The 65357-nt window shown below is 57.3% G+C and overlaps 2 protein-coding genes and 1 pseudogene across 3 annotated transcripts in view; 2 read left to right on the top strand and 1 right to left on the bottom strand.

Annotated features, from left to right (window-relative positions):
• Positions 1-8100: 8100 nt before the first annotated feature.
• MEF2D (myocyte enhancer factor 2D) lies at positions 8101-35315 on the top strand. 2 transcript variants are annotated; one of them, XM_056123570.1, is made up of 12 exons: positions 8102-8439; positions 20559-20739; positions 21244-21447; positions 22350-22487; positions 23285-23495; positions 23593-23649; positions 24976-25166; positions 25499-25519; positions 26450-26579; positions 31073-31304; positions 31559-31865; positions 32041-35315. In XM_056123570.1, the coding sequence occupies exons 2-12, from the start codon at positions 20686-20688 to the stop codon at positions 32050-32052; spliced, it is 1557 nt and encodes a 518-aa protein (XP_055979545.1). In that variant the 5' UTR covers positions 8102-8439; positions 20559-20685; the 3' UTR covers positions 32053-35315. The 2 variants fall into 2 exon arrangements, with proteins under 2 accessions (XP_055979546.1, XP_055979545.1); XM_056123571.1 differs by lacking the exon at positions 25499-25519 and having other exon boundaries at positions 8101-8439.
• An 8168-nt stretch (positions 35316-43483) lies between these two features.
• LOC130031995 (U6 snRNA-associated Sm-like protein LSm5) lies at positions 43484-44124 on the top strand (annotated as a pseudogene).
• Positions 44125-57985: 13861 nt separating this feature from the next.
• The window catches only part of TSACC (TSSK6 activating cochaperone), a 7380-nt gene continuing 8 nt past the window's right edge, over positions 57986-65357 (bottom strand). Inside the window, exons 1-4 of the mRNA XM_056123572.1 lie at positions 65277-65357; positions 64204-64257; positions 59616-59738; positions 57986-58210 (exon numbers count right to left, since the gene is read on the bottom strand). The exon at positions 65277-65357 is cut by the window's right edge and continues 8 nt beyond it. Coding sequence (XP_055979547.1) covers positions 57993-58210; positions 59616-59738; positions 64204-64234 — 372 coding nt within the window. The 5' untranslated portion in view covers positions 64235-64257; positions 65277-65357 and the 3' untranslated portion in view covers positions 57986-57992. The remainder of the gene's footprint in view (positions 58211-59615; positions 59739-64203; positions 64258-65276) is intronic.

The following is a 65357-nucleotide window of genomic DNA, read 5'->3' as shown; positions in this document are numbered from 1 at the left end:
GTGCTCCTGGATGCTACCCCACCCAGCCAGGGGGTGGGGCCACCATCAAGACTGATGCAAGATGCTGGGGGGGGGGGTATCCTGGCACCTCCAGGGTCCCTGGGGCTGACAGGGCTGCTCTGAGACAGAGAAGGGCCTCAGGGCTTCTTCCAGGTCCTCACAGCAGTCACTAGCCATGCTGCTCCTGGCCGGAAGTCCCTCCAGTCTGCCGGGCCCCCAGCCCTTCTGCTCTAGAGATAGTGACAGACACTGAAAATCAGACCCATTAGCAGCTGCAAGACAGCCTGAATCTGGACCAGGTGGTTCCTGTTCATCTGCCAGGGGAGCTGTGTCAGGTGCCAGAGAAGATGTCTTCTCCTCCTCTGATCCCCCCACTCGGAAAGTGGAGGGAAGGAAGGTTGGGGGGCAGGAGGCAGCCGTGGGAAGATGAACTGTGTCATCTGCAGACCGATGAGGTTCCAGAGAAGAAAACGCTAAAGACAACTCAGGTCTGGACTGAAGAACGTCAAAGAGGCAAGAAGCTCCCCCTGCTTCCAGCTCCCGTCCCCACAGAAGCCCAGCCTGGATTTCCCGGGGCAGGGTTTTAGCAGCTTAGCTGGGGATGAAAGAGATGACAGGAGGTGGGGAGGCAGGCCCCCATTGTAGACCATTGTTATTTGTTAACCTGATACTTTGGGTTCAACTATAATAGCGATTTGGGGCTTCCCCCCAATTCTTCCTGGAAACTCTATCACAGAGTTTAAAACCTAGGACACCTGGGACACAGGCTGGAGCAATAGTACAGTGGGTAAGGCACTTGCCTCGCATGTCACTTTTACCTGAGTTTGATCCCCGGCACCTCATATGGTCCCCTGAGGAGTGGTTTCTGAGCGCAGATCCAGAACTGAACTCTGGGCTTTGCCTGGTGTGACCCAAAAACGTAAATAAATATATAAATAAAACCTGGGGCATTAAGGGGGCATGGAAGCTGAAGAGATAATATAGCGGGTAGGGTGCTTGCCTTGCACATGACTCACCCAACTTCAATCCCAGGAGCTCCATAAGGTCCCCTGAGCCCCACCAGAAGTAATCCCTGAGTGTAAAACCATGAGTAAGCCCTGAGCACTGCCAGGTGTGGCCCTCTCCACAAAAAGAGTACGGGGCATGGGAAGGGGCATGGTGGGGCATTTGTAACGTTTTCTATCTTTGAATATCAAGTTTAAGAGCAGGTGTGGAGGTCATATGTTAAGAAATTCTAAAATCATGATGCCGGAGCAATAGTACAGCAGGTAGGACATTTGTCTTGCATGTGGCCTACTTGGGTTTGATCCCTGGCATCCCATATGGTCTCCCCAGCACAGCCAGGAGTAATTTCTGAGCACGGAGCCAGGAGTAACCCCTCAGCATCATTGAGTGTGCCCCTCTCCAAAAGAGAAAAATTCTAAAACCATCCATTCATGTTTATTTATTCAACAAACATAAAAAAAAGTTTATTTTCATTTTTGAGTCACACCCAGTGGTCCTCAAGGACTACTCCTGGCTCAGTGTACAGGAGTCATTCCTGAAGGTGCTCCAAGGACTGTGCAGGGCCAGGCATTAAAGCTGGGTCTCCAGGACCCAGAGAGATAGTACAGAGGGTAGCGCATTTACCTTAAATGCAGTTGACTGGGTTCAATTCCTGGTACCACATGTGGTCTCTGAACCTCACTAGGAGTGATCCCTGAGCATCACTAAGTGTGGCACCAAAACAAAAAAAAAATTTAAATAAATTAATAAAGCTGAGTCTCCTACATGCAAAGCATGAACTTCAGCCTGTTGAACTCTCTTTGACCCTCAACAGAACTTGTTTTGGTGGTGGTGGTGGTGGTGGAAAGATACTGCAGCGGGTAGTAGTGTCTGCCTTGCACAGGGATGACATGGATTTGACTCTTGATGCCCTAAAAGGGCCCCTGAGCCCCACCAGAAGTGATTCCTGATGGAAGAGCCTGGAGTAAGCCCGGAACACCACTGGGTATGGTCCCCTCTCCAAAAAATGAAGGGAGCGTATTTAGACCACATCTAGCTGTGCTCAGGGGCTACTTCTGGCTCTGTGTTCAGGGGGACCCTAAATGCTGCTCAGAATCAAATTTGGATCAGCTGCTAGCAAGGCAAACACCACAACCCACGTACTATCAGGCCCTCAACAACTACTTTCAAAGTACCAACTATAAGTCTCACATTATACTGGCAATGGGAATGAATAAGGGTAACGAGTCACTTGCTTTCAATTCAGCAGCTCACAATTCACCTAGGGTTGGGTGGGGGGTGGCATTGGAGGTGGACATCATTTATTTATATTAATATGTGTGCCACACCCATTACATGTTAGGTGTTGCTCCCTGTGTTCGGGGACCATATGGAACCAGAGATCAGATCCTGGGGTTCTTGTGCACAAAGGATCCATAGAAATGAAATCTTCAACCTATTTCCCAGCGTCATTAAACTCATTACCACTCTCCCAAGTGGCAACTCGGCACCAGGCACGACAGCAGAACATCACTGAAATTGTTTCCTCCTATCCTCAATGCAAACACGTGTCTGGTCTAATCAGCATTGCCACCCCTGGGACAGCTACTGAAATACAGAGACTTGTTCAGATCATCAGCTGGGTTTGGCTGTAACACCCATCACCCCCACTGACCACCAAGGTTGGTTCAGCTGTCTGGGCAGCGTCCCCTTTCTCCCTCACTGCTCCCTGAGCTTCAGTCCCTGCCCCAGGCAGTGGAAAAGGATGGAGCTGGCCTTTCTGAAGTGGGGATTGACCATTCTTCTGCACATGGTATAGGAGTGACTGGACTCCCCAGCAAGAACCTCCCAAAGTACTCTCAAATGCAGCCATCTAGGACGCTGGATAAATGGAATTAGAACCCAGGTTCACATGACTCAAATTCGGTGCTCTGTGATCGCCAATGCACGGAAGGAAGTAATAGTTTTGTTAAATGCTTCTGTTGAGGAGAGTGAAATTATCTTTAGCTATGTGGGGATATACCAAGGGTGCTGGACTTTCAAGCCAATGAGCATCCTACAGGGAGGGTTCTGCACTGGACTCTGTTCATTCTACAAATATTCAGGTGTCCACAATGTGCTTTGTATTTGACGCTGAGGATACCAACGCGAAATAAGTTTTTGCATTTGTGGGCAAGCTGGGCAGGGCCAGAGGAGCGGTGAAAGGAGTCTTCAATGCCACATCTCCTTTAACTTCCGAGTCTGCTCCTCCGCATAAAGAGCCACTGCCGGGTAATCTACAGGAAGGGACTGACACTCTGACTCCTTCCCAGGTCTAGCTATACTCCCCCCCCCTTTCCATAGATTTCCCCACATTCCTCTTCCAAAGCCTCAGCCCGGCAGGCCGCAAGTGCCTGCCCCTTTAAGACCACCTTCTTCCCCCCACGTGCCGTCTGGTTGGGCTGGCGACGCTGACGCACGCGTGACGTCAATGGCAGCTGGCGGAGTCTGGGCACGAGGAGCGAAGTTGGGATGGGGGTGGGGGGGCGAGAAGGAGAAGGCGGTTCATTTGCATTTAAAGGAGCCGTACCCGGGTTAGTGATCAGGACTTTTAAAGAGATGTGTATCCGACAAACTTTTTTTTTCCGTCTTAGTGTGTAGGGCAAAAAAAAAAAAAAAAAAAAGGTGTGGTACTGCCGAAGGCTGTGGCGAGTGTGCCATGCAATTATGTCCTTCCGCGGGAAAGGGGAAATAGTCCCTCGGTGCCCGGGCTGGAAACACGTGACCCGAGGAGGCGGATGGTGGGGGGGTGTGGAGAAGGAGAGGAGGAGCTGGGGAGACTGTCGCTTCAGCTGCCCCCACCCCCACATCCTGCCCACCCTTCTGCAGCTGCCACCACATCCTGCCCAGCCACCGGGGGCAGAGAACTCATGGGGTGGGGGAGTGGGTGGGCACTGACCCAGGATCCGGGCTTGATACCCCTTTCCTACTCCTTCAGCGCCAGGGTGGGGCTTTGCCCTTTGCTCCGGGCCTGGCACCCTGGCACTGAGCCTGATGCAGGGCTCTGCTTAGCAGAGCCTTGGACTCCTCTCTGCCTGCCGCCTGCCACCCTAGACCCCTCTGGCCCAGAGTGGAATTTATCCCAGATCAGCTCTCTATCTCCGTGCTAGCAGCTATCCATGGGCCATTCTAGGCCATGTTCAATAAAGTTCTTATAATAATCTTAACACACACGGTTCTGTTGACACATACACAGATGCTTGTACTGGAGAGTGGAAGACCCAGCATGGAATTAAACTGCTGTCAAACTCAGGGTTTCCTGAAGAAAGCCAAATGGAAAAATCAAAATATTAGTACAATAGAGTGTGTTATCGATGAGGTAGAAGCACAGAACACTGTGCGGGACACCCAGAGATGCAGAGGAAGGCCCAAGGAGAGGGGATGGACGGAAAGACCACATCTATGCTGTCTGGAGCTGGGAACCGCAGATCAGGGAGATAGAATGATTGGCCCCATGGAAGGAACAGTGCCTATTGAAGTGGGGGCTGAAGATGGCCCCAGTAACTGTGCAGGGTGAGAGGGGTCAACCCATGTAAGTCAGCTACCGCCTCAACAGCAGTAATACTTGGGAGTGTGGAATGAAAGGCAGGGAGAGAAGCAGTCTTAGGCATGAGGAAGACCAATTCTAAGTTGATGTAGCGATGCTTGGGGAGATGAGTTGAGCCCACATGGCAGAACACATGCTTTGTTGATACAGACTCCTGGGTTTGCTCCTTGGTACCACATGACACCTCCTGGAGCATTAGAGGGAATAATCCCAGTGACCTCCATAACAATAATGAAAACAAGCAAAATAAAGGGAGCAAGGAGTGTCCTCTCCTTTTGTCTCACCATGAACATGATATGAGATATTTGCACTTTTAAGGATTTGAGTGAGCATCAGACTCCTAGAGCTTCTGCGCCACACGCACAGGTGCTCAAGACTCATACCTCACTCCAAGATTCAGGAATGATTCATGGAGGGGCTCTATGGACCCGGTGAGATGCCAGGGACCAAACCTGGGTTGGACACTTGCAAGACAACCAACCACCTTTACCTGCTGTCCTGTCTCTGATCCTCTTAGAGGATTTTATAGCAACTTTGGACTGGTAGAGCATTTATCTCTAGGAAAGAGGCACTGAAAGCCAGTGGGAGATGGGGAAAATGAGACCCACCCTCTGAGCCTGCTTCAACCTTTCCACCTAGAGGATTCTGGGATGGACAGTTCAGGGCTGGAAGAAAAGGATGCAGTGAGTCACTTTCAGGAAGCCTTTAGTATAATTCATCTCCCAGCCGCATACTCCCTTAGTCCTTTCCTCATCCTCTAAGGAAATTAAGACTTCTTGTTTGTTATTTTTCCTTTCCCATGAAGTTCCTCTTTAAAGAGAGAGGTAGAGATAAGGATAGAGAGGTAAATTCGTCGTCGTATACTCATTTGTAGTGCTAGTTTCTCTTACTCTCTGCTCCTCTGCTCCCTGGGGAATCATTTTAGCATTTCAGGGTCCAGGATACTCAAGTACCCCACGAAACTCGTTCCTCCCCGCCTTTCCTCCTTGGGCTCCTGGCCCTTTAACACCCTCCCAGGTGATTCACCTTCCTTCCTCATTCCTTTGTTAAGGACCCAACATTCCAAGGCAGAACCAGTCAGCCAATCACAGCCCTGCAGAGCGGGCTTGCGCCTTGAGATTGGTTGAAGCAGTGGTTGGCGGGAGGCTCACCACTCAGATCTATAGGAGTCTGGGGAGGGGGGGGTGGTGTTCCTGGGAATCGGCTCTGGGAAAAAATGTGTTCTGGGGCTGCTTATGTTTTTGAAAAGATTCTTCAAGTTGATAGAGCTGGACTCGGAGGAGCATCTGGCGTGGAAAGTTTGTACTTGGGAGTCAAGCTGTGATCCCAGCTCTCTGGGTCTCCTGGGAGCTTGGGTGCCCCCCTCCTCACCTGGTTCCCCCCCCCCCCCGCCCCCAGGATCGGGCATGTAACTGACTGAGTTCCCAGGCCTCTTCCAAGAAGCCTTTTCCAGCAGCCCTGAATCTCTCCAGTCTCAACATTCTGCTTTCCCGACGTCGGAAACAGCCGGAAAATAAACACCCCGATGACTAAACGGTTTCTCCAGCTAGAGCCTGGGGAAGCACTAAAAATAGAGGCCACAAGTTAGGGGAGGTTCCCCACTTGAGGGAGGTGAAAGGGGGGGGCACGTTCCCATCCCAGTACTGCCTCAGCCCTCGGTCTGGCACTGGCCTCAGTTCTCAGAGTTCTTGAGGACAGCCAGATGGGCGGCTCCCGTCTACCCCAGGGCTCTTTGGACCAGCGAGCCCTTCCTGGCAGGAAAGTCATCTTCTGGAGCTGGGATCACGAACCCCAGGTCCAAAATGAATCAGAGCCGCTCCATTTGAGGACAAAATGGGATCCTGTTTAAGTCAGGTTTCTTGGATGAGTGGCTATTCGAAAGGGATGGAAACTGAGGCTGAGGGGACAAGCTTGCTGGCATCTGTCCTAAGACATCGCAGATAAACATCCTAGCAGCAGAGCTTGCTTCCTTCAAGGTCTAAAGGGTTGTTGCAGTGGGACCCTTGAGTCTGCCAGAGACAGTCTTCTCCTAAGCCATCTTCTAACATGAACTCATTTAATTTCCATTCCAAATTTATGAGCTAGTTACTAGTATCACCATCTCCAGTTCAACCGCGAGAATCACCAGGTTCCAGGGTAATATGCTGGTCAGTGTTCACTGTTAACAGATGGAATAATGATCTGAACCAAGGCACCTTGACCACTCCAAAGGTGATGATGCTTGTAGGGACCAAAGAGACAATACAGCAGAGATGGCCAACTGGGGTTCAATCCCTGTCACTGCCAAGCATCATCCCTGAGCACAGAGCCAGGATTAAGCCCTGAACACAGCCAGGTGTGGCCCCAAAACCAAAAAATAAAACAAAAATAAACCCCAATGGTGATGCACCTAATGACAAAGATGCACTGCCTCTCTCTTCTCTGCTGTATATGTATGTAAATTTCTTGAGCACTTAACTCAGAATCGGCTCTTAGGGTAAATCAGACCTAGCCAGATACAAATCAGGGCGTGTGAAGAAGTGAGTGCCCTTCTGTTCTGTGAGATTCCTTGAGTTCTAAGCCAGATTTCATCCTTTCCTCAAGCTCCAGGTCAAAAAAACAGCAGACCTGTAGGTAATAAGGATGTCAGAGCAAGGCTACAGGGTCAGCTGTCCGGTAAGCATGGGCACCCACATTCCTGTAGTTACAGATTCACCACACCTCGGGGGCAACCAGGAGTTTAGTGTGTGTTTTTTAATTGTACTTAAAAAAAAAAAAAGAGCTACTACTGCTTCTTTAATGAGATGCTTTTGGGCGTTTCCTGTGCTGGGGGAAATTAGGGTCCCGCCCCTTTAAATTGCCCCCCAAGGCTCTAAGTGCTCTGGGGCCCCTGCAGGCACTGGGGATTAGGTCACCTAAGAACTATGAACTGTCGCTTTAAAACACAGGGCGTCTGCCGAGCCGGGCCCCGAGAGGGAGAGGGGCTGTCACAGGTAGAGGGAGCAGAGGAGCTCTCCAGGTAACCCCCCCAGAAAAGAAAGAGTCCCTATAAGTGGGGTACGGCAGCCACGAAGTGGGGGAGATGTCATCTCTCCAGCGCTTAGCGTCTACCCTTAATTTCTCCACTTGGCTCCCCCCCGCCACTCTCCCCGGGCTCGGGGCTGGGGGGCGGCGCGCGCGTGTGCGCGCAGCCCGAAGCCGCCCCGGAAAGGTGCTCCGGAGCGCGTGGTGTGGCAGCAGCGCCGGGGCATCGCGGGGCCCGGCCGAGCCCTTTAAAGGCCTCCGGGATTCGCCGCCTCCCTCGGCCCGCGCCCGGCCCCGGCCAGCCTCGCTCCTTCCCCGCCCGCACGCGGAGGGATCCGCCGCTCCCAGCGCCGCAGCCGCGCTCCGAGGGCGCCGGGGTGGGGGCCGGCTGGCCCTGCCCGGCCGGCCCGGGGAGGCGAGGGGCGGGGCCGCGTCCGGGCCCGCCCCCGCCCGGCCCCGCCCCCGCCCCCACGGGCTCCTCCCATTGGCCCCCCGCCTGTCCGTCAGCCCCGTTTCCCCCACCCCTCAAGCTAGGCTGAGCTGTGCCTACGTCGGCCTCGACTCCCGGGGGCTGGAGGAGTTACCTTTGGAGCCCGAAAGGAGGAAGGAAGCAAAATATCAACAACTGCCGAGGCGGCTCGGGCGCTCGGCCGCGCTTCCCCGCCTGCCCGCCGCCCGCCTGCCAGCCCCGCGCCCACGACGGGGGCCCAGGCCCCCCGGCGCCGCCCAGGGCCCGCGCGGACGCCGGCCTCATTTATTATTCCCCGCGCCGAGAGCTGCGGCTTCCTGGTGTGGAAGATCTTTCGGACTAGGGTCGCGGGCTGCCCACTCCCGGCCGTGACACCCCCCTTCTCCCAGCGGGGCCGGTGAGTAGAGAAAAATAACGCGCCTGCCGCTTTAAGAGCCCCCCTCCCCCACCCCGTCCTGGGCCCGGGGTGGAGGGTGGTCTCGTGGACCGGCCCCCCGAGAACCCCCGAGGATGGGGTGGCCTCCGCGGCCCGGAGGAAGTCGCGGAGCGGGCTGTGCTTTCGCGGGGCTTTGGTGGGCGCTTTGCTGGGGGACTGTTTGTTTGTGTTGGGGAGTCGGCTGGGGGGGACGAGTCGAACGGGCTGTGATTGCGGCCCGGGCCGGGGTCGGGGTGGGCATGGGCGGCAGGGGGCCGAGCACGTCTGTCGGGGTGACCGCGGCCTCCGAGGGGTCTCCGGTGACAGCCGGGAGCGACTGACATTTTAACAGCCGGCCCTCCCTCCCTCTCGCGGCTCGCACCGCCTGTTCCCTCCTCCTTGGCCCGACGTGGTGCAGAAGGGGGCCTGGGAGGGCGGCGGAGGGTGGGGGCGGGGGGAAGCCGCAGCTGTTTGGGAAGCGGGGGAGGGAGGGGGACTGTTGTTCAGATGACACCCGGGCGGTGGGTTGGGGTGTGTGAGTGTGTCCGGGCCCCCCCACCCCGGGGTGCCCGCGGAGTTGGGACGCGGCGTGACCGACGCGGTGGGCTGCCGGAACCTCCTGGCCGGCCTCGGAGACCCCAGACTTGGGCTGTCAGGAGCCCCAGCTGGAGAATCCCGGGCCAGAAGTTTGCAGCTGTTCCACATCTGGGGGAGCGTGCGCCCACTTCTGCGCTGCACCTCTGGGAGGCTGCCCCGGGCCTGGAGTGGAGGGGTCAGGGAGTTGGGGGGCTGGGGAGGAGGGGAGGATTGAGGAGATGGAGCTGCATCTGGTTTCTCCTCTCCTTGTCAGCCCCTTCCGATCAGAGCTGGGGTAGTAGAGATCGGGGAGCGCACCCCCAGGGCCGCCAGCCCCTTCCCCCCACCCCCCACTGGAGGGCTCCAGGGTATGGGCGTTCCTGAGGCCCCTGGGCTAGGGGAGGTTACCCCAGCGTGCCCTTTTCATGGAGGGCCCTCAGTCCCACCCCAAGCGCTGCACTGTTTCTGGGGGGAGGAGGCTACAGTGGGTGGATCCAGAGCCCCCCTTCATGGTGTCCAGCCCCTCTCCTGGGGGTTTCTTTCTGCTGCTGCCGGGTGGGGTGGGATGCCCCTCCCCTCCCCCATCCCCTCAGTGGGTCTTCTAGGCACTTCAGGGCCCTCGTGGGCTATGGGAAGTTTGCCGGCTGGTGCGCGGTGACCTTGACTTCTTGGAGATAGGAGAGGAGCCCAGGCCAGCCCCAGACTGGGCTTTGGAGCTGGGGATCTGGTCCACCTCCTGCTCCCCCCACCCCACGCCCCCCACAGGGGGCCCTAGGCACCCAGGGGCGCTTTGGAAGGCACATGTCAGTGTCCGCAGATGTCCACCCGCCTGTGGCCGCCGGTTTCCTCCACCCCAGGACTGAGCCCGGCTGTCCCAGCTCCCGCCCCGCAGGCCTGGGAATGAATTTCCTTCCTGTGGTTTCCCAGCACAGGAGATGGGGGGTGGGGTGGGATCAGGGTGAGGGTAGCTGTGGACCCATTCACAGGCAGCCTGTGTGTGTGTGTGTGTGTGTGTGGTGGGGGTATCACTGGGACTTGCATGTGGCTCTCCCCCATGTGCCCCTACATAGGCAGTTGAACCTTTGGGTCGCACTTGGTCACACTCTCTTTGTTGTCACCGCCCTGCCCCAGGACACACCCCATATTTGTCTGTGTGTCCCTGCATGTGTGCGCACGTGCATTTGTAAGGGGAGGGGTCTCAGGCTTCTCTGGAGGAAAATGGGAGCTTTCCCTCCCACTCCTGGAAAGGCCAGAGGGGTTGTGCTTCTTACCTGAAGTCACACAGCAGATCTGTGTCTGAGCTTTGTCAAATCGCCACTCTGTCAGGCACCGCTTCACCGTCGCGACAGAGCCTCGGGAAGAAGAAGAGAGCCAGTCCAGGGGGAGCCGGGGCCCCAGCCAGGGAGCACCCTGGCACGTGTTGCGGGGGGGGGGGGGGATGGGCAGCAGAGGTGGGACTCAGTCCCTGCTTGGCTGTCTGGAACGGTGCTGAGGATGGAGCAGCTTGGCCGCCTCTGCCTCTGCCGTCTGACCTGAGGGCCCCAGGCCGGCTCATCTCTCAGCTGGGAGGGAGGCTGGAGGATCCGCGCTCCCTGGCTGCTGTTATATAATCTCTCTCCAGCAGGTTTGACAGAAAATCTTTCCTAGAGCTTTCCTGGGAGTTGGGAGTTGGCGGCAAGGGGGAGGAGCGGTGCAGGGCAGCCTCCCCGAGTTGGGGGCTGAAGGCCCCTGGCCTGAGGGGTCCTGCTCTTCCTTGCCCCCCACATGAGCTTGCCTGGAAGTGCCCCTGTGTGCTGGGGGGCCCTGACCTCCGGCCCCGTCTCCTGCTGTGGCTCAGGGGCTGGGATCTCAGTGCTCTCGAGACCCCGGGAGGTTGGGGGGGACATGTGCCGAGCACTTCGGATCGTGGGGGGCTGGAGGACACGGGGAGTCAGGGAAAGCTGGGACTGCTGGTTGGTGGTTGCCTCTCTGGGGGAGGTGTTCTTCCGGGGGAGTGGTAGAGGCTGGGCACTTGAGGAGGCCCTGACCACGGCCTGGCGGCTCCGAGGTGGCCCAGATCAGACTCAGACAGACTCTGGTCTGTGGCGCTGTGGTGGCGGGTGAGCTCCACCCCGGGAACCATGGCGGGACCTCTCCCCGCTCCTCGAGGCCAGCTGGTGTGAGGTGGTCCCCGCCTTGACCGGGAAGGAGGACGGTGGCAGGCAGCAGCGCCTCCGCGTCCCTGTAATCGCAGGTGGCTTTTATGAGCCGGTCATGGGGCTGCGTCCGGCCGGCCGGCCAGCCCTTCTGTCCCAGTTTGGGGACTTACTCATGGGGGCGGGCGGTGCTTAGTGTGGGCGCGGGGCTTGGAGGCTCTGCTCTGGGAGGAACTTGCCTGTGTTGGCTGCCAGCCGGCTGGGGGGCACTGCCTCGGGCCCCTTCTCCCATGGCCCTCGGTCCTTGGGGCGGAAAGGCCTTGAACTTTGGCCTAGTGAGGCTGGTGCTGTCTGGCTCCTGGAATATTTCTCTTCTCTCCTCTCCCCCTGCCAGGGACTCAAAGTGTTGCACAGGGTGCTTGTCCTGGGGCTGTGGCAAAGCTGGGCAAGGGCCCCTACCGCCAAGCAGGGTGTGCCAGGGATGCTGGTGGCCAGATGCCAGGATGTGTGGTGTGGGCACGGGGGCATAGAGACACCCCCGGAGCAGCTGTAGTCCCACGTGGGAGAAGGGGAGCCAGTTGCAAAGATGATTAAAGGATTGAAGGCTGGGGGTGCTGGATGCTAGCAGTGGTCAGTCAGTGGGGCCCCAGCTGAGAGTGGGCAGTACCGCCCGAGGACTGAGATGGGACTGGCCTGGGGGGGGGGGAGAGACCAAGCCCAGAGCCTGCTTATGAGTTGAACTCCATAGGTCCCTCCTGCCTGTCTCCCCGAACGGGGTCATGCCAGCTGTCCACATGCAGGAGTGTCCCCTGAATACCAGGACTCTGCGGCTGGCCTGCTGCTGGTGGCCGTTATCCCCGGAAAAGCAAGGCCCCGCTGAGGCCGCTGGCATTCAGGCCAGCTCCCTGGCGGGTGACGCTGGTATGGGGCTCTTTCTCTGGGCTCTCTCTGGGAGCCGACCATGTGCCTGGCATGTCCTGCCGGGCTGGCTGGTGTGGAGATGGGGCTGCTTGTGCCCCTAAGCGCCTTGTGTGGGGGTCTGAGGTTCAGCTTCTCTTGCGGCCTAGTGGAGGGGCACTGTGGGCCATGGTTGGCCGCACCCAGGTGGGAGCCTATTTGCTCATTTAAGCTCTCCCTCCTGGAGGACCCACGCTTTGGGCCTGGCTGCTGACCCGGGCTGGACTCCCTGATGGCCCCTTAGAGTGGGACTGACCAGGCAGGCATGGAGAAGAGGAGTCTTTTTGCTCCCTCGGGAGATTTCATTGTCAGCTGCACCCCCTGCTCACCCTGATTCTCGGTGTTGGAAACCATAGACTTGAGTTTTGAGATCCCTGGGGACCAATGGAAGCAACTTGCCGTGTGAGCACTGTGGAGCTGTGTGGGCCCGACCAGTGCCAGGTCATGTGTTTTCCCAGTGGGTAGGTGTGGCTTTTGTCTGGGCTTACGGGGTCCTTCCACACAGATTGGGCCTGGGAAGAGAAGGGCACCCCATGGGTTTGCTCAGTTCAAGAACTGAGCACTCTGGGAGGAGGCCCCAGGAGGGGTCTGTGTGCAGGGACAGTGGCACACCCCCAGGGCCCCTGTGAGTACCACCTGAAGGAGGAGACAGAGGCCCAGGCCTCGCAGGCCAGAACGAGGGGTTGCTGGAAGGAGTGTGGAAGCTGGTGCCCGCATACAGGCCCCTCCGCCACCCCTTTCCCGGCCTTGGAGTCTGTCTCCTGATGGGGGCGCTGCCCACACAGGGGTGTTCCACCCAGCCGGTGGGACCCTGGGTGGGCTGGGGGCCCTGCCCACCCCACGGTGACTCCTGGTCATGGAACCTGCCCCCCACCCCTCAACTCGTGCGTCTTATTTCCCGGGGCTCCCCGTTCCAGTAGCCAGCGCGCACCTGGGGCTGAGGCTGGAGAACAAGGAATAAGCAGGGCGGGGCTGGGGGGGCATCATCTCTCCGGGGAGCCCTCCCCGCCCCCGGGAAACAGAGAGGGACAGCAGTGAGCTGTGCAGCCCCCCTCCTTGTCCACTGTGTCCTCGTCCTCTGCTGAGTCCCCCGGGCTGGGGCCCAGGCTGCCTGGGTGGAGACAGGTGTCCTGGCCCAGCTGCCACCTCTTGTCACCCCCACCTGTCAGCTGGGGGGCAGGGGACAGGAGGAGCCCGCGCCCCTCACCTGCTCTCTGGGGGGCCGCGAGGGGGGTGAGAGCAGGCGACACGTGGGCTCCCCTCTGAGTCGGGGGGGGGGGGGGGGGCGAGGTCAGAGACATCGACCCCGCCCAGCGGGTGGGGTGCTGCTGCTGGACCTCAGAAGGGCCTTACCTCTGGGCTTTCGGGAGTGGGGAGGCCAGCCTGGGTGAGGAGCAGGAGTGACCTGGGGGTCAGTACGGGCTCTTCCCTTCACCAGGCACCCACTGCCCACCCAGGCCCCCTCTGCCCAGGCATGTCCGCCTCACCTGGCGCCTGGCCTGTGGGCAGCTAATCCTGGGATAGCTGCCGGCCGGCGGCCTCTGCCGGACTTAAAGAGCTGCCCTTCATGTGGGGGTGCCCCCGAGCGTCCCCTTTAAACCCTTGCCGCCCTGAGGTCATAGGGGATCTGGGAGGATTTGCTCCCCTGATTGGATTGGCCTCTTAGGGGCATTGTGTCTGACCTGCCACCTTCCGTCCCTTGGGAGCTGTGCTGGGGGCCAAGCGTGTCCCCCCCACCCGCCCTGCCCCTGCCTCTGGTCTATGGGTTATGAGGCTTGTGCTGTCTCTGCTCTGGGGGACATGCTGTACCCATGGTGGCCTCTCCTGCACCCCCAGGCCCCCCAAAGCCAGGGCCACCTGCACAACACCTGGTGATGCTGGGGGATGGGGCTCGGGGCTCCGGCCTGCGGAGCCTCTTCCCTGCCTGCCTGCGTCCCCGCTTCCGGGGCAGCCTCTCCTCTGCTCTGAGCATCAGCCCACCCGACCCTGGCGCCAACGGCTCCCTGGCTGGGCCGCCCCCAAGCCCCAGCTGCCACTTTCACTTCTGTCTCCTGAGACCCCAGAGGGAAGTTGGGTGGGGCAGTGGAAGGTAATGCCGTAACCGTCCCAACTGCCCCCACCTCTTATCCGCCGAGGGTTTGGATGCCAGGGCCCCTACTCTGGCACCCCGAGGCTGACTGTCGAGACTGAAATGGGCTTGGGCCACAGTGGAGGGAAGGGCTTGGCCAGGCCCAGCGTGCAGGGCTGGATGCACTCCTGGGCCTGGCCGGTTTCGAGTGGGCGTCTGTGGCTCTGTGAGCAGGTGACTTCCTCCGAGCGGGACTCCTCTCGCAGGCAGGGGGTCGGTCTCTTTCAGCCCTGGGGTTGTGGTGTTGTGCTGGGGCCTGTCCTCCTCCCGAGAGGAGCAGCCTCTCAGCTTGGCTGCTAACAGATCTCGGCCCAAGTACTGAGCCCCAGGACTGGTGAGTCCTCCCCGAGACTCGTACCCGTGGGGCCTGTGGTGCCAGCCTTCCCCCTCCATCCCTTCCTTGCCCTTCGCCCTTCCCATGCCCTCTGTCCCCTCCGTGCCCTCCATCCCTTTCGTCTCTTCCATCCCCTCTGTCCCCTCCATCCCCTTTGTCCCTTCCATTCCCTCTGTCCCTTCTGACCCCTTTGTCCCGCCTCTTTCCATCAACTTCTGTTCTGCTCTTGGAGCTTAGAATTGGGGGGCTCAGTGGTAGAGCCCTGTTCTGTGTGAAGCCCTGGGTTTCATTCCTGGTGCTGGAAAAAAAAAGACAATGGAACAAGGGACAGAGTCGGGCACAGCCCACCCACCATCCTGCCGTTGCCCCACCTTGGTGCTGAGGATGGCACGGGCCTGGGTTTTCTCCCAAGGAGCCCCTAGGCTGTGTGGGAGCCCCTGCATCTCCTTCCTCCAGCTGCAGGGGTGTCTGCTCTCAGCTCTCCTACCCTTCCCCCGTCATTCCTTTCTCCTCACTTCTCTCCCTCACCTTCCCTCTCCCAGCTCTCTCTTTCTCCTTCCTCTCTATCCTCGGGGCTACCCAGTTGGGCCCCCCGCCCCCGTCATGCAGAGCTTTCTTACTCAGCATCGCCCTGCACCCCTGGGTGAGAGCGCTGGCCCCCACTGGACCGAGACCGACAGTCCTGGGTGGGTTGGGGGCAGGGGGAGTTGGAGGAGGAGCTAGTGCTAGAGGGCTGAAGTGCCAGCAGATCCACTCGGGCCCCTAAGTGGCCAGGCCCTGGAGTGGGAAGCTGAGCCTGCTGGAATAAGGTCAGAGACGATGCAAATCCCCATGCAAATGACGGCGGTGAGTCATGACCGGTGGGGCTGCTGGGATGGAGGTGAAGCAAGGCTGGGGTTTGGGTTCCAGAACTGGCACCATTTGGAATCATGCCAGTGACCTTGGGCTGGTCACTGCCCAGTAGATCGAAGCCAGAGGCCCAAGCACTGGGGCCTGATTGGTGTGGCAGGTGAGCAGGGGGCCGGGGCGAGCGAGCATCTGCCTGGTGGGCCCCCAGCTCCTGTGGGCCCGCTGCCATCCCAGGGAGGTTCAGAGAGCACCTCCCTCTTCACCAGTCCCATGCCCCCTTCAGCCTCTGCATTACCCCCTCTCTCACCTCTCCACACTCTCTGGGACTTCTGCAGAGCCTGGGGGCTGGGCCCAGGCTGTCTCCCTGTGCCCACTGTGCTGGCCTGGCGGGGGGCTGTCCTTGCTTCCCTGCCCTGTGGGCCGCTCTCCTCCCTCTGCCCTTTAGTCGGGGGTCAGTCTTCTGGTGCCCCCCATTCTTCCTTCCTGAGGAGCTCCAGGACTCTGGGCATTGGTGGGCTCAGGGATGCTTCCCGGGGTGCAGATATCCTGGCAGCCTCTGCAGCAAAGACAGGAACTGGCTGGGGCAGGGCCCAGGCATAGGAGCTGGGGGAGATGTGCCCAGGAGAACAGTGAGGGAGCTCAGCAGGGGTCCTCTGGCTCCCCAAGCTCAGGACAGGGTGGCCCTTCCCGGCCCCTAAGTGGAGGTGGAGGTTGAGGCACGGGGATGGACGCAGCCAGCCCCTGCCCCAGGTCTGCCTCTCCTGGGCTCTGTCCCTCCCTCCCCCAGCCGCCAGTCCCCCCAGGTCCCCTGTCAGTGGGTTAAAATTAGCTCAGTGCCCAGCTAAAAATAGCCCCTGCCCAGCCCTGAGGCTGCTGGGCTGGGGGAGGGGTGTCCCTGAGGGAGGGAGGTGGCGGGAACTGGGGTTTGGGCAGGGAGCCTGCCAGGCAGAACTTTGAGGAGTGCCGGCCCTGTGTTTGAGAGCGGCCTGGGGGTGTGGGGGGCCTCTGTGCCCCCCGGGCAGGCGGGCAGGTCGGTGGCTTTGCCCTCCGCCCTCTGTGCAGGGTCTGCAGGGGCTCAGCTCTGAGCAGCTGAAGGGGAGGGGTGCAGCCGCAGACCCCCACCAGCCTGTTCTTGCCCCGCACCCCCAGGGCTCCTCTCCCCAGCAGTGGGCCGGGTGGGAGGCAGGGGCAAGGCCACGTGCTGGCCACCCCGCTGTCCCCTCTGGCCCTCTTCCTGTCTGTGCCTGCCTCCGCCCCTGCCGCTTTTCCTGCACGTCTGTGTGTCTGTCCCCCTTGGCCGCCCCCCCCCCCAGCCTGCCTCACCCACGCCTCCTCCCTCGTTAGTGAGCAGGCTGCTTGAGGCCGCCTGACTGTGGGGGTGACAGGTGGATGGGATTGTCACCCCCTCCCCCCGCGCCTGCTGCTTATTCCATGCCCTGCAGCCCAGCCGCGGGGAAGGGGCGGGCGGAGCGCTGACAGCTGTCTCCAGGCCTCCCGCCCGCCTGCCCGCCACGGAGGGGGCTGCCGGAGAGTGCCCCTCCCCCTCCCCGCCCCAGCCTCTCTGGGCATCTGCCCCCCCCCCCCACCTGGCACCTCCTCCGGGAGCAGGTGCCCCTGGTGCCCCCCCCCCCCCCGACTCGGGGGGGGGGGGGGGAGGGGGGAGGGCAGGGCTGGCCTCACACCGGAACTGAGGGCGCCAGCCTGAAGCCGCAGCAGGTCTGAGTGTCTGAGAGTCGCTGGGGAGTCCAGGGCTGGTCAGGGCCTGGGGCGGCTGCTCCTTTGGGGGCAGCTCTGAACCGAGACCCCCTGGAGGGCATATTTTACATCTGATTTGCACCTGATTTGCTTAAGGGGACAACCCAGAGGTTCCTGTTGGCTCTGTGGTCCAGCTGTGGGGGGTAGGGGGGTTGGGAGTGGCCGACCTTCAGTCCTGTGTCCCCCACAACCCCTGTCCCCTCAGTGCCTCCTCCTCGGGGAGTCCCCCTGCCTCTGTCCTTTCCAGGCCTCTTCATAGACTGGGGCCATGTGGCCCCCAGAGCTGGCCCAGAGGCCACTGCCCTTCCTACCCCCGCTGCGTCCCTACCACCACCACCCCCCGGGCGGCCTTCCTGCTTGCTCTAACAACTGCTCCAAGTGGTGAATCAGAGGCAAAGTCAGCCGGAGCCTTGGAGCCTTGGAGGGGACGCTGGTGCTGCCAGCCCACAGTCGGGACTGGGCTGGCCCAGGGTCATCCTGCAGAATGCTGCTCTGTCCCACCCCTTGCCTACAGGGCAGCCAGGATCATCTGGGAGGACTTCTTGGAGGAGGAGGAGCTGACTGGAAAGGAGGAGGGGTGGGAGCGCCTGAGAAGAACAGGCTCACATCTGCAGAGCAGGTGGCTGGGCAGAGGGCTCTTTGAGGCAGGCCAGGTGTGAACCCCTTCTTCAAAGTCATGTTCTCACCCCGGAGCTTCTAGAGGCGGTGGCCCTGGGGCTTGCAGGCAGTAGGGTCTGAGCCCAAGCTGTGCCCTGGAGGACTGGGCCAGCAGGGGCAGCACCGTGGGCAGGGGTGTGGGCATTTGGACTTGGGAAAGGTGCTCCAGACCCTCTTGACAGGGCTCTGGCTTCAGGCCCTGACTGCCCTGCTGTGGTGGAGGACGCTCCTGTCTCCTCAGCCCTGATCTCTCTTGCATCCCAGCTCCCCCAGCATGAGGCGGGGGTGGGGGGGCGGTGTAGGAGATCAGCCAGGGAGCTGGTTGCCAAGCGACAGTTGCCCGAGCAACCCCATCCTTCCCATCTCCATGTGCTCGGGGCTGCTCCTTAGAAGACTTCAGAGTCTCCCCCTCTGCACCAGCCCAGCCAGGGGTGAGGGATTGGGAAGTGGCGGGAGAGGTCGACGGTGGGGGGGGGGGGGGTCAGCTGGGGGTGGGCGGAGGGAGAGCAGCTGGTCTGCAGTGGGAATGGTGGGAGTTCAACCCTGAGAAGGACTCATTCGGCCTGAAATCACCACCAGCCCCTCAGACCCGTGGCCCCGGCCCTGGGGAAGCTGCCGTCACCCATAGGGGCCAGGCATTAGCCAGAGACCCAGAGTGTCACTGGTATCTGTTGTGATGAGTGCGAGAGAGAAACAGAACAGGGTACCCTGAGAGTGAAAACTGGGGGAACCAAAGGGATGAGGTGAGCTTGCAAGAATGCCTCCTGGGAGGGGAGCAGAGCAGAAAGGGTGCTTCCCCACAGGGAACAGGGCTGGACAGACATCACGTGTCAGCAAGAATCTGGCAGGTCTGGGGATGAGAGAGAGTGGGAAGGCAGATGCCAGGCCAGAGGGGTGCAGTAGTGGCTGCATGTGCCAGCCCACCAGCCCTGAGACTCCTTCTCTACAGTGCCCGCTGCCCTGCCATCCCACTGTGTAGCTTTGGCTAGTGCTGGGGGGCAGGGGCCAGGGTCCCTGGGCTGAAGCCTTTGCAGTGCCTGATCTGCTGACCTGGATCAGAGGCAAGGAGTGGGGTATCCGTCAGTCCTTTCAAGACTGGAGCAGGTGCTAGTTTTATCGCAGGGGTGTTGGGGGGATGGCCAAGAAGCCAGGATGCACCTTGAGGATGAGGATGAGGCAGAGGGCTCTGAGGAGAGGTGGCAGGCAGCCACATTGATTTCTGGTTGTTTTGTGGGGTCACTTTTGGCAGTTCTGGGGACCATGCGGTACTGGGGATTGAACCTGAGCCTCCTACATACAGAGCCTGTGCTCAGCCAGTTGGCCCAGCCCCTGGGCCTATGTTATTTTCTGAAGAGGCCCACACAAAGCAGAGGTCCTTTTCTCTGGAGCTGGGGGCGGGGAGGGGCGGCACCCCAGAATCCCCACAGCCCACGAATCAGTCCCGGCGCCCAGGAAGCCAAGATTCAGCTTTGACATCTGCCATGGCACTTCGGGGGCCTCAGTGGGGGCAGACAGTCACTGGTGGGGGTGGGTTTTGAGCAGGGGTTCACCGGGTTCACCTGCACTCATACTTCTGATAACCCTGGCTCTCTGGCGTGAAGCCCCTGCCTGTGCTCTGCCATGGAGCTCCTGGTGGGGGGGGGAGGCGTTCTGCAGACAAGAGTCCAGGCATCCTGGCTTGCACCTTTTTGCTCTCCCAGTAGGCTTCCAAGGTCAGGGCTGTTGGGGTTGAGGGTCACCTAGTACTTCCCTTACACCTCCAGCCTCTCCACCCGCTCCCCTGGGTCTAGACTGGACTGCCCGAGCCTGTTTGGGCACTGCCCACACTGTGCCTTTCTCAGCTCCTGCCCTACTCCTTCCCCGCTGCCTCTGGGCCTTGGCGGGTATACGGCCATGGGGTGGGAGTGTGCGGGAATCCTGGGCCGCCTCAGCAGGCCCTTGTGGGGTCTCGGGAGCCTGGGGTGATGGGTGTGAGGTCCAGACTGGAGGAGCTGAGAGACGGGATCCAGCCTTCAGAGCTGGCCTGTTTGCTCACGTGTGGTCTGTACGAGATGCCGGATGGTTCGTGAGGCTGAAAGGTTGTGTGCTGTGTGTGTGTGTGCGTGCGCGCGCGTGCGTGCACGCACTTGCTTTATTTGTGGACCACGCCCAACAGTGCTCAGGGGACCCCATGGTGTTGGAGATGAAACCTGGGCCTCCTGCGTGCAGCTGGGAGAACTCTCCTGGGCCCCTTGTCGGGCCCTTTCTATAGACAAAGGCCTGCCTCTAGTCTAGAGGGCGGGCTTATCTATTTATTTCTAGGCAGCCGGGACCTTTCTTCCAGCCATTTTTCATCGGGGACCCGCTGAGTAGACGACCTGTAAAGACGTCGGGGCGCATGTGCCAGGGTTCCCTGAGCTGGGTGTGAGGGCCTCAGTTGTAGCCAAAGGTGCAGAACCCACCCCAGCCCTGCCCCCGGACCACGGTGGTCCTACCTGCAGCCCTGGAAGAGGAGAGGGGTGGAACAGCCCCTGAGACTTTGAAGCCAGGGCCGCCCCGGGTCAGGCCTGGAGCTTGGGCCTGGCTGTGAGGGGTGTAGCGGGAGCCTTGCCCTGAGCGACTTCTAGTCAGCTGAGGACGGGGCTGAGGTGCTGCCTGCCTCTGGCTTCAGGGGTGCCAGGGGCCTGGCCTAGGGCGGGCATCACAGCCCTCTCTTCCATCTGGTTCCCAGGCTGTGCAGCGTCCTGCAGACCATGAACTGAGCACTGGTACCAGACTGTTGATGAGCACAGTTTAAGGCGTGCAGAAACCGCCACCCAGCAACCTCCCCGCCCCCAGCACTGAGGATCCCCAAGAAGATGGGGAGGAAAAAGATCCAGATCCAGCGAATCACCGATGAGCGGAACCGGCAGGTGAAGTTCTGGATCCTCAGGGGCGTGGGCGGGAGCTGCTCTGTACCTGCACTCCTTCCAGCCACTGCAGGAGGGCTTCCTCGGGGGCTGTCACTAAAGGGGAGAGGCTTAGAAAAAGAAGAGCTCCCGTTTCCCCGTAGCTTCTCAGAAGCCTGTGTCCCACACTCTGAGGCTCATCTGCCCCCACCCAGGGACAGAGGCCTCCAGGGCACTCCCCTTTCTGCCCCAGGCACCTGTTCCTTCTTCGTGCCCGGCGGGCAGAGCTGGACGGTGCGTACCTGTGGCGCAGCCCCTGCACTTTCTGTGCCTCTGACATCCCTCCCTGCAGGGAGTTGGCTTGGGGCGGGGGTTGACAGAGATGCCGACCTAGTTGTGTTTCTCAGACTGGGGGCTCGTGAGCACTGCCACGTGCCCCCAGCAAGCAAGGGTGCCCGAGGCAGGGGCTGGGTCCAGCTGCCCGCCCCAGTCTGACCGAGCCCGGCCTGGATGCCTGCCCACCTGCAGGTGACGTTCACCAAGAGAAAGTTCGGGCTGATGAAGAAGGCGTACGAGCTGAGCGTGCTGTGTGACTGCGAGATCGCCCTCATCATCTTCAACCACTCCAACAAGCTGTTCCAGTATGCCAGCACCGACATGGACAAGGTGCTGCTCAAGTACACGGAGTACAACGAGCCGCACGAGAGCCGCACCAACGCCGACATCATCGAGGTGCGCGGGCGCCTGAGCAGCTGCCCTGCAGCCCACAGCTCTCACATGACTCCGGAGGGCAGTGAGGGGGCTCCCGGGCCTGGCAGGCACTGCTCCTCTTACCCCCGACCCGCTCTCTGTCTCTCTTTCCATTTGGGGCTCTTCCTTTCTTCCTCTTTGGTCCCTGTCCTCCTGCCTCCCCATCTCTGTTCTCTGCGTCCCCCGAGGCTCCATTGTCCTTGCCGAGGACCAGCGCCATGAGCCTCCCAAGCACAGGGCCCGCAGCTCTGGCCTTCACTGGCCACGTGGCGTGGGCAGGTGGTCGAGCCCGGCCCAACTGGCACCAAGTGGCACCTGCTCTGAAGGGTGTGGGGTGACTGGAGTGGGCCCTGCACTTGTCTCCTCAGGGAGTCCCAGCCTGCTTCCTGGGGTGGGACTTGAACTCGATATGATGGGAATGCATGTACATTTCAAAGATGGGTCAAGATGGGGAGGAGGTGGGAGGAGGTGGTGGTTCTGAGCATGGAGAGGGTCACTTCGGGGTTCACTCCAGCCTTGGTCAGAACCTCTCTGGCCTCCGGGCGGAGACAGGCCCCTCAGCTGGAGCCGAACACCTGCAAAGAGCGGCTTTGCCTCTCCGCTCAGTGCTCCGTTTCGGTCTCTTCTGTTTCTCTGACTCCATCCACCTCCCCCCCCACACAAGCAGGCACAGCCCCTTCCCCCTGCACCTACCCTACCGGGAAGCCGGGATGCTGTCCCTGTTTGCTCACTGGGTTTGGTCCCCCTCCATGCCCCCTGAATTCTGATGCCTTCCTGCACTGACCCCTCTTCCCACAGTTCTCCTCCCCCCAGAACCCTTAGGGCGGCGGGGGGTGGTGGATGGTGGAGGCCCCCCTGACGCAGCCGTGGTGGTGCGGTTACAGACCCTGAGGAAGAAGGGCTTCAATGGCTGCGACAGCCCCGAGCCCGACGGGGAGGACTCGCTGGAGCAGAGCCCCCTGCTGGAGGACAAGTACCGGCGCGCCAGTGAGGAGCTGGACGGGCTCTTCCGGCGCTATGGGGTGAGCCCCGCTCATGCTCTCTCTGTCGGCCCCTCCGGCCCCTTCCCCCCAGGCGCTGCACAAGAAGCACAGGGAGTGTGAGAGCCCCGAGGTGGACGAGGTGTTTGCTCTGACCCCCCAGACGGAAGAGAAATATAAAAAGATAGACGAGGAGTTTGATAGGATGATGCAGAGTTATAGACTGGCCGTGAGTAGTCGCATGCAGGAGCAGCTCCCTGCCGTGTGCATGGTGTGGCTTCGCCTGCCCAGACGGGGTTTCACGCTGCCCCGCTCTGGGGCTGCCGGCGACTGCTGCGGAACCTCTGCTCTCGGCCGTGGCGAACCCGGGAGCCTTGCCGAGTTGAGTTGGCAGCGGCCGGGCACATGCGTGTGTCGCAAACGGCGTGCGCCTTAGGTGACAAAGGGACGTAGAGAAGGGCCCCTGAGTCCAGGCGGTGTGGGAGGAGGCCCCCGGGCCTGCTGTGACCCAGCCAGGGAGGGTCACGAGGTGGGTGAGGCCCCGTGTGTGCAGGGACTGCGGGGGCCGCTGTGTGTGTGAGACGGGCCGGACTCTGGGCCTCTAACCCGCCCCCTGTGTGTCCTGCCTGGCTGAGGACTAACCACTCCCAAGAGGGGAGTCCAGGGGCCTCCGCTTCCGGCTGCCGGGAGCAGAGCCTGTTCTTTGGGCAGGGGCCAGAGCCGGACCTCAGAGCAGCCTCAGTAGCACCGAGGGCCGCACAGCCTAGAGGATGGAAGAGCCCTTGCTGACTGCCCGGGTCCAGGGCCTGCGCCTGATCCTGCCTCTCTCTCCTCTCCAGTCCACCGTCCCGGCCCCCAACTTCGCCATGCCTGTCACGGTGCCCGTGTCCAACCAGAGCTCCCTGCAGTTCAGCAACCCCAGCGGCTCCCTGGTCACGCCCTCCCTGGTGACGTCGTCCCTCACAGACCCCCGGCTCCTCTCCCCACAGCAGCCCACCCTGCAGAGGAACAGCGTGTCTCCCGGCCTGCCACAGCGGCCGGCCAGTGCAGGTGAGCTGGCTGCCGGGACCCGGGACCGGAGGCCTCCCTTCCCAGCCGCGGCGCCAGCCCGTCCTGGTCACTCAACGCGTTGCTGTGTCTTTTCCAGGGGCTATGCTGGGGGGAGACCTCAACAGTGCGAACGGAGCCTGCCCCAGCCCTGTTGGTGAGTGGGCACCCCATCCCAAGGGAGGGGGGCGCAGGGGACACGGGCCATGAGACTGGGCCAGCTCCTCTGCTGGTCCGGAGCCCCGTGTTAGCCCCGAGGGGGGGATTCGACTGAGAGGGTCATGCTCACATTCACACTCAAGGGAGCCCTGGCACTGGGGACATCCGGGCTCAGGCACGCACACGTACATCAGCCATAGGGCTGAGGCTGTCCTCCAGGGCCACTGCCAGCCCCTCCTGCCCTGCTCTGCTGTCCGGCTGGTGACTGTGACTTCGAATGTCACCATTGACGTCACCCCGACATTCCTGCCATTCCCGGCATGATCTGGGAATGGGGATGGGGGCGGCCACACGCTTCCAGGGCAAGTGTGCCCTCATGGGACAGAGCAAGGTGACACTTGTGTCTGTGGGCGGCCCCATGTCTCTGGGCTTCCGCCTGCCAGCTTAGTCTCGGGTGCCTTGTGATACCTCCTTGGCAGTCACTGGATGCCGGGCACGGGAGGTGGGTGAGTCCCTTCCCGCGTCCATGGATACGGCCGGAGGAGGCCCATGGGCTCTGAGGATCCAGCACGGGCATACACACAAGAGCCTGGATGAGCCTCTCTCCAGCCTCGTGGCCTTGGACCAGTCATTCCCTCTCTGCCAGCCAGGCCTCCAGGGCCCCTTCTGACCGCAGGGCTCGTGACACGTGGCCTGCCCTGCTCAGGGGTCAGTCTGCGGGTTAGATGAGATAATGCGTGTGTGACAGCCCTGTGTAGACTGCAGCGTGTGGAACAAGTGAAGAAGATAGTCATTATGTGTCTTATTACCCGCCTAATTATGGTGGTGGCTGCCTCTCAGGCCCGTCGCCGATAACAGCCCTCCTGCAGTGAGTGGCTTGGCGTCCCCGGCTGGGAGCCCCTTGTCACACGCTGACGGGTGCCGTGGCCCCCCCAAATCATGGGGAGAGGCACAGCCCAGGGGCCGGGGGGGGGGGGCCTTGATGGCCCCTGTCCTCCCTGAGCCTCTGCACATCTGCACCGTAGACTCCCTGGTGGTGAGGGGCTATGCCCTGCAGATGGGAGGGAGGCAGGGAGAGGCGTGGCTGGGTGGAGCCCCTTGGCCACTGCGGTTTCCATTTCTGGTTCTGCCAGCCTCAGCTCCCGTCACCAGCCCCATGGCACAGAGCTCAAAGCTGGGGGGCCGGGGAGGAGTGTGTGGTCTGGGAGCTTAGGGCGTGCCCCCCTTGTTCCCCAGGCAGTATGGCTTTAGTGAAAAGCGCGCCTGTGGCTCTGAGGGGGGCTGTGGGCAGCTGCCGGGCCTCACTGTCCTCTCTCCTCCCCAGGGAATGGCTACGTCAGTGCGCGGGCTTCCCCTGGCCTCCTCCCCGTGGCCAATGGCAACAGCCTAAACAAGGTCATCCCTGCCAAGTCTCCGCCCCCGCCCCCCCACAGCGCCCAGCTGGGCACCCCAAGCCGCAAACCTGATCTGAGAGTCATCACTTCTCAGGGAGGAAAGGGGTTAATGCATCATTTGGTGAGTGGGCATCCCACCCCGGGGCCGGGCTGGGGGCTGAGTGGACGTGCAGCTCTCCATGAGCACCTGCTTCCTCCCTGGGCGGAGGGGGCGAGCGAGCGCAGAAGGTTCTGAAAAGAGGTGGGGGTGGGCGAGCGGGGTCTGTGCCAGGTGAGGGGGTGGCAAGGGCAGGAGCATTGGGCCGTCCCGCAGGGGACACAGGCAAGTGCCTCCTCTGGGACCATTTGCAGTGGGGACCATAACTGCTGGGGAGGGCGGGGGCGGGGGTGGGGACAGGGACTGGCAGGAGACCCGAGACTCACCCCCCGCCTTGGTTTCATTTCTGCTCCCAGACTGAGGACCACTTAGACCTGGTAAGTGATGACTGCGCCTCGTGTGCTGTGGCTTTCAGCTACAGGTTGGCCCTTGGCCTTGATCCTTGGTCATTCCCTGCACCCCCGCATGGAGTGTGTGCCCTTCCGCTCACCTCCCTGTGTGGCGTGTGTTGGGTTAGTTACTAGCCCAGGGCCACGGTCAGTGCCAAGCAGGACCCGGAGGTGTGGGGTCCAGAGGGGTGATGATTGGCTGTGCATGCGTGTGCTTGTAGACACAGGATGTCCTTCCACTCCCTGAGTGTCGCCGTGCCGGGGCCTCAGAGGCCCCATCTCCATGTATGCCAGGAGGCTCCGGGGAGGGGCCAAGGTCCGGATCCCCACTCTCTGATGTCATTTGGGCTCAGCGTGAGGGTTCTTGGAAGCCAGGACAGGGGTCTGTCTCAAAGGGGGGCCAGGCAGATGGGATGTCCTGCAACTGAGTCCCCTGACGGCCTTCGGCGGGTCTCCTGACCTCTGCCCTGCCTGCGTCCTGCATGGCCTCCGCCTCTCCTGTCTCCCCGACACACACGTCGGGATCCTCCCTCCCAGCCAGCCATGGGCCAGGGGCTCCCCCGCCCCAGCTCCCTGACGGGCGGCCAGAGAGACTGGAAAAGGCAGGCGGGCTTTGGCGGCCAACACGGCGGCAGTTTCGGCCCTCGCGTGGCGTTGGAATAAACAAGTGACTCAGCGGCAGATGGAGCCGACAGCCCCACGCACGTGTGTGCGCGTGCACACGCAGGCACACGCCACGCCAGAGACGCTGCTGGAGCTGCTCTGGGCGTGTGGTGCCGCGTCCTGGGGGAGGCGAGACTGAAGGGGGAGCGCCAAATGGTGCTGCGGTGGGGGCGTCGGCGTGTCTGCGGCTCAGTGCCTGGCCTGTGCTGTGCAGACCCCTGCCACCCCCTCCCAACACATGGTTTTCTCCCACAGAACAACGCCCAGCGCCTTGGGGTCTCCCAGTCTACCCACTCGCTCACCACCCCAGTGGTTTCCGTGGCGACGCCGAGTTTACTCAGCCAGGGCCTCCCCTTCTCCTCCATGCCCACCGCCTACAACACAGGTGAGTGTGCAGATGTGCGACCTGGGCTGGGAGTCTGAGGAGAAACCAGAGCAGGAGGTAGCTCTGGGGAGGCCTGGAGAGAGGAGCTCACACTTCGGGGAGCCCCCATCTAATTAATGTTGCCACATTCAGCAAGTAAAAAATACTTCTGTTGAATTTTAGATTACAAATGACTAATACCTAGGGGCTAGGGAGAAAGGAAGGCTCTTGTCTTACACGCGGTCGACCTCAGTTCAATCCCTGGCGCCCAAGTATTGGTCCCCCAAGCCCATCAGGAGTGATCCCTTGAGCATAGAGCCAGGAGTAATCCCTGAGCACAGCCAGGTGTGCCCCCCGCCCCCCAAAAGATATTCAGCTAAAGAACATTCTAAAGATGTGCTCATGCTAAAAGGTGACCTCATTTTTCCTGAAATGCACATTGAGCAGCCTTGAGTGCTGGTGTGGTCGCACAGAGGAGGGGCCAGATTAGTGCTGAGCAGGGCCAGGTTGGGAGGGCCAGGCTGGGAGGACGTCCCCGAGGAGAATGCAGGAATGCAGGGAGAGGCCTGGGGCTGAGGATGCCAGGGAACAGCCCAGGGCAGGCAGGAAGAGAGCAGAGGGAGGCCCCCCCCCAGACTATTGCCTTGGCTGTGGGGTCCTGATGGGGAGACAGGGGAGGGAAGGTGCCCAGGAAGGCCAAGAGTCCCTTGAAGATGTAAGAGAGTCTCTGGGTAAAATCCAGACGAGGCAGCCCATGCCTGAGGTCCCCAGGCTGGCCCTGCTGGCCCCCGCGCACACCTCTAGGAGTGCACGCTGTACTGCCGTGCTGTGTGGGTAGCTTTCCGGGGGCGGCAGGTTTCAGAGTGTCTGGGGCCTCCAGCTTAAGAGACCAGGGTTCCCCAAGGGCCTGTTCTGTGATGGGGCAGGCTGACTGATCTGCAGATGCCTCCACATCTGCCCAAACCCCTGTCCCCTTGGTCAGCCCGGCTGCATCACATCTTCCCATGACAGGCTGTCAGCCTGACCCTGTGATTCGCTCCTTGGCATGGGAGAGCCCCTGGGGGCAGCCAGCTGGGGGCTGGAGGAACTGCTGATGGGAGGGCCCAGCTCCGGTCAGCCTGGACATGGCTGCAGCATGACAGGAGCCCTTGTTCCTTGGGGACACCCGTGAGTGTGTCTGAGTGTGCCTGTGAGTTCCTGAGTGCTCCCGTGAGTGTGCTCATGAGCATGAATGCCTGAGTGCTCTCTTGAGTGCTCATGTTTGAGGTCCCCAGGGTGTCCCTGTCTGGTGCTGGACCCCATCTCCCTGCTTCTGAGTGCTCCCAGTGCCTATGAGTGCTCCTAGAACTTTTCCCATGAGTGTTCTCCTGAGCGCCCGTGAATGTTGCTGTGAGTGTACCTGTGAGAGCTTCTGTAAGTCTTCTTGAGTGCACCCATGAGTGTCCATGAGAACTCCCGCAAGTGTCCATGAGTGCCTGTGAGTGCTCCCAGGAGTGCCCAAATACACATGAGTGCTCCCAGGAGTACCCATGAGTCCGCCTGTGAGTGTTCCCATGAATGTGTCCTAGAGTGCACCCTTGAATCCTCCTGTGGGTGCTTCCATGAGTGTGTCTGTGTATGCTCCCATAAGTGCACCTGTGTGTGCTCCCATGAGTGTGCCTGAGTGCTCCCGTGAGAGCGCCTCTGTGCTCCCTTGAGTGTGCCTGAGTGCTCCCATGAGTGCGCCTGTGTGTGCTCCCGTGATTGTGCGTATGTGCTCCCATGAGCGTGCCTGTGTGTGCTCCCATGAGCGTGCCTGGGTGCTCCTGTGAGTGCGTGTGTGACCATGCCTATGTGCCTGTGACCATGCCTGAACCCCTAGGATAGGAGGTGCCACATTCTCGGACTGTTTCAGGAGGGGTCTGCAGATGGCTGCACCCTTGAGAGCAACTTGCTGAAGGTGTGGAGGTGCTGGGCAGCAGGCTGTGCACTCACTTTGGGGATGCCATCTATCTGGGGACCAGTCTGCGTTCCCAGCTGTCTCTGAAGCAGCAAGGGGGAGGCAAAAGGTGTCAGTGTCAGGCAGGGACTCTGTGGGCCAGCACCTCAGCACCAAGCTGGTGGGAACAGTTGTCTGTCTCTGATGATAGGCTCTGCCCTTGGAGCCCCCGGGCCCTCCCAGGCGGGTTCTGCCCCTGCGGAGCAGGAGGAGAGAGGCATGTGTGCCAGAGGTGGGGGTGGATAAATAGAACCCCAGAGCACCCACAGGACCAGCTTAGGTAGTGGCCAAGCCTGACTTAGGGAGGCCCGCACCGGGCTCCAGTCCGGCTGGGGTCACTGAGGAGCTCTGAATGGACAAGCAAGTGGTTTGTGGGCCCTACCCTCCCAGCCCGGGAAGCCAGGGTGGGGTGTGCAGGGATTAGGGTACCCGGCTGCTTGTTCCCAGCAAGAATAATCTGGGAAATAGTCCGTTCAAGCTCTGCTTTGGGAGAACTAGGGTCTTGGAGCTCCAGAGGCCTTGTGTCACTAGGCCAGTGGGGCACCCGGCCATCTCTAGGGTGACGTTTAAAGGGAACTGTAAGACAAGGCCTGGCGCTAGAGAGAGAGTGCAGTGGACAAGGAGTTTGCCTTGCTCATGGTCAACCTGGATTCGCTCCCTGGCACATGTCTGTTCCCCCTGAGCACCTGTAGGAGTGATTCCTGAGTGCAGAGTCCAGAATAAGCTCTGAACAAAGATGGGTCTGGCCCCCAAAGAAGGCCTGGGGGTCTTGTCTCTTTGCTGCCTGGGGGTCTTGTCTCTTTGCTGGAGGTCGGGGGGTCTAGATTTGGGGAACCATACCGAGTTCTACTCGGGGATCACTCCTAGCTTTGCGCAAGAGATCAAACCAAACCCATTGGGTTGCTGTGTGCAAGGCCAGTGCCTTCCCTGTAGTCCCATCCCTGAGGCCTCCAGGCCTGGCTCTTGTCGGAGCTGCATCATTGTCTCCCTCTGTGGCAAGGTCAGTGCCTCCAGCTTGTCACTTGTGTGGCAGCTGCCTCTTGTGCCTGGTGGCAGCGGGGGACCCTGCTTCCTCTGTGCATCCCCCTCGCCCCCACAGCTGGATGGGGGCCTCAGCTCAGGGGCACGAATGACAGACTTGTCCAGAAGCGTGCAAGTGCTTAGTGGAGCAGGCCTGAGGGGTGGCCAGGTCTGACCCTTCTGTGCAGTACAGAGGCAGAGCTGGGTGGATGGGCATGTGGCCTCACCACAGTGCAGACATGGTCCCTGGGATGTCCCAGACAACCTTGCTCGAACCGGTAGTGCTCTGAGAGTGGTGGGGAATTGTGTGGTGCTTAAGGTTCCATGGCCGCATGCCCCTGAACCGGACTTCTTTGTCAAGACACTTGCAAGAAAACAGTGATCACCCTTTCCTGGACCTCCACCTGTCCGAGCCAGGCCAGCCACTGCTCCCCTGCACCCCTTCCTTACAGACCTTGCTGGGCAGGGTGGTGGGCACAGCATTGGCCCTATCTGGGACTCTGGAGGACTGCCCGTCTGTAGGAGGCTGGTGCTGGTCATATCATCAGCCCTGCTGTGCCATTTGCTCAACAGTGTGACCATGGTCCCCCCTCCCTTTTGGAAGATGTGGAGAAATGACAGACACAGATCAGGCTTGCCTATTGGCCTTTTTTCCTTGTTGCTTTGGAGGCCACTGAAATCCTCCTTGAACTAGTCTCAGCTCTGTACTAAGGGGAATTTGGGGGACCATGTGGTGTTGGAACCAAACCCTGCATTGCATGCAAAGTCTGTGTTCAGAGGCTGGAGCAATAGTAACAGCGGGTAGGGCAATTGCCTTGCCTGTAGCCGAACCAGGTTTGATTCCCAGCATCCCATATGGTTCCCTGAGTACCGCCAGGAGTAATTCCTGAGTGCAGAGCCAGGAGTAACCCCCGTGCATCTCCAGGTGTGACACCCCCCCCCCAAAAAAAAGTCGGTGTTCAGCCCCTTGATTTCTCCTCAGCGCTCTTCTTTCTTTGGACTGACATATATTTTTTATTCGGTTTGGTTTGGGTTTGGGGGGCCACACCTGGTATGGTGCTCAGAGGTCACTGCTGGCAGCAGTTTTAAAGAAAGGTTTTTAAAAAGGGAGGGAGGGCGGAGCAATAGTACGGTGAGTAGGACATTTGCCTTGCACTCAGCCGACCTGGGCATCCCATATGATCCTCTGAGCATTGCTGAGTGTGACCCAAAAAGTTAAGAAAAAAGGGGGGGGGGGGCTGGAGCAATATCATAGTGGGTAGGGCCACTTGCACATGGCAGACCAGGCTTTGATCCCCAGCACCACCAGGAGTGACCCCTAGATTCAGGGCCAGGATTAAGTCCTGAGAACTGCCTAGTGTGGCCCCAAACAGACAAATGAAGAAGTAAAAGTCACCCCCTTCCCCATCCCCATGTGCACTTCTTGCCGGTGAGCAGCAGCCCGTCCGCCTGACTCCGTTCTGTGACCCAGGAGCCCCTCGCGGCCCCCTCAGTGCTATCTCCCGACCTCCTGCAGATTACCAGCTGACCAGCGCCGAGCTCTCCTCCTTACCAGCCTTCAGCTCTCCAGGGGGATTGTCACTAGGCAGTGTCACCGCCTGGCAGCAGCCCCCGCAGCCACAGCAGCCGCCGCCGCCGCAGCCCCCGCAGCCCCAGCCCCAGCCGCAGCCCCAGCAGCCGCCGCCACCGCCGCAGCCGCAGCCACAGCCGCAGCCACACCTGGTCCCCGTGTCTCTCAGCAACTTACTGTGAGTCCCAGGGGGTGTGTGGCCTCTTGCGGGGTGCCCTGCGGGAGGAGGGGGGTCCGGGTGAGGCAGGGGCTGGGGTCCCGACACCGGGCAGAGCGGGAACTAACGTGTCTCCCTTCTCTCCCCGCCTACCCCTTGGCCCTCTCCCCTCTCTCCTGTCTCCCTCCACTGCCCCCCATCCCTTCTGCCCTCCTTGTCTGTCTGCCATCCTTCCCCCCCCCATCCGTTTCCCCTTCTTTTTCGCTCTGCTCCAGCCCGGGCAGCCCTCTGCCCCACGTGGGCGCTGCCCTCACGGTCACCACCCACCCCCACGTCAGCATCAAGTCGGAGCCAGTGTCCCCCAGCCGAGAGCGCAGCCCCGCGCCTCCCCCGCCGGCAGTGTTCCCCGCCAGCCGCCCTGAGCCTGGCGAGGGGCTCAGCAGCCCTGCGGGGGGCTCCTATGAGACAGGGGACCGGGATGACGGCCGGGGGGACTTCGGGCCCACGCTGGGCCTACTGCGCCCGGCGCCCGAGCCGGAGGCCGAGGGCTCCGGCGGGAAGAGGATGCGGCTGGATACCTGGGTACTGTAGCTGCACCCCTGCCAGTACCTGTGGCACCCGGACGCCCCTGCCCCCAGCCTACCTCCCGCCCTCCACCCCCCCGCTCGGAGCGGGCCCCAGCGGGAGAGGGGAGTGGGGTGCAGACCCCAGGCCTGGGCCCCCCTCACACCCGCCTCTCCATCTCCTCTCTTCACAGACATTAAAGTGACGGTCCCCATCCCCCCCTCTGCCTCCCTGACGAAGAGTTGACAATCTCACCGCCCACCCGCCCTGCCCCGGGCTCCTCCCGCTCGCCCCCACTCCCTTTCTCGTGCTTCGTGTCCTGTTGACGGTTACGTTTGTGTATAATTATTATTATTATATTATTATTATATTTTTTTTAATTTGGATTCTCGCTTTGGAGAGGGCGATGCTCCATCCCCTCTTTCTGCACCCCCCCGCCGTTTTCACTGGCTGGGGGGGGCTCTTTTTTGCGGGAAGGGGGTACACTTTGCACGTTGTACACATATGCTGCAGGAGGGGGGGCCCGATAGGCCTTTGGGAAAGGACCGGTGCCGAGCCCTGCATGCGGAGCCCTCCCGCCCCGTCCCCCAGATTGAGGGAAATAACCAAAAATCTACCAAACAGCAAGACCCCCTCACACACCCCAGACCGGAAGCCCGGGGTCCCCTGGATGGGCAGGTCCGCGTTTCAGGATGGGTGCGCCGAGTTTCTGCTTCTGGATTGTTCCTGGAGCCCTGGGCGCACGGGCTGGAGGCTCCTGCCGGTCCCTGCACACCAGAGCCCCAGGGTGGGCGGCTGTGGGGGCCGCCTAGGGGATGGAGACCCTGAAGCACACTGAAAGAAGACAGCCATGAGGAGGGCTGGGGAGGGCAGGGCTGGGCCAGGCCGGGCGCTGGGCCCCCTACCTGGCGTGCTCCCCCAGACGCGCAGTGCAATAGCCCCCGCGCCTCCGCCTGGTGTGGGGGTCCGGGGAGGAGCCTTTCATTGTGGGGCCGGTGTGGGCGGGCTGTCCCTTCCCTGCACGCACACGTCCCCAGGAGTGGGTTTGTGGTGGGGGGAACATGGCCGGCCTGTCCCCCACCTCCCTCCCGGACCCTCTCCCGCCCTCCTCCTGGCTCCTTCCTCTCCTGACCCCACCTCCCTGCTCTTGGCGCCCTCATTGTCTCGCTACCTCCTGTCCCACCACCCCAGGCCGGATCCCACCTTCCCTCTTGGCTACTGTAATTGTAAATAGCAACCTTTGGAAACCCTTAGCAGTGTAACAGTCCAGGAAACTGTTGGTTTTTTTTTGTTGTTGTTGTTGTATTGATATGAAATGAGATTCTATTTTTGTCAAAGTATATTGTAATAATAATGACTCAAACGGCCCGTACTGTACAGACAAGATTCTTCTGCTGTGGTTCTTGCTACCCGCCCGCCCCTCCCAGAATCTCCCCCTCTCCGCTGCCTCCCCCAGGGGGCTATGGAAGTGGGGGGAGGTCCTGAGACCTAAGGCTGGACCGCAGATCAAACTGGAGGGGGCAGGCCCCCAGCCTACTCCGCTGTAACCCCACCCTCAGGAGGCTGGGTAGGAGGCCTAGCAGGCGGATGGGAGGATGAAGGGCCGAAGGGCCGGCGTCGGCGACCTTCTTCACAGGAGCTGACGTCCAGTCCAGGAGAGGGAAGGGCAGACTTGGCCCCGTTGTGTGGTGGGCGACTGTCATGGTGCACTCTGACGGTGTAGACAGGGCGCAGGGAAGGACTCGGCAGCAGAGGGGCTGCACTGGAGTCTCCGAAGGCAGCCAACGTCTGTGTATGTGTGCGTGTGTGTGCACGGGCACCTCTGCAGGGCCGTGAGCAAGTTGGGTGCTGAGCTCAGAGGGACCAGCGACATCCTGGCTCCCTGACCGGCTGCCCGCCCGTCCCCTTACTGTCCCCCGCCAGCCGGGGGACATGCTGCTGCAGTCAGGGCACCTAGCCATTGCCCTTCTCCCTTCTCCTTCCTGCCCTACGTCCCTCTCACCCCCTGGGGCGCCTCACACGGCTGCCCAACCCGCACCTCAGCTCCCTCAGGTTCCCCTCTCTACCCACCCCAGTCCCAGGGGAAAGGCCAGTTCCTCTTCCTAGCTGCAGCCTTGGGCCCGCTGGGCCGTGGGCCTCCCAGCCTGCCCTGCACCCCCACACCCCTGCCCAGTGAGCACACAGCTTGCCCAGCCTCCCTACCACCTGCGGGCTCCTGGGGGTATCTGGTCAGGGCCCCAGAGAAAGCAGGGTATGGTCCTTGCATGTGCGCATGCACCCTGGAGCCTGGCATGTAGTTGGCGCTCAGCTGCTGAGCGGGTGTCTGGCTGGATGCAGGTGCTCAAACAATGCAGAACGACCGGCCGCCCCTTCTCAGGCTGCTCCCGCCTGCCGGCCGGGCCCCCCACCTTCAGCACGGGCCCCGCCGCTCTCGGTGCAATATTCTCCAGGTCTCCCGCAGATCGCAGCGGCAAACCTGGCTTTCGATTCCCATGTGTGCATGTGTGTATGTGTGTGTGTGCGCGTGTGTGTGTGTGTGATTTCTTCTCTTTCCCTGGGGACAGGGGGCGGTCTGTGAATGGATCTGTGACATTTCTACAGTTCAGTATCCCAAGGTTCCTCTTAGGGGTCGGGGCCCCTGGGAACCCAGCCCTCAAGTGTGGACTTCATTTCTTTCTCTCACAAGCCAAATTTGCCTCCACCCACTCCTTCCTCTGAAGAACTGGGCACTTGCCAAAGTCATCACTGGAGTCACCCACTGCCCCTCCCCTCCCCAGGTTCCCACAGATTATGGGGACAGTGGGTCAGAGGACCCCCCCCCTCCCACCAGGGAACACCCACTTCCCTGACCGCTCCCCACCTCGGACAGGAAGGAAGCAATGCACCTTCTCTTGCTGATTATTTATTTGTTTGGAGAGACAGAAATGATGTAAAAGTGTATCTAGAAATATCTATATATATTTTTAACTGACTCTGGAATCCCCTGGGGTGGGGTGGGGTGGGGGGCGTGTCTCAGCGTTGAGGAGGGGTGGTGACAGGGAGCCTGAGCCTGGGAACCAGTTCTCCCCTCTGCCACCCCCAACCCCGGTCGGAGGAATGGGGCGTTTGTATGGAAGTAGGGGGGCTGGAGTGTTACATGGAGAATCTGGATTCTCTGTCTTCCCCATGCACATGGGGCGGGGGAGAGTAGCGGGAGACAGGCCATGGAGGTGCCCCACCCCCGAGCCCGACAATCACCCACACTCCGGGGCTCCTCCTGGGCCCTGGGCAGGCGACTCCCAGGTGTGTGGCTGTTGATTCGTTTTCAATATTTCTTTTCGTGCTGTACGGTGATGCTTTCTTAGTATTCTACACAATAAGAACAGGCAAAGTCCTCGAGATTCTTATGAGTTTTGTTTGAGAACTCTTTCACTATATTTGTTGTAAAGAGGTTTACTATTAAAAGAAAAAGAACACACGTTTGTGATACTTGGGCTCAGCTTCTGGTTTCTTGGGCGCCGTCAATGGCTGAAGGGGGAGGAAAGAAAGGGCTGAAGCCTCCCGCCAGGGCCTCAGGGCACCTGTGAGGTGGGGCCTGGCCAGGAGCCCTTCCTCCAAAACACAGGCAGCCCCCCACCCCTACCCAGGCCACTGAGGACTGCTGGAGGGAGAGATGCCAGGATACCAGAAAAACAAAACAGCACCCAGGCTGTTGGGACAGGATGGCAGGGTACGCACAGTATGGGGGTAGGGCGCTGGCCTTGCACGTAGCTAATTGGGTTTGAGGCCCCAAAACACCAGGATTGTACCCTGAGCACCTCCAGGTATTGCCCCAGAACAAGGACAAAACTAACACCACCAGGGCAGGGTGGGCAAGAGCAGCAGGTCAAGTGAAGGAGCCGGGCTGGACCTCGCTTCACAGCCAAGCGCCCAGAGCCCCCACGGCCCCTCCTCCCTGTAGCAAGACCCCCCAGGAATGTCTCACCTGACCCGGGCTTGGTGCTGCAGAGGCAGACAGCAGTGAGAGGGTTCCATGGATCAGCACCCCAGATCCACCTGGCCCACTTCTCCATGCAGGTAGGAGTCAGACATCTCCCAAATGTCTTCACCCCGCCCCCTGGGTCACTGCAGGCTTCGCCTTCACCTGCCTCCCCCTGGCCTGGAGCACTGATGCGTGCTGGGGCACCAAGCAGCCCCTGTGAAAGAGGCGCCTCAGAGACACCCTGCACACAGCCCATGGCCGTTACCTGGCTCTGTGCACTTAACCTGTTGCCACCTGCTGAGTAGGGTGGCCTAGTCATGGCATCCATCTGGCCCTCTCTCATTCTTGGCTCTGGGGAGAGCCACATGCTACAGATGACAGGGAGACACCTCAGTGGCTTGAACAGCTCTCCGCAGAAGACACCTGTGAATTGCTGGGGCCTCAGCCAGTAGGCAAGGGAGCAAGACCCTCTGCCCTGTTCTGGCAGTTTCCAAGCCTCCCTGGACACTGCCGCAGGCAGGAGCCCACAGTACCCTCCGACTCACCAGATCAGCAAAACCTGGCCTGCGTGTCCTTCTCCTCATGGGCTGGGAGAGCGTGGGCAGGGCTGGAGCGCAGGCCGCACAGCTGTAAGGCCCCATGCCCACTCCTGACACCAAACAGCACTGGCTTACTGGGGCACCGCTCAGAACCAAGTGCACACCCTCACAGCCTAACTGCCTCCAGTTCCCAAGAGCTGTTCTTTTTGGTTCGCTTTTGTTTGGGAGACACACCCAGCTGTCCTCAGGGCTTACTCCTGGCTCTGCCCTCTCTCTGTCCTGGCAAGGGATCGAACTCAGGTCTGCCGCATGCAAGGCACCTTACCCGCTATCCTGGCACTCCTTCTCCCAGTCCACAGCTGTTCTTTCCTACCCTTTAAGCCCCTCCCTCATCTCTGATTGTCCAAGAGCTCAGGGTTTCTCAAACACCCGCCATCCACTCGGACCCCGGGCTCCTCAGTACTGTGCCTTCACATAGCCAACAGGCTTCCCCGTGGCACAGCCAAGGACTCAAGGGCAACCAGACACTTCATTCTCCAGCAGCCACTGTCTCTTGACTCAGGCCAGCCTTTGTCGGCAGTCCAACAGGCACCGGGGACATACAGATACTTGGTGACACGCTTTGTTGGGCTTGGGGAGGGGGGTGCAGGAATGAAGGCGAGTCACAGTCTAGTGGAGACGAGAGCGGAGAGAGCCAAGACAGTCCGAGGTCTAGGTGACACAGCACTCAGGAGCTCAGCACAAGCTTCCCCACCCACGTCATCAGCGATCAGTGGGGGTTGCTGGAGGAGGGGTAGGAAACTAGCGTTGGAGACCTGGAACTGCTCCCTGGGCAAGTGAGCGGAGGAAAGGCATTCCTCTCAGCAGGAGCTAAGGCAGAGAGGATGGGGCACTGGGGAAATCAAATTCTGGGCTGCGGGGGGGGGGGGGGGGGGGGGAAAGCCAGAGAGTTAGGCAGCAGCGTCTGGGGGAAGGGCCTTGGTTGCCATAACTTGAATCTGAGTCTGCAGATGTTTGGTCCTCCTGCGAGGATTTTCAGGAGAGGAGGAACGATCAGCTTTCCATTTCAGAAGGCTCCTGCCAGTAGGTGCCCTCTGAGGACCAGCTGGAAGGAATGCAGGTCCAGGCCCAGCAAGGGTTGTTTACAAGGGGAAGGGCAAAGTTAAATGATCAAATAGGGGCCAGAGACACCTGCAGACTAGTACAGGGGTGAGAACACTTTGCTTACACTCGGTCCACCCAAGTTTAATCCCAGCATCCCATATGGTCCCCCAAACCCAGCCAGGCGTGATCTCTGAGCACTACCAGGTGTGGCCCAAAAATTAGCAGTAAAACCAAAAAAAGAGAAGATAATTAAACAGGACTTGGAAAATGCTGTGAGGAGAGGAAGAAAAAGAAGGAATAGAGGAGGGTTCATGACCCCCAGATCGGGGCTCCGGCACTCAGTGGATGGCAGTGCTAGGGTTCTGGCCACTGGAGCAGGGATGCTCAGAGGAGTTTGATTTTTTTTTCTTTTTGGGTCACACCCAGCGATGCACAGGGGTTACTCCTGGCTCTGCACTCATGAAATACCCCTGGTGGTGGTCAGGGGACCATATGGGATGCTGGGAATCGAACCTGGGTTGGCGGCATGCAAGGCAAACACCCTACCTGTGCTATCGCTCCAGCCTCGGAGTTTGATTTCTGACTTGGAGGTGTTCCCTGAAACTATTGCAGAGAACTCACAGTTGGTAATTCTGTTGAGGCCTCCAGTGGAAGTTGTGAGGGATTTAGTCTGCTGCAGGTGGGATGAAGCTCAAAGTCAAGGTCACCTGCCTTCCCTGTTTCTGCTAACCATCCTGGCACCCATCAGGGAAGGTGCTGAGAGGGAGCTTTGCTCTGAGGTCCACAGTGCTCTGGAGCTTTCAGTCATAAAGATCCAACTGTTTAGACCTTGTGAAGAATTTCAGAGGAACACCCAGAGCAAGTTTCGGGGTTGCTGCTGTCTTTGTTTTGGTCTGGGGAGGCCAACCTGGCTCTGTGTTCAGGGGTTGCTCCCAGGACTGGGAGACTGTCAGGAATCAAACCTGAGCCTCTATGTGTGTTAGTGTTTGAGCAGGCTCTCCATCCCTGTCAGTTCTACTATTTTTGTTTTCCCTGACTCACACCTAGCTGTGCTTAGGGCTTACTCTTGGCTCTGCAGTCAGGGATCACATCTGGAGGGGGGGCCCAAGGGGACTCTATGCAGTGCAGGGGTGGAACCCCAGTTGGCTGCTGGCAAGGTAAGTATCTTTCCCTCTATCCTACCTCTCCAACCCTGGTTCTCTTTTGACAAAGAAAAAATGATACTTCTGTATCAGTACTTGGAGGGAATTCCAGAGGAACCACGGAACTGATTCACTGAAGCTGGGACTTAAGAGCAGGCTGAGGCCGGAAACCTGCATCTCCTTGGGAGACAGCCTAGTGAGTAGCTTCACCTCCTTGTGCCTCGGGGGCTCGTGAGTCAGAAGGGCTGCTGTGAGGTTGGAGTAAAAGGAGATGTAAGTGGCTTAAAGCCACTCCTCACACGTAAGTGCTCAATGAGAGTTCATGTTTTATCACTGTGCTTGCATAGACATGAAAAGAGCTGAACCTGCTTGAATGGGGTTTACGGCAAAACATTGTCATAATTCTGCCTGTCGCTGCTGCTGCAGCCTTTCCTACCATTTGGGCTTTCACTGCGAGAATCCTTTCTGTGTCCTGGGGCTGGAGAGAGAGAGTACAGTGGGTAGGGCACTTACCTTGCACGAGGTCGACCCAGGTTTGATCCCTGGCATCCTATAGGGTCCCCTAGGCCATGCCAGAGTAATTCCTGAGCACAGAGCCAGGGGTTAAGGCCTGAGCTGCAAGTTGTGTCCCCAAAACACAACCTAAAAAAGTCATGTATTTCCATGTCCCACCCTGTACCTTTTAATGAGGGGTGTTAGGAGCTAGTCCCTTCTTTATGGCACCTACCTCATTCTACCTGAACATATAGGCACTAGCTTCTTATTTTCTCTGTGCAGCTGAACTGAGCACTCTCAGGCACTGTGTGTGTTGCAGAGATCATTCAAGAGGCTATATGCAGGCTTTGAAGGCTTTGCATGCAAGGACCCTGGGTTGGATCCCCGGTACCACATGCTCCCCAAGCACTGTGGCCAGTAATCCCCCAACATAGAGACAGAGCCAGGAGTAGTACCTGAGCACTGCCAAATATAGCCTAAAAGCAAAAAAAAAAAAAAAAAAATTAAAATACATCCTGAGACTGGGGAGGTAGGTCAGTGGTAGAGCATGTACATGTTCCTCATATTTGAGGCCCTGGGTTTAACGCGTGGCATCCCCCCAATCCAAAAATGACACATAGCTTCATTTCTTTGTTTCTGGCTGGGTGCTCACATACAGTAGTACTCAGACTGAAAGGAAGTGAGGCATGTGAAAGCTAAACCGTGGAGGGCTTATGAACCCCCAGGATCTCTCCTCTTTCTCCCCCCAACCCCCACCCCCAGTGGCTTTCTGTAGTACGACTGATTTCCAACCAGACCCAGCTGGGCGCAGGCGTGGGTTCCACTGGAGAAACTGCGCCCACAGGGTTCCCACGCGCAAAGCGGCAACTATTGGAAGGCGGGAAGCAAAGGGTGGCACAACTGCCCGTCTGCCAGAAGGGGCCAGTTCCCCAGAGCGCTGCTTCTGACTCACCTCACAGTCCCTTGGGCTGAGTAACTTTTCCAGCCTTGTGATTGTGGAAACTTGTTTCAGGAACAGCCAGCGGATGTGAGAGCGACATAAAGTGACCCCACCCCACAGTCCAAAGTGGCTTTTACTTGGAGCCCATACAGGCTGCGGGTTTCTGTTTGCAAACGTATCGTTCCGTGCCCCTGCCGGGCTGAGGGCACTGCCCGTTCCCTGCCCCATTTCACAGCAGCTAAACCGGAGCCCCGCCTTCCTCCCCCCAAAGGTGGCTGCAGGCTTCTTTCCACAGCGTCTCAGTGTAGGGCCAATTCGCTCCGCTCAGTTACAGTTACAGTTCAGATGGGGCCGGGGAGCCAGGATTTCCTGCCACTGGGCTCAATTTGCATGCTACCCCTTTGGTTTAGGAGTTCCCCAGATTTACAATCCCCGAGGTCTCGCTGGGGGCTGTTTGGTCTCTCATAAAACTCGGACCCTGCCTTTGTGGCGTGGCAGCCCGGAGTCACTCCTGTTTACTGCGCAGCGCCCGCCACGTGCCCAATAAAAGCCGGGGACGCGGCGTGGCTAGGAGGGCGGGGCGGGGCCAAGAGAGGGGCGGGGCCGTCATGGACCCCGCCCCGGCCCGCCCGCCCCCAACCTGCAGGGAGCCTCGGCCTGAGCCTGGCGCCCAATCCCCGCGCCGCCAGCCGGGCAGGGCGGGGTTCACTGTGCCGCTCAGGACTCCGGAGCAGAGAATCTCCATCTAAGGCGAAGGGAGCGAAAAGGCGGCTAGGGCGCTGCTTGAGCCGGCCCGACTCGGCAGTGCGCCCCCGAGGAGGCGGGGACCGGCGTCCCAACGCACCTCGGGCAGCGTCCGGCACCAGCGGGCGCCCAATAAATGGGTGATTGGTCGCTACCCCGCGGGCGCTGCCGGAAGCAGGGCTGACCCCGCCGCCTCGGCCCCCACGCTCCCCTTCCGCTCTGACAAGGCGAGTCAGGCGACCCAGGGGCGGCTGCGAGCCCACTCCAGAGAGCACGCCAGCCGCGTGCGACACGCCTGGACCGGCTCCGCCACACCCGCGGGCCGCGGGCAGAGCTGGGCGGGGATTGAATCCTTTGCGCTCACTCCATTGGCTCTTGCGATGATGGGCGTGCTCACCAGCCAACTGCAGTCCGGATAAGACGCATGCCTAAAAAGATTAGCCCCCTCTTCAAGGTGGGAAAGACGCCGGATGAACCAATTAGGCCGGGTCTCGCCGGGGGGCGCGGAGGTGGTGCGCATGCGTGAGTCTACACCGTGGCACTCCTGGCCCAGCAGTTTGCCGGCGATGTGGTACCCACTGCGCTCCTCGCCATATTCCCACACGAATCTCCACAGTTAGCACCACCTCAGATGTGGCGCTGCCTCGAGAAATCTCAAAGAAAGTCGAGAACTTAGTACCTTAGTGCCGTGAAGATAGCACAAAGGGCTGACACGTGCTTTGCATGCAGGAGCCAGGGTTTGATCCCAAGCACTCAGGGTTCCACTTCAAGTGCACCCTCTTACCCCACAAAACCAGCAATAGCCCCCACACCGAACCCCTTTCTCCCGAAAAACGGAATTTTCAGTCTCATTCTCAGCAGACCTGTCCCCAAACAACCAGAGCGCTGCTGGCCTGATTCTGTGCTTGAGGCCCCTCTGGGAGATGCAACCAACAGTGAATTGAACATTGTCAGTTTTGCAAACGCATTACAGTGACTGCTTCAGGAGACTGTGGTGGAGGAGTTTGAAGACCACTGTGAGGGTGGAGGCTTGGAGAACTCAACAGGCTGGAGAAATGTGCACAGATGGACACCAGGGGTCAAACCCAGGTCAGCTGAGTGCAAGGCAAGTGCCCGACCGCCTGTACTATTGCTCGGCCCTGTCCTGGGCAGGTCTGAGGTGAGCTTGTGCACTGCTGCGCATTTGCTTAGGTGGATTTCCACAACCATGTGTTCATTTGATCCACTCATTACCTACTCTCCACAGCCACACCCCAGCCTGTCAGGTATGCTATTTCGCTTCTGAATTCATTTTCCTTGTAGGGACTTATTCATAGGAGCTGGAACAGATCAAAGATTCACCCAAGAAGAAATTATTTCTTTTTTTCTCATTGGATTCTGACATAAAATAAAACCCACTCTGGTTAGTTTCATGCAAAACAGTCTATTCTGAGTGTTGGGGGAGGGAAGTGGTGTTCTAGGTACTGGAGTCAAACAGATCTGGTCCCACCACTTACCCCTCCTGTGACTCAGCACATATTACCTAACCTCTGGGAGTCTCTTCGACAGTTTAGCGCATAGACTCGTGAGGCTCCAATATAGTACAACAGCATTAGCACAGTTCCCAGTGAAGATTAAGAGCTTAATAAATGCTTGGTATTGTCGCTGGAGAGATCGTACAGTGGGGTAAGGTGCTTGCCTTGCATGCAATTCCCAGCACTACATAAAGTCCCTGGAGCCTCACCAGGAGTGATCCCTGAGCACAGATCCAGGAGTAAGCTCTTAGCAGCATTGGGAACCCCCACAAAACAAAAGTTGGTATTGTAGGAATATATAAAATTCATTAAAAATTGTATCTATGAATTAGCATGAAAATGCCTGCTTTTCTACTAATTCCCAAGATCTATGAAGCATTCACAAAATTCAGCAACAAAAACTTTCAAGGACCTCATCCAAAATGAGGAGAGGAGATGAACAGACACTATGCTAAATAAGACAAATGGATGGCCAAAAGGCATATGAAAAAGTGCTCATTGTCATTCATGATAAGGGAAATGTGAACCAAAACAAGATCTCATGCCTGTGAGAATGGCACATATCAAAAAGTCTGGAAATAACCAGTGTTGGCAAGGTTGTGGGGAGAAAGGAACCCCCATCCATTGTTGATGAGGATGACATCTAGTTCGCCTCTTTGGAAAGCAATATGAAGATCTATTTTTTATTTTTTTTGAAGATCTATTTTTTAAAGTAGGAATAGAACTACCATACTACCCAGTGAGACCATGTATTGGCATCTATCCCCAAAACACAAAACCACAAATTTGAAAGAATATATGCACACCTGTGTTCATGGTAGCACATAGTACAATAGCCAAGATATGGAAAAAAGCCCAAACGCCCAACTATGGATGAGCGGCTCAAGAAGTTGTGGTATATATGCACATCATGGAATACTATGCAGCTGTAAGAAAGGGCAGAATCATGCAATTTGCTAGGACATGGATGGAACTAGAGGATACCATGCTGCATGAGGTCAGAAGGAAATGGATACAAAAACAAAGAACTGGAGAACTGATCCATACAGCTGAAACACCTGAGTTGGTGGGGGTCTTTGGAGCAGGGAGGCAGGTGTACTGGGGATGGTTGTGGTGTTGGAATTATGTGCATCATTAACAGTATCATAAATTACAATACCTCAACTCATTTTTTAGAGTTAAAAATTAGGTGTAGCCATGGTGGCTAACACTACCACTAACGCGTGCAGTTGCTTCCTCTAGAGCTCTTGGACAAAGGCATGGGATTAAGAATTCACATTGTGGAGTCAGAGTGTGACAATACAGGAGGTAAGGTTCTTGCCGTGTATGCGGCCGACCTGGGTTCAATCCCTTGCAGCCCATATGGTCCCCTGAGCACTGCCAGGAGTGATCCATGAGTGTGGAGGCAGTACAGTAAACCCTTAACATTGCTGGTGTGTTCCCAACCCCCCCAAAAAAATCTTTAAAAAAGTGGGGGTGCTCAAGAGATAGTATAGCTCGCGGCCAATCTGGTTTCAATCCCCATCATCCCATATGGTTCCCTCAAGCACTGCCAGGGCTGATTCCTGAGCCAGGAGTAATCTCTGAACATCACTGGATGTGCCCCCAACAAAAGAACCCTTTAAAAAAAATTAAAAATTCACATTGTGATGAAGAGTGATAAGGAAATTGTTGGCACACTTCTAGGATTTGATGACTTTGTCAGTATGGTACTGGAAGATGTCACTGAATTTGCAATTACAACAGAAGAAAAAAGAATTACTAAATTAGATAAGATTCTGCTAACTGGAAATAGCATAATAATGCTGGTTCCTGGAGGAGAAGGACCTGAAGTATGAATGGATCTCCTTGACTTATGTTAGATTCTGTTTTGTCATAATGTCAACAAAACATGCTTTTAAAATAGGACAATTTTTTAAAAAAAAATAAATTAAGTTTAAAAATAAAATGCCTGCCCTTCTGGAATTCCACTTCAGAGCACATCAAAGATCCGGTCCTCTAACCAGCAAGCCCCTCTGCATCTGTCTCCTCTGTGAATGGATGTTGCCATAGCCTGGCATGGCCACTGGGTGTGCCTGTGTGTTGCAGGTAAGCTCCAAGCTGGCAGAGAAAAGCCTAGCCTCTTCACTCTCTTCTGGAGCTTTCCTAGCCTAGCTTCTTAGATGTGTGGGCCATTAAAAAATATTTATGATATAGTAAATGTTTGATTAGTAAATGTTTGATTTTGACAACAATTTTGTAAACACAGGGTTGCATAAAAATTCCTTGGGTGAAAAGGAGTCATGAGTGGAAAAAGTTTAAGCAGCTCATCTCTGGGATTTCATAGGATTAAGAATTCACATTGGGGCTGGAGCAATAGCACAGCGGGTAGGGCGTTTGCCTTGTACAAGGCTGACCTGGGTTCAATTCCCAGCATCCAATATGGTTCCCTGAGCACCACCAGGAGTATTTAATGAGTGTAGAGCCAGGAGTAATCCCTATGCATCGCTGGGTGTGACCCAAAAAGCAAAAAAAAAAAAAAAAAATTCACATTGTGAGGTCAGAGCGTGACAGAATAGCAGGTAAGGTGCTTGCCTTGTATGCAGCTGAGAGATGGAACAGGAGGTAAAGTGCTTGGCTTGCACACAGTCGGCTGGGTTTGATCCCCAGCAGCTCCTAGTCGTTCAAGATGAAACCGACACCAAAGCACAGAGCCAGGAGTGGTCCCTGAAAACTGCCTGGTTTAACCAAAAATTAAATTGTGGCAGAGAAGGACATCCTCAGTGGAATTCAGAGCTTATTTCTGGCTCTTTGCTCTGTGCTCAGGATTTACTCCTGGCACCGCCTGGGGGACCATTTGTGATATTGGAGATTGAACCAAGGTCAAAGGCAAATGACTTCCTGCTCTCCTATCTCTCCAGGGCTAAAGAAACAGATCCCAAAAGGGGTGAAGCTGGAGAAATAGTACAGCAGGTAGGGTGCTTGCCTTGTACGCGGCTGACCGTGGCTCAGAGCCAGAAGTAATCCTTGAGTTCAATGCAGAGCCAGGAGTGATGACTGAGCATCGCCAGGGTATGGTCCTAAAACAAATAAAAAAACCTGAATGAGTGGTGGTGGCAGGAAGATAGTGCAAGGCGCTTACCTTGCACACACCCCTGACCTGAGTTCAATCCCTGGCGTCCCCATAGAGCTCCCCGAGCACTGCCAGGAATACTTGAGTGCACTGCCAGGAGAATGGCCCGGGTGTGTGGTCCCAAAACAGACAGACAGACAGACAGACACACACACACACACACACACACACTGAGTGGTGGGGTATGGTTTTAGGTTGGGGGGGTCCTCCTCACGCACCCCTGCCCTTGGGTTGCTCAGCCCTGTGTCTTTTTCTGGAGGTGAGGGCCGCACGGTGTGAATATCCTCCCTGCACATCACCTGGCGGGTGGTAATGATCCCGCTGATGGTGCTCGGGCGCCACCGGGTGGTCGCTTTTATGTGGCACCAGAGCTCCTAGGGATTGATGTTAGTGATTCGGTTCTCTCTCTCTCTCTCTCTCTCTCTCTCTCTCTCTCTGAGCACATTCACTCTTTCCCCAGATCAGGTAGTGGTGGCACACACAGACACACGGCCCAGTACAAATGGGTAGGTACAGGTAGGACTTGGAAGCCCAGGTAATGACAAGATACTGAGCACAGAAATCTCACCCATGCGCACGGAGAGTAGGATAACCGGGACTAGACGACAGGATGGCTGGGAGGTCCAGCGACTGCAGGGAACATAGGGATCTTGCCTGCTGTGACCCGGCTGTTGCTTGGAGACATAGGAAAGTATACATGGGGTAGAGAGCAGTGTAGGGACAGGACCAGGTCATCTTTCACGGGAGGTGAGGAGACCGTGGGACAGAACAGGGGAGTTATTCACAGGACCGGGCAGCGTCAGGGACAGGACCTGGTCATTGTTCTCGGGTAAAGGAGAGGGCCGGACTCTGGAGAGGGACGTGGAACCATCTACCTTTTCTGTACAATAAACTTTCAATCTCTTGAGTTTTGTATGCAAATCTTTCATATAGTTCTCAAGAACCCACCAACACAGGAAAACCCGCTTTCGTGCTAATAGTTGCCCCAGAAACTTTCCCGCTCTTCCCCCCCACCAGTCTCCGACCCAAAAGGCCTGGGGAAAGCCCCGACACAGGCCTCTCTGGTTGTAGGACCTGGGAATGCCCCCTGGCCAGCCCACCGTGGGTCACTGGCCCCAAAAGCTTCCTGGCGACAGCCAAGAGGGCCACTGTCCCGGGAAAAAACCCAGGTCCACTCCCCTTGGACCACTGAGCCCCAAACACCCCTCAGTATGCTCCTCAGGGGCCCTGCAGGCAGTGTGTGTGTGTGTGTGTGTGTGTGTGTGTGTGTGTGTCTTTCCGGTAGATGGCACCGATAGGGGATGCCAGGAAGCTTTTATGTGGACAGTGTCCCAGGGAACCTTGCCTTTACTGGGTCCATGTCCCTGGGATTCTGACTGAAAGCTTTTTTTTTTTTAGCTTTTTTGGGTCACACCCATCAATGCTCAGGGGTTATTCCTGGCTATATGCTCAGAAATTACTCCTGGCAGTGCATGGCAGACCATATGGGAAGCCGGGGAACTGAACCCGGTTGCCACATGCAAAGCAAATGCCCTACCCGCTGTACTATCACTCCGGCCCCCCAACTGGGAGCTTTTTTCCAGGCCAACAGTCCCCGGAGGCCTTCCTTGAGCCCACCGGGAAGCCATTTTTGCAACTGGCACCCCACTCAAGGCCCGGATGGGAGGGACGCCCGGGAGCTTCTCCAAGACTGGCAGCCACAGAGCGATTGTCTTGGGTCATTTCTAGGGCTGGCGGCCACTGGGTGCCCCACGCAGAAGCCAGAGGCCTGCCGACTGGCCTGCTCTGGGGTGTTTCCAGCCCCGGCTACCCTCCGTGGGCACGCCCAGGAGCATTTCTGGGACCCAAGGTTCTTGGCACTCCAGCTGGGAGCGTTTCTGGGCCAGCAGCCCCCAAGGCGGCCTGCCAGGAGACATTTTCAGACTGGGTGCCCCTCCCCCATAGATGGACGCACAAGGGGGCGTTTTCTGGTTCGACTGACCCTGTGGGACCCACCTGGGCCATTTCTGGGTCCAAGAGACATAGGTATGGGCAGCTTGGGGGTATCCCCAGGAATCCTGCCTGCAGGCTTTTACGGGGCCAGCTCCCCTTAAAGGGCCAGTTCAGTGGCATTTCCGGGCCCTACTGCCCCTGACGTGACCGCCCAGGAGTGTTTGCAGATCCTGCATTCCAGGGCGTGTTTCCCTGCAACTGTCAGGATCCTGGGGGCCTGACCTAGGTTGGTGCTGCTGTCTGTTGGCCCTTGTGGCCTGCCCCTGTCTGGGCCCACCCTCTGGTGCCCCTGGGTCCCTACCTGCGACAGCCTTGCAAATCCTGCGGCCCCGGGAGAGCCCCGTGCCAGACCTGTCCCCAACCCGCATGGGCTTCATGGGCTGCCCCAGTCTGGCCCCAACCCCGCCACTCAGGGCCTACCCCTGTGTCTGGGCCTATCCTACCAAAGCTCTTTGCCTCCAGGACCACAACCCTGGGGTTCAGCCCTGCCCTGCCAAGGGCTCTCCTAGAGCCCTGCCCAGTCCCTGGGGTCGAACGGCTCTCCAGGTCTATTCCATGGGACCCTGCTCCCGGGGCATCCCGATCACCGAGGGTCCCCTCTCAGGGCCTTACCAGGTCCAGTTCTTTATCCTTCAGGGTCCTTGACCAGGGAGCCAGCACCTAATCCCCTGGGTACCATTAGGAACCCTGCCCGGCCTCCTGCACTCCCAGCCCTGCCACCTCGTGATCTCCTCCAGGGCCCACTCCCTGCCCTCCAGGGACTTGCCTACACCCCAGGGGCTGGCCTCATTCATGGCCCCCCTGCCTGCCTCCAGGCCCCTCCGGAGCCCCACCCCCAGATCCGTCTTCACCCACCAGGGATCCCCATGGCTCTGCCCAAGACGTGCCTCCAGTGGCCCCATTCTCAGTCTGGGCTTCACCCCCCCCTGGGCCACTCCTCCATATTCCCCCCCCCAGTCCCGCCCCTGGAGCCCGCCCCACTATGCACCCCTGGGGCCACACCCATGGGCTACCATGCCCCTGCAGGGATCTGTGCTCAGGTCTGGCCCCACCACCTAATGGGGTGCCCCAAGGTCTGCCCCTAGGGCTGAATCCCCTCTACCCTAGGCAACCCATTTCCCTACCCCAGGCTGGTCCTACATTAAACCACCCCCATCGAGACCCCTCCCAGAATGTTAGGTTCCCCAGGACCAACCCCGCCTACCCCTGCACCTACCCCTACCTCGCCCCCCCCCCCTCCCCCCCCCCCCGTTGGCACCAAACTCTCAAGACCTAGTGTCATGCTCCAAGGCTGGCCCGGTTGCCCAGGCCCTCTCCCAAATGGTCCCATCACTAAGCCCACTAAGCCCTGCCCTGCGGGAAGGAGGGGGAGAGAAGGGGGGGGCGCCTAGGCTCCTCCCAAGGCCATCCCACCCCACAGGGTTCCCACAGAGCTCCAACCCCCAGGCATCCCGCCCCCTCCCCCCCTCCCCCTTATCAGAGCTCCCCTAAGTGACTCACCCTGCCTCCCCTGGAGCATGGCCTTACTTGTCCCTATACACACACCTTCAAGCCTGCCTGTGGAGCCAAATCTGCCCCCTGGGGCCGACGCCCTGAAGCCTGCCCCACCACCCTGTCCCAACAGTCCCTCACCCCTGGGGCCGCTCCTGGTCCCACCCCTGGATCTGGTCTCTGCCCCCAGAGCCCCCCACGACCCCCACCCCTGCTCCTGGGACCAGCTCCATCAACCAGGGCATCCCAGGGATACTGCCCTTGGAGCAAGCAATGCAGGGCCAGGGTACCCCTGGGCAAGCCCCATCCTCTTTGGGTCCCCCTCAGGGTGCCAATACCCGGCTGGCCCTAACTACCTGGGATGGCCCCTCCCCCTGGAGAGGACCCTCAAGGACCCCCGCCCCCAGGGGCCACCGCAGGGATTCCCCCAACACCACCCCTGCCCCCATCTAAAGACCCAACTCAGTCCCCCCTGGGGCCCCATTCCCATTGTCAACCCCGCTTCCCCCAGGCCCCCCTCATGGCCTCAAAGCCTGGACCCGCCCCACTTCACCAACGTCCCTGCCAGGCCGATCGACCCCGCTCCTCTGGAAGCCCCAGCCAAGCCCCAGGGACCCTGCCCCTGGAGTCCACTTTGCCCCACCCTGAACCACCTCCCGGCCGCAAGGATGCGTCCTGGACCGACCTGCCCCATCTGGGGCTCCCGCCAGGCCCCCTATGTCCGCCGCAGGCATGCCCCACCCTGCTCCGGGCCGTTGCAGACACCAAGGCCTGCTCTGGGTCAGCCCCACAACCCCGGAGCCGCTGCGGCCCTGAATGCCCAGCCCTGGACGTCCCCTCTCCCTCTGCGGTTGCCCCGGGTCCTAGACCCTCCCCAACCACGCGGAATTCCGCGCCACTGTCCGGGAAGGGGGTTGGCCTCACCACCATGGTTCAGCGGCTGCGGCCGGCTGTGTGTGCTCGGTCGGCCTGATTTTGGAGTCACCGGTCTGGCTGGGTCGGGTTGGAGGCCGGCCTTGGGGGTGTCCAATCGGGCCGATTTGGCGCCGCAGCTTGACGCGGTGGCCCTAATGTGTCGGTTTCGGCGCCACCCCAGTGGTGGCCGAACCAGCCACTTGGGTACCGCCAGCCACAGGGTGGGTGGGGAGCAATGAAGGAGGGTTCGCGCGGGTTTCGGGGTGCCCGATCAAGCCGGATCAGTGCCGCCAGCACCGGGGGTGAGCCCGATGAGGGCGGTTTCAGCGCCGGGTCTGGTTCTTGCCACCACCCCACCCCCGCCCGGAGTTGCCTAATAAGGCCGAATCTGGCTTCACCTTCCCAACGTTGTGGGGGTCCGATCGGGGTGGTACTGGCGCCAGGAGCGGGGATGCGTGATCCGGCAGGATTCAGCGCGACCAGCCCAGACGGCGGTTCCCGCGTCTCCCTGGCTGGAACCATCAAGCCTTCCATCAAGCTGGAACCTCCCAGCCTGGGGAGGTTTGATGACCCGATCAGGGCGGTTCCGCAGTGCCTGGTCCGTCTGAGTTCTGTGCCGCCCCCCCAGGTGTGGAGGCCCGACCATCGTGGTTTAGGCGCCACACCCATGGGTGCTTGATCAGGCTGAATTAGTTCGGCGCTGCAGGAGCCGTAGGGTGACTGGAGTGGGCAGTTTCAGTGCCAGGGTCAGGAATGCCCGGTCGGGCCAAATTCGATGCCGGCGATCTCTCGGAGGGGTGAGTGCTGGTTGGGTTGGTTTCGGAACCAAGCCAGAGGGTGCCCTACCGGGCCGAATTTGGCTCTGGCGCACACGGGGGTCGGTCTGACAAGGGCAGTGTTTGCGTGTTTCTTTCGGCTCTTGTGGTCTCAGAATCTGCCTGGCGGGGGTTTTGTGCCGCTGGTGGAGGGTTTAGGCATAAGTGGCCCCGGGTGGGCCTCTCATGGGGGCGCCCGGGGCCGATTTTGGTGCCAGTGGCCCCCAGGAGTTCTGACCCCGGGAGAATTTCGGCGCGGGCAGCTCTGAAGTGGGCCTGCTGGGGGCGGAGGAGAGGTGAATATTGGCGCCGATAACAGGGGTGCAGGGGTGAGGGTGGGGTCCGTCTGTGGTCTTTTTTTTTTTTTTGCCGACCCTGGGGGTGCCCAATTAGGCCGAATTTGACGCAGCGGCGCTGGGAGAGCCCCCGCCCGGGCACCTGTTCCCCGTGGTTGAAACCGCCCAAAACAGCCGCGGGACCATCGGCCCCGAATTCTGCTCGATGGCAAATCCGGACTCAGGGTTCGAAACTGCTCCGGACTTGCCAGATTGGACCCCCTCCTCCAACGAATTCGGCGCTAAATCCTGCCTGACCCGGCATCTGCAGGGCCCAGTCTCAGTTGGCGACCCCAAGCCCCAGGCGGGCAGTGCTAATTCAGCTCCGTCAGTCACCCCTGGGTCGGCGCCCAAACACCCCTTGCCGCTGTCAGTCGGGCGGCGGCACCGAATTACACCCAATTGGGCAACCTTTGGATCAGGAAACAAAACCACCGTGGTCGAGCACCCACCCAGCCCCCAAACCTCCCCGGTTCTGCCACACAATGGGTGCGATGGCATAGTATTCGGGCCCCAATCCTGCACCCCTGGGGTCTGCCAGAAACCCTCCTGGTCTCAGCCTCCAGGGCAGGCGGTCTGAATCTGACCTCAAGACCCCGGGGGCCAACCCAAGGTTGACAACGCCCTATCAAGGCTCCCGGGGCATGCCCGGGTCCAGCCCCACATCCCTGAGGCCTCTAGGGCCTTCCCCAGGACAGCCCCGCCCTCCCAAGTACCCCAGGGCCCGCCCAGGGCCGCTCAGACCACCCTGAGACCCTGCAGCCTCCCCCCACCCCTACACACCCCTACACACAGCAGACCACTAGGGCCCACCCCAAACCAGTTACATCCCCACATCCCATACCCTCCCTGGTCAGGCCCCGCCCCCAACCCCTAGGAGCCTCCTCAGGTCAGCCCCACTGCCCCTGGGGCATCCGAGATCGCCTAGGGCCCACCTCACCACCTCAGGGACCCGAAAGGAGTTAGCCCCGACCACCCCTAGGCTCGACCAACTCCCCTGAGTACCCCAAGGGTATCGGGCTGACCCTGCCACTCTCGGGCCACCAGGACCTTACCTGGGCTGGCACCGACTACCTGGGGCCCCCCAGACACCCAGCCCAGCCCCAACCTTCTCCCAGACCCCCTCCCGGACTGCCAAGGGCCCACTCCCAGCTGGTCTCCACCCTCTGGATCCCCAGGGCACGGCCCTAGGTTCCCGCCACCCACCTTCTGTGGCCTCTGGCCTTGCCTCCCTCTCAACCTGCCCTGCCCAACTGGGGGCTGTTGGGGCCCCACACCACCCCCACCTGCTCCCCACTCCTTGCTTGCCCTAGTCCGGTCCCACCCCCAGGGCCTCCAGGAGCCTCTTTGGGCTTATACCTCAGCCTCTAGGGCATGCAGAACCAGCCCCAGGCCAACTATCCTACCTGATGGGCCCCCTCCCAGGGCCCCTGAGACCTGCCCTGAGATCACCCCACCCCTTCCGAAGCCCTGCAGTCTTGAGGCATACAGTGGTCTGGCCCTGTCCCTCCCCCCTGCCCCCCCAACTTATCTAGGGCCCGAGGCCCCCTCCCTCCCCGCTCAGCCTCCTCCTCCCTGCCCCTGGAGCCTTCACTGGGCCACCCTGCCACACCAGAGCCCTTGGGGCCCACCCTATGAGGGACTCATGGGACCTGCCTGCCCAAGACTAGCCACCCCTCACCCCAACCCTATAGGGCATGCCCCAGAACAGCCCTGTCCCACAGGGGCCCACCTCTGGACAGCCCTGCCACCCTCGACCCCCAAGACTGCCCAGGGCCAGCCCCACCCATCCCGGGATCTTGAGGCCTGCCCTGTCCAACCCTGCCCACTCGAAGTCCCTGACCCACTTGGGCCGCCTGCCCTACCAGTTCCTTTAGGGTCCACCATGGCCTGTCTTGACCCCCTGGGACCCCTGGGTTCCACCCAGGGTTGGTGCCACCCATCCGGAATCCCCCAAACCAGTTTATGGTGGCCCAGCCCCCAATGCCCTTGTGGCGAGCCCTGGGCAGGCCTTGCCCCCACTCTGGGACCCCAGGGCCTCCAGGGCCAGCCCCAGGGTGGCCAAGTCCTCAAGGGGACATTGTGCCCCTTCTGGTACACATTGTTCAACTGGGTGCTGGCCGATCCCCCGGACCCTGCAGGGGTCAAGCCCCCAACTGGCTTGAAGCCCTCCCTGGGCCAGCCTCGCTCTTCCTGGACCCATTGAGTCTTCCCTGCCCCGCTTGGGGCCCCAGGGGCCTGCCTGCCGCAGGCTACTCTCCCCTAAGACATCTGGGTCAGCCACCCTTGACCCAGCCTGTAGTGGTGGAGAGATTCTCCATGGTTTTCTTTTGTGCGCCAAGAGACGTCACAGTCCTAGCCTTCCCCTCCTGCCCCTCTGATAGAATCTAAGGGAATGGGGAGCTGATTCCCAGCAGACATCCATCTTAGGGCTCCTAGCTGCGGCCAGCTCCCCTGCTGCCTGACCTAGGTGCTGCCAGGCTCTCCCCTTCCCAGTTACCAGTTTCCAGCTGAGACCAGTCGGTGCCTGGAGAGGGGCCAGGAGCAGACGTATTTGTGGTCATCCCAGCCCAGTCTGGCGAGGCTGTGTCTGGGGACCAGGCTTGAGTTACTGAGTAACTCAGGCTTGCTTGGAGCTGCTCTCAGCCGGGGTCACCTCCTCCTTTACTTTTCCCTGTTCTCTTTTAATTTTTTTGGGGGGGAGTGGGTCTGATTGCTTGATAACAAGGAACACTTCTTGAAAAGGTTCTTTCACAAGGCCATGATAAACAAAAAAAACCTTTTTCATTCACTTATCATGTACTGTTTGTGCTCCCATGTATCAAGTGGTGGGCTAGATTGTCCCAGGGATTGTCCCAGGGCTCTGTCCCCACCCGTGGAACAGTCACAGAGCAGAGCTGAGATAGAGATGTGATGTCTCTTCCTGGGCCTAAGGGTGGGCACTGGAATGGCCCCTGCCTCAGTGGGCAAGTTCCTGTGGGTCCTCTGAGCTCGAGGTCGCTTCCTGAGCAGTAAACAGTTTGAAAGATGGAAAAGTACGAAAGGCTAAGGTGTGACCGGAAGGGACAGGGTCATAGGTTTGAGTCCCCGCTCTGTCTCAAGGAAAGTATGGACAAGCTTCTGTTCTGTCCCCAATCCACCACGGGTTGAGGGATAACATGCAAACCTTTCAGGTCTGAAAGGACCATCTGGTCCCCTGCTCTCCATTCTTCCTGTTACAGGCCATAGGATACCCCTGTTACATGCTAGGAACAGGGCACAACTGGCACAACCAGCCTGAGTCCAGCAAGCCCCACGAGTGTTTCATGAACTCTTTGGTGTGGGGTCCGCAGTGGACAGTTCTCAGAGGACTGTGTAGTGGCAGGCACTGAATCTGGGCCTTCCGTCTGCACACCTGCCCTTGAGTCCCCTCCCTGGCCTTGTTCCATTAACTTCTAAGGATCTGACTGGGGCCCCTTAGCAGAAAAAGCCAGGAGGAATTCAGGGCACTAGCTGTATCTCCAGGAACAGGCACAGGAACGAGAGTGGACAAGGGCACTGCTGGGGGGGGGGGGGGGGGAGCAGGAGAAGCACATGCGCAACACAGCTTCTCTTCTCTTCTTCAGTCCTTGAGTCCTTTGGGGAAGTCGGCTTTGGCTCACTACTTCCTTCTGGCAGGTGACCTGGGCGGGATCTCCCAGGCAGGCCCATGCTTCCCTCTGGGTCTACTTCAAAATAGAGCAATTCATTTAGTGGAGATGGGACTGTGGGGTGTCCCACATAAAAATGCTGACTCTGGCCCTTCAGGCTGCCTCCCTGACTGGGAGGGACTTCTTGAAGATGTTCCTCTTCTCCAGGAAAAGAGCAGCAAGTGCAAAGGGGAGAATCAGAGAAGACAGAACAGTGGGGAAGGCACTTGCCTCATATAATGACTGACCCAGGTTTGGTCCTCCACCACCACAAGGTCTCCCAAGCCCTGCCCCGAACGATCACTGAGTGCAGAGCCAGGAGTAAGCCCTGAGCTATATTAGTTTGTATACAGCTTTATCCTTCGCACTTAATCTTTACATTAAATAGCTACTTAAGTATTTCCTTTCAGCATCCATTTAAATATGCAGCAGAGAGCCAGAGAGAGTCCAGTGGGGAAGGCACTTGCCTTGAATGCTACTGACCCAGCACTGCATACCCACCCCACCCCCTAGCCCTCCAGGAGAGATCTCTGAGCACAGAACCAGGCGTAAGCCCTGAGAAATGCCAGATGTGGCCCCACCCCCCCACTGAAAAATTTTGTGAGACCACATAGAAACCTACTTCCTAAATTCCACAATAGCATTTAATTCAATTTGCTTTGTTACATTTATCCTTTTACTTTCTTATTGATGCCTTTTGTAAACATTGGAACAATTCACTGCTAAATACTTTATGGACACCACTAATGGAGTTCATCATTTTCTTTTTGGGGGGCATGGGGGGAGTAGGGCACAACCAGCAGTGTTCAAGCACTCAGGAGTAACCCGTTGGTACTCAGGGACCATGCAAACATTGCCTGTCCCAGACCTCCTGAACATGACAGGATAACATGTGTTCTTTCACTCAGCATAAAGTTTGTGAGACTTGCTCATGTCGCCTCAATCAGTAGTTTCTTCTTGATTGTTGAGTGCGGTACTTCATTTCCTAAGCATAATCATTTATGCTGTTGTATGGGGTGGGGTCACACCTGGTGGTGCTCAGGGCTTCTTCTTTTATTTTTTTTAATTTTTATTAGTGAAACACCATGAGGTACAGTTGTAGACTTACAAATTTTTGTGCTTGGGTTTCAATTATACAATGATCAAATACCCATCCCTCCACCAGTGCCCATTCTCCACCACCACGGGTCCCAGTATCCCTCCCACCCCCATCCCCCACATCCTACCCTGCCTCTGTGGCAGGGCATTCTCAGGGCTTACTTCTGGCTCTGCAATCAGGGATCACTCCTGGCAGAGTTCAGGGGGCCATATTCAGCGCTGGGATTGAACTCCGAATGACCGTGAGTGAGAAGACAAGTGCCCAACCTGCTGCACTATCGCTCCAGCACCAGGCCTCTCAGTTCTTAAAGTTCTAGTCTTCCTCCACAAAACAAGTATTTCTCTGAGCCTACTGGTATCTCACTGCTCTGTGAAAACTTCCCATGGTTCGAGCGCCTCCCTAAAATCTGAGCTTCTGGGGATGGAGAGATAGTATAGTGGGTGGGGCGTTTGCCTTGCATGCGGCTGAGCCGGGTTCAATCCCCAGCATCCCATATGGTCTTCCAGAGTAATTACTCTTACCAAGAGTAATTCCTAAGTGCAGAGCCAGGAGTAACCGAGCATCGCTGGGTGTGACCCAAAAAGAAAAAAAAATCTGAGCTTCTAAAGACTTCTATAAGAACAGTTCCCCAGAGAATTGCCTATACCTCTGCCCTGCTAACATTCCACCTCACAACCTATATTCTGAAAGGGAAAAAATTTCTTCTCCTAATTTGTGTGACTTGGGCTGGAGTGATAGCACAGTGGAAGGGCGTTTACCTTGCACGCAGCCAGCCCATTCGAGCCGGGTTCGATTCCTCCGCCCCTCTAGGAGAGCCTGGCAAGCTACTGAGAGTATTCAATATGCCAAACACAGTAACAAGAAGTCTCACAATGGAGACGTTACTGGACCCGCTCGAGCAAACTGATGAACAACGGGAGGACAGCGTTTGGACAGTGTTTGGAGAGTTTGTGTGACTTAAGCTCCTACTCTGGAGTTTTGATCCCCACCTTCCTGCTGATAGGAACCACCTATCTCTGCCACCCCATCTTTCCTCTACACTAAATGCCTCAGAAGATGGCTGCCTCCCGCCTGCTCCCCCTAGGCGGCTTGGTGGCTGCCATCCTTCAGAGGTCACTGGACAATCAGGTTTGGGCCATCAGTGATGAGACAAGTGGAGCCTCACAGGATGAGGGTGGAGCCGGCCCTTTCCTCCCTGTCCCAACGAGACCTAAGTTGCCGCCCATGAACGGCTTTTCTGGAAGCTGATCAAGCTGTTTAACGGCCATGATCCTAGACACTCAGGAACAAATCTCGAAACCCAGCAGGTTTTGGCAGAAATCCATCCAGATTTAAGTGTTAAAATTTCAAAATTTCAAAATCGCACGGCCACTACTGCAGCCACGCAACATCATATGTTATTCATAACCAGCAACAGAAAACAAATTGTCTACTGTTGCCTTTTCAGCATATCTGAGTGCTGGGATAAAATCCCAAATAATAATGGTGGGTCTGGTGTCAAAATATTGAATGTAATCAAAGTAGAGAGAGAGTAATGTGGAAATCATCTGCCTCACAGGTAGGGGGAGGGTGTGGGATGGGGGTATACTGGGGTTTTGGTGGTGGAGAATGGGCACTGGTGAAGGTACAGGTGTTTCATTATATGACCGAGACCTAAACGTGAAAGCTTCGTAACTGCTCTCACGGTGATTCAAAAAATAAAATTATAAAAAATGGGGGAAAAAAAGTAAGGTGGAGTTCATGCCCAATTCAATCAGCTAATCAGTGGCTGAATAAATAGCAGTACTCCTACATTAAAAAAAAAAAAAGATGGTTGCCTCTTGCAAGATGCCAAGTTATACCCCCAACCTAGAGTTCCCTGACCTCTAAAACCCACTAGGGTAATACAATTAATCACCTGTCTTATCCACTTTTTGAAATGATAAGTCCCACAAAACTGTCTCACCCAGAGTCTGTACCCCAAGCATCTGGTGTTCAATGAGCAACAGGTAATCCAACTATATGTAGAACAGAGATGTCCAAAACCTACTAACGGGGAGTATTTTGGTTGTCTTTTATTTGTTTGTTTTAGGTTCACACTCAGTGATGCTCAGTTTTCTCCTGGTTCTGTGCTCAGGGCTCACTCCTGGTGGTGCTCATGGGGTCCTATGGGGTGCTGAGGATCAAATCTGTGTTGGCCACATATCAGCAATAAGCATATCTACTATCCTCTCAGCCCCTTTACCAAGGTTCTGTTGGAGAGAGTGGGGGAAAAAATACACATAACTTTATTTCACAACTCATTTACTGAATTGGGGCAGGTGCCTTAACAACAGACAGCGAGTTAAAGCTGGGAGAGCTGCATTCTTGCTTTCCTTCCCAGGAGCCAGTTGGGCCATGGATGCTTGTAAGGTTTCCAGAATAGCCAGCTGTTGCTGGGCGAGCTGGGTCTGAAGCTGCAGGTTAGCATACATACGTTCTAGGAGTCCAAGGCATTCCCTGGGTTTGTGGTCAATTTCTGAAGGAAGAGCAACACAGGAGTGAAGGGAGCAAAAACGAGGATCTGTAATGATACTGAAGTTGGAAGGGCTCTAACAAGGTCCCTCCCCCATTTGCCCAGGTACAACTAGCCCAGGTTTACCTGTGCTCTGCTCTCCCCTTCTCTGAGCAGCCCATCGACCACCCAATTTTAATTGGAAACTAGTCACTGGAACTCATTACCAAACAATTTTCCCATGGAACGATACAGAAAAAAATTCAAAAAAACAATAATGGAGCTAAAAATTAGTGTAGGGGCCAGAGTGATAGTACAGCAGGTAGGACATTTGCCTTGCATGCAGCTGACCCGGGTTCAATCCCCGGCATCCCATATGGTCCCCCAAGCACTGCCAGGAGCAATTCCTGAGTGTAGAGACAGGAGCAACCCCTGAGCGTCGCTGGGTGTGACCCAAAAAGAAAAAAAAAACATCAGTGTATGTCATTCCCTGTTAACTTTTTCTTTTATTTAAATTCTTTTAATATTGCAGGTAAACAAGCAATACCATTTTCACTTCAATTCTATCTAGACTACTAGGCGTGTTAACTAGCAAGAAAACATCACAATCTGGTAGAATTGTTACTGGGGTAGATGTAGGGTAGAGTGCCAAGTAAACTAATTCATGTAATTGGTCATCTTAAATCTTGCCCGCTGAAAAGATCTCTGGGTCTCTGGTCAACACAGTTCACAGGATGGCCTAGGGTAGGATACTGTAGCAGATAGAGGGAAGTCCCCAGCCAGCTGACGCTTTCGCTCCCTCACCTATGCCCAGACAAATGGCAGGACAGCAGGGATCTCATGCATAGGCATGTGGCCATGGCCAAAGATGAGAAAGCCTCAGGACAGGGAGCAGCTGGTGCACAGCCCTAGAAGGTCCAGTGACAGGTTACAAAGCAGCAGCTATAGCATGGGGACACAAGTGATACAATTTCAGCTGCAGATAACAGACCAGGAGTTAAACACTGGACTGAGAATGGAGTAGGGCCAAGACCAGGTTATTGTACACTGGAGGGAGTAGGCAGCAACAGACAGGACCAGGATATTGGAATCTGAACTGGGCATCCATGGGTAAAAGGAGAGGCCCGGACTCTGGGGGACAGCAGGCTCAGACCCATAAACTTAAACTGTACTTCACCAATAAACTAACTTCTTAAGCATCTGAGTTTTGTCTGCAAATCTTTCATCCAATTCTCAAGATCCTGTAAGCTCAGGAATAAATCCATTTTTGTACTAATATATCAGGGAGAAAGTGAAATCATTAGAATGGACTCATCATAAGATACCTATGGATAATCGAGAGGTACCTTGACCCAGTGCGGACCAGTAGGAGGAAGCTCAGATCACCTCCCCCAACGACCCATCCTGAGTGCCTCTGGGAAATGCTTACCTGAGGGCAGCTGTGTTGCCTGGATGTTCAGAAAAGGTGCTGGTGGGGAACTTGCTTGAAGATTAATGAAGCTGGGAGAAGGCTTAGCTGGACAGAGAGGTACAGCATTACCATCCTCATTGGCTGAAATGAAAAATCAGAAGCAACTAAGTTTGAGCTCACTACACCAAGTGGCCTTTCCTAACGAGAGCCCTGCATCTGGAGGGGACGGCAGGTGCCTAGGCGGTGCCATGACTATCTTCAAAGAACGTTACATGGCAAAAGGAACAGGGAAGACAAGCAGTTGTGGGATGGGCTAAAATCTGACTCACTTATATTTTACAGGCGCTCATGGAAATGAATTCCTGCTCACTATTATATGACGTACTGAATGTTCTCTGATCTTAAAGCAACTAGATGCTGGGGCATATGCAAGATATCAAGGACACAGTTACTTCAGAGCTTAATAACTAGTTAGGGAGACAAATCATATACTGAAGTAACAGCGATATATCAACATAAGGACATAAACAATGAGTTTATGAGCTTGAAGGTCAGGGTAAAGGGGTCTTCTGGGGCCCGAACAGTGGTACATCGAGCAGGGTGCTTGCCTTGCACATGGCAGACCCAGGTTCAATCCCTCACATTCCACACCCAGTAGTGCTCAGGGCTGACTTCTAGCTTTAGGCTCAGGGATCATTCCTGGTGGGGCTCAGGGGACCATCTGATATACTGTGGACAGCCACATGCAAGGAAAACACCTTACCCCTCTACTGTCTCTCTGACCCCTCTTTCTTAACTTTTTTTTTTTTTTTGATGCTGAGGATTGAACCCAGGGCCCACAAATGTAAGGCAAGTATTCTACTGCTAAGTATACTCTGGTTTGTAACTCCTTTTATTTGCACATGACTGAAATGAGTTTGATTTACAGCACCCCATAGGGTTCCCGAGCACTACCAGGTGCGATTCTTGAATGGAGAAGCAAGCCCTGAGGCATTGTTGGGTATGCACCCTCTCCCCCGCAAAGGATAAAATTTGATTAGAGGGAACACTGAATGCAGAAGCTGCTAGAATAGAGTATATATTTGGGGGTGGGGGTTTGAGCCACAGCCAGCGGTGCTCAGGCTGCCTTATTATCTAGAAGAGTTTAGAAAGAAGAAAAGGCAACTGCAAAGTAGACAGAGCAGAAGATCAAAAGGCAGATCTCAAAAGAGAGATCATACAGGGGTTAAGGCGCTTGCCTTGCACCCCGTCAACCCCAGTAGGAATCCCTAAATCTACGGCTGGAGGGATGGGATGGGATGGGAAACACTTGCCGTGCATGAAGCTGAGACAGTGGTGACCCTATTTCTAATCTCTAGCTCCATATATGGTATCCTGAGCGCCCAACACCAGGGGTCACTCCTAAGCCCTCCTACCCTCCCTCTTTCACACAAAAAGGCCTGGACTACGAATGTTCAGAATTTACTGTCAATGAGATTTTTAACAAGGACAGAAAAGAGAAACTCCTGCATTCATTCCCCTTCTGTAAGTATGTATATCTAAGGGTTTGCAATGTGCAGGTAATTGAGAACAGCACAGAGCCAAACAGATGTGCCCTGCTCTCAGGGGAACTGACAACCATTTAAGTGATCAAACACAGTTACACTCCAAAAGTGCTAGAAGAGTGCCCATCTGCAAGGAAGAGAAGAGATATGGTCTCAGTTATGGTTTGAAGTATAAAAGATTAAGGCCTCTGAATGAAAAATAATCCTGTCAGCAAAGGTGACAAGAAAGAAGATGTCTTGTTCTATTTTGGAGGGCTTGGGTGATTTGGGACAAACTCAGGAGTGCTTAGGGATTACTTCTGGCTTTGTGGTCTGGGATTAGTCTTGGAAGGGTTCAGAGGGAGACTCTATGTGGTACGAGGGATCAAACCTGGGTCAGGCATGTATTTTTGAGACAAACACCTTACCCTCTACACTATCTCTCTAGTCCAGATGTCTTATTTATTCTTCTCCTTTACTCAAAGTATAACAGAGAAATGGTCTACCAAGGGAAGGAATGCCCAGACAGGGGTGCTTTCTGCATAGAAATTCACTAAGCCAGGACAGAGCAATAGTACAGCAAGTAGGGCATTTTCCTTGCATGAAGCCGGCCAGGGTTCAATCCAGCCAACCAGAGTTCAATCCCCGATATCCCATTTGTTCCCTCAAGCACTGCCAGGAGTAACTCCTGAGTGCAGAGCCAGGAATAACCCCTGAGCATTGCTGGGTATGACCCCCACCCTCCCCCCCCAAAAAAAAAATAAATTCACTAAGCCTATCAAAATGAAAATCTGCTTTGTTCCCTGATAGTTACACTTGGTGAGGATTTTTTTTTTACTCTGTACTTGTTTGTGAATTTACAAGCCCTACTATGATCTCTGTATTTTTTCCCCCAGAATCACTCTGCTCCATTTGATAATTCTTGCAGAGTGGTAAGTAGACAGAAGCTGAAACTCAGGCCTCAAGATTATTCTTACTGCTTAAAAGATATTTAGGCCCAAGACACAGTACAGTAGTTAAGATGCCTGCCTTGCATGTAGCCAATCCTAATTTGACCCCCAGAACTGCACAGGATTTTCAGAGTCCTACCAGAATTGATCCCTAAGCACAGATTCAGGAGTAATCCCCGAGTACTGCCAGGAATGGGCCTAAAAAAAAAAAATTAATGCACGTATCTCTCCACAAATGTACTTCTAAATAGTTTGAGCCCCTTTTAGGTATTTAAAGATGCATTTTCATCTGGGCTGTTAAGGTTTGAAGAATACTTCACACACAAACTATAGGTAATGAACCATACTTCAGACTCAACAATGCCTGAAATAATATGAAAATTGGGAGCAATCCAAGGAGGTAATATAGCGAAAATACCAATTGATGCTTTACATGCACTGTCTCATGTATTTTCCATGATGACTCTACACAGGAGGCATTTTTACTCATATTTTGAGAAAACTTAAGACATTTAAGGGGCCAGAGAAATAGGACAGTGGGGAAGGCACTTGCCTTGCACACAGTCAATCTGAGTTTGATCCCTAGCATCTGAGAAAGCCCTGTGCATAAGGCATACCACAAAATGAAAAAATTATTATTATTATTTGTTTTGTTTGGGGGGTGGATGGAGTGGATGGGTATGTCAGTGCTCAACTCAAGTTTGCCTCGTGCAAGGCAAATTCCCTTTCCGCTGTAGTATGGATCCAGCCCCAAGAAAGGGAGTTGTTGAAACTTATTTAGAAATATGTGATAGGAGAGAAAGGGAGTAGTATGTGTTCAAGAGAGAACATAGGCTTCCCCAGAATGGAAACAAGAAAGCAAAGAATCAAGAGAAAAGCTAGCATGATTATGTATTCAAGGGAGAACAAGGACTTAAAGAGCAAGCTAGAAAAAACAAAATTTGTTCAAGATCCCCATGGTATATTTGATGTGCGAAAAATAGTAACAAGAAGTCTCACAATGAAGATGTCACTGGTGCCTGTTCGAGCAAATCGATGAACGGGAGGACAGTGCTACAGTGCTACTACAATTAGTATGTAGCCGTGCTGGATTTAAGTATGGACCTCTAGGACTGGAAAGACAGTACTGGGGGGAGAGGCACTTATTTTACATGTGGCTGACCCCAGCTCAATTCCCAGTACCACATAGGATCCCCCAGAGTCAGGAGTGACTCCTGAGCACAGAACCTGGAGTAAGCTCTGAACATTGCTGGGTGTAACCCCCAAACCAAAAACTTTAAAAAGAAACATGGTGTTGCAGACTCCAAAGCCATGCTTGTTACCACTGTGTTATGTGATAAGTGTTAGGTTATTTATGTCCAAGCAATGGGCCTTTCAGATAAAATCTCTAAGTGGGGACCAGAGAGAGAAGTATAGCTGGTAGGATGCTTGTCTTGCACACAGCAGACCCGGCTTCCATCTCCAGCACCCCACATGGTTGTGGGCCTGCCAGGAGTAAGCTCTGAGCACCACCAGGTGCGACCCAAAAAAAGAACAAAAAAAACATTTTTTTAAAATATTGTAAGTGGGGGCTGGAGCAATAGCACAGCGGGTAGGGTGTTTGCCTTGCACGCAGCCAACATGGCCGACACAGGTTCGATTCCCAGCATCCCATATGGTCCCCCGAGCACCGCCAGGAGTGATTCCTGAGTGCACGAGCCAGGAGTAACCCGAGCATCGTCGGGTGTGACCCAAAAAGCAAAAAAAAAAAAAAAAAAAAAATTGTAAGTGATAGTACTGGAATCCCACAGCTTCAGGATATCCCTGAACTCCAAAATGAGCATCAGTTTACTCTGGTCAATACCATATCTGGGGATCCCTGTACATAAAATCCTGTTCTAAATACTGATGAGAAGTAAGAATCTCTGCATTCAACACATCATTATTACATCTTCATTGTTTAAAAGATTCAGTTCTAGGCACTGGGACTACAGTGATGTGTCCACTGAGTGGGAAATGTAGACCAAGAATAGATACTTTCCAAAGAACCAAGTAATGGGGGGAAAAATACCTATAACTGGAATCATTTTCCCAAATGCTGAGCAATAAAGGTCTGGAGTTTAAGGGAGCACAAGCAGGACCTCTGACACACACCTTTTCTGTTCATAGTAGGATGCTGTTCCATCTGAACACCAATAGATGTGGTACCTGGGGGTGGGGGTAAGAAAGTCATAATACCATGTGATCAGCACCCCAGGTGAGTACTTCAGTACCCAGCATTTCACAAGGTCTCTTGGGGCAGGACATCCAACAGCAGGGAGGGCGTTTCCTTTGCACAAAATCCCCTCTCTTGGCTAGGAGTGATCCTGAGCACAGAGCCAAGAGTAAGTCTTGAGCACAGCCGGATATGCCCCCCACCCAAAAAAAAATAGCTTAACAAGTCATTTCACATAGGCAAGGAAAACATCTATTTCTTATCTAAGACCACGTGACAGGGCTTGGGGACCAAGCAGGGTGTCACAAAGGCTTCCCCTGTGACTCTATCACATATATTTTTGATATATCGCATATATATGTATGTACGTACTTCGCCTATATAGCCCGCTGTGACTGTTCTATTACTATTGTTTTTGTAATTTTGGGACAAAAAAAAACCCGCCTTTAGGACATACCGACTAGCGGCCCACTGAACACACCCTAAACTTTGGGAATCTCCCACGAAAGGCCCATTTCCTCTGGGTCCTGACAGTCCTTCTTCCTGCAGGACAATGTTTAAATACAAAACTGACTCCGCATCACCTGTTGAGCACAGGAAGGCGGGAGCGGGAGGGCGTGGTGCGGGGGCTAGAAAACCCCGAAGGACAACAAGGGGACACTGGAGGAAAGGGCTAAAGGTGGGCTGCCTGGGGGGCAGGGAGCCATCACCCTCCCGTACGGCCCGGCACTCGGGCAGGCCCCACACAGTCACCCTGCAGAGGTGATCCGCGACCCGTGGGCGCGCCGGGCTGTTCGGGCCCCAAGACTACAAGTCCCGTAAGACCCCGCGTCCGGCCGGGTCTCCCCGCGGCCGCCGCCGAGGTCCCGCCCCCTTATCCTTCCCAGTCACCAAGGCTCGGCCAAAGCGTGGCTACGGTCATGCCTCGCTGGGCCTTCTCGGCCCGACAGGCGCCGGGCAGCTCGGTGACCTCACCTGGGTGTTAATCAAAAGCCTCAAGCCCAGCACCCACCCTTGTAGCTCACAGACTCGCGCCGCGCGCTGCGGGCCAACTGCCCGAGCCCGGGCGCCTGCGCACTCTGTGCCGCCGCAC

Source organism: Sorex fumeus, unplaced genomic scaffold, assembly GCF_029834395.1.
Source record: "Sorex fumeus unplaced genomic scaffold, SorFum_2.1 ptg000047l, whole genome shotgun sequence".
Taxonomy (NCBI): Eukaryota; Metazoa; Chordata; class Mammalia; order Eulipotyphla; family Soricidae; genus Sorex; species Sorex fumeus.
Note: the sequence above shows the minus strand (reverse complement) of the source record. Positions and strands in the feature narration are given on the sequence as shown.

Coding starts and splice junctions, on each gene's coding strand:
- MEF2D (XM_056123570.1), top strand. CDS start 20,686: ATGGGGAGGAAAAAGATCCAGATCCAGCGAATCACCGATGAGCGGAAC. Junction 23,650..24,975: donor AGCCTGCCCCAGCCCTGTTG/GTGAGTGGGCAC, acceptor TCTCCTCCCCAG/GGAATGGCTACGTCAGTGCG. Junction 26,580..31,072: donor GCCCACCGCCTACAACACAG/GTGAGTGTGCAG, acceptor GACCTCCTGCAG/ATTACCAGCTGACCAGCGCC.